The following is a 72089-nucleotide window of genomic DNA, read 5'->3' as shown; positions in this document are numbered from 1 at the left end:
TGTGCCGTCTGCTGCCAGACATCTCATAGCTTCAGACTTCAAATTGGCTTGAGATACAATTTACTACTTAATGACTTTAGACCAAATAGCAGAATAATCACATCCATGAGTTCCATTCCAGTCCAGAATTTTATGGATGGAACTTCACAAATTAAACCATGTGAATTGAACTTCAGAAATAAGAGCTCCTGAGCATGTTTGGATAGTCTTGCATAAAGCAACATTGCTTTACTGTTTCTTTCTTTCTTTTCTTTCTTATACCTAAAGTGGCTTTCCATTATTCTGATTGTGACTGTAAGAAAATGGTGATCACCAACATTTCCTGAGGAGATATAGTTAGACGCCATACTATAGTAGAATGTTTAGAGCAAAAAAGATATTGTAAAGAAATACTCCACTCAAAAATTATTGTTTTTTTTTTGTTTCTTACCCCATATATGTGTAGTGACAGCAGAGAAAAAAAATGAATCTCATGTTGTCATGCAGAACAAGAGAGAAAACTGTTTATGATATAATGGAACATAATGGAGACCTGTTCTGTTCAACAACAAATGATGTGTATTCCTTTAGTCAATTCCTAGTGAAGCCTTTATCTGACATAGTTGGAAAAACACCTTAAGATCTAAATTCATCCCTGGTTAACATGAAGTACTGGGAAAAAACTCTAAAGTATTACTTGGTTCAAAAAGGAAACCCCAAAGAAGTGTGCACATTTGGGGCTTATAATCTGACATGATGTAGGCCTTTCCTGATAACATATTGGCTTCAGTGTTTATGCATTAATGTACTATGGGAGTTTTGTAGGTATCATTTTTATCCTTAGAACATTCCTACTTTACTTTTGTTCCCGTCTATTTCTGATTGAATGTTTGGGAGAAACATGAGGTCGCTGATTATTTACTCAACCTTATGAAAAGCAAGCTTTATTTTTTTTTTCCAGGAAAATAAGAAGCAAAGTAAATACATGTTTGGCATTGCTCCAAATACAACATCACTGCAAAATGCCATTGCTGGGTAAGTGGATTTATATACAATATATATAAATAATGAGCACTCTGGAGTAATCCCTACACCCAAAAGACAGGGGATCAGATCTGCAATTCTTGCCTACGAACAAACACAGTCTCAAAATGTGTGTAAGGAACTTCCCACACAAATGTTGGCATTTACAAAAGAAAACTTGATGGGAGAATGTGCATATATTTATGGCAACTCTGACCCACCTCTACACAACATTTTGGAGAAACTGGGAAATGACAACACCTTTGAACAAGTAGGGAAATGCAGCCAAACCAGCTAAATAATGGCTCATGCTTATAACAGTTCATGTAACCAAGCTGTTATTATAATGTGCGTTGATGTGACAAACAAATAAAGCCTCAAAAATTATGAATCTGATGTACAGACTCTACTTTAGTTCCCATTTAAGTGAGTCGATGATGTGTATTTTCACTAAAGAACTTTTTTGATGTTTTTTCACCAGTTTATCACCTATCTGTTTGTTACTTCTAAGGATTAGAATACAAAGTGCAGTAAAAATGCGGTGCGGCATCCGCAGTGATGCGGGCTCTGCATCGGTCTGTCGTGGTGAAAAAGGAGCTGAGCCGTAAGGCAAAGCTCTCAATTTACCAGTCGATCTACCTTCCTACCCTCACCTATGGTCATGAGCTATGGGTAGTGACCGAAAGAATGAGATCGCGAATACAAGCGGCTGAAATGAGTTTCCTCCGCAAGGTGTCTGGGCTTTCCCTTAAAGATAGGGTGAGAAGCTCAGTCATCCGGGAGGGGCTCAGAGTAGAGCCGCTGCTCCTCCGCATCGAGAGGAGTCAGATGAGGTGGCTCGGGCATCTGATCAGGATGCCTCCTGGACGCCTCCCTGGTGAGGTGTTCCAGGCACGTCCAACCGGGAGGAGGCCCCGGGGAAGACCCAGGACACGCTGGAGGGACTATGTCTCCCGGCTGGCCTGGGAACGCCTTGGGATTCTCCCGGAAGAGCTGGAAGAAGTGGCCGGGGAGAGGGAAGTCTGGGCATCTCTGCTTAAGCTGCTGCCCCCGTGACCCGACCTCGGATAAGCGGAAGAGAATGGATGGATGGATGGAGTGCAGTAAAACCTGGTTATGATTCACTCACTGTGTACAGAAAGCTCTAAATCTCAAGCTCTATAGCCTATTTATATATTAATGGTTTGACACAACATGGCTTGTTTGGTATTGTTTGAAGAGAATGCAAAGGGTGATATACAAAGGGAATAAGTCTTTAGGGAACAGTTTTTTGCCCATGATGATCACAGGCTTATGAGCTGAGTTAGCCATTCCATTTCAACTATAGTATGTGTTAAGTTTGCCTCAGAATTAGAAAGACAGAGTGCCTGAAATTGGGCTACAACTGTTCATATGCAGATTTTAACAACAGTTGGTTTTCTGTCAACAGACACCTACCAGAGGGAACTGGTTGACAAGTTTGGAATATTTCAGCCAAGCTTAATCTCGAGCCCAATGTGCTGAAAGTCATAAATGCTTGATGATGCACTACATTCAGTACCTACAGTATATCATGTAAGCGTACATGCCAACATAAAAGGGCAATTTGCATCAGTTCTCCTAATGTAATCATTGCAATTGACAGCACTCATATTGCAATAAGGGCACTTAGCAAGAATGATGCTGCTTTTGATAATTATAAGAAGTTACATGCCATTAATACACAAGTAATCTGTGATGCCAAGATGAGGCTGACAAAATTTGTGACTCCGTTGACTTGGCCAACCCAAGATTTATTTATTTAGAGGCAAAGTAGCATTGATTAGAGGACTTGCTGAAGGTGTGATGGCTGACTTTTTGATAAGGTAACTTGCTAAACTGTCAGTGTTTCAGATTGGCCTATGCTATTCATTGTGACACAGCAATCATGCCATTACATGTGCCAGGTGAGAGTGGCTGCCCACTGAAATGCTCGCTTTTCTCTGACCCCCAGAACATATAGTACAGACTGACCCTCATTTTTGCGCCATCAGTTGTGGAGTGCAGCATAGGATGGCAATGTCTCAGTGTGTCAGCTGGGAGGCTACTCTACCAGTCAGTGAACGTCTGCAGCATTGTGATTGCATATGTATGAGTTTCATTAGCATAGTCCGTGCATGGTTGTTCCGTGGAGACAACCAAGCTGGGATTAAGGTACATTCATGTACACACATTTACAAGATGATTGACATTTATAAAGAGAAATTATATATATAAAGCATCAAATAGACTAGGTCAGTAAAATGAAAGGAGAAAAAGTCAAATTAAAGTATAAACAAAACAACAAGTGCCTTCCCTCTATGGGCTTATCTAAAAATCTTTGGCTTTACTATCCATTTTAATTAAGTTTGTTCCTTCCTACTTTCCAGTTCTCTCTTTATTTCTTTACTGCGCCGGCCATTTCCTCACTTCCTCTAGACAAAACCTATACCTTTGCTCCTGTCCCCACACCAAGCATTTCTGAGAGAGGAGAGGGAGCCTTTTATAGCATTCATTTTGAGAGTATTTGTGGTGCCAGGTTAGCCTACCAGAAAACAGTTCTGAATCAGCCCTACTCCTGCAGAGAGCACATTTCCTCTAGCCACATTAGCCTCTGTAGTAATCTGATTCATTGCCGTCGAACAATGCTGAAGTCAGCTAATGGCCTAAGAAAATATTTCAGTTTAGAACATTTCTCTGGCCAAAATGTGGAACCCGGCTAGGTAATTAAGTTTCCTTTAGGATGGTTACTTCCTTGCCATAGCATTCATTGATTTGTATCCTCTTAAAATATATATTAAAACAGTGAGAGTTCAGTGTTATGGTGCAAGCAGTGCCAGTGCTAGGTTATTCTGTGCCCTGAGCCTAGCTTATTAGTGCACCCACCGACAGTTCAGTAGCTAGCCTGTGTGGCAGGTATTCCACTGCCCAACCAACCTCTATATAATGTGCTCCCTAAGTCTTAATTGACTCATCTTAATGGTGGTGCTGGGCCCGGGTGCAACAAGGCAAACACAGGTAACAAAGTCACTTGTTTATTGTTCCAACACTTGCTACAGAACTACCTGGTAGGGTGTTCATATGACATTTCCCACTGGAAAGCTCATAGTTCTCATATCTTCCACAGCATGTGAAACTACTGTAGATTAAGCAAAGAAAAAAAAGTAATTCTCAATTTCTGCCTTTAGTACCCTGGAAGTGAGATGCATAATATAGGTAAAATAAATTGCATTTTATGTAGTGTAGCTCTTTCATAGGGATCACTACCACAATACACAAAACAAAGCAAATAAGAATATCATTGAATGGAAAACTCACCACTGAGGTATATGGAAGACAGACTCAAGCACCTTTAGCTATTCACCACTTTGAATTAATTTCTTGATGAAGTCATGGATTCACTGTCATTAACCTTTTATTTATCCCTTCATTTTCTGATTGGGTTGCATAATGCCATGTGCATCTAGTAATGAATTCTAGTTAATATGTTACTAATATGTTACTATAGGGGTGCCTGAACAGAACATGCATTTCTATTGAGGGAGCACCTACACTAGCTGAACACATTTGCTGATGAACAAAGACACAATTTCTTCCAATTGTCTGAGGTAACAATATATTGAGGGAGATGTCTTTTGATTCAGTACTATATTAAGAATTTGACCACATTTTATTTCTTTAAAAATTAATTGTATCAATTGCTTCTTTTTGTTTTTTTTTATTTTAGACATCACACTGACTCTGTGTTTTATGTTGTGCTACTTCCTTCTCGGTGATGTATGAAACAGGCTTTTTAAGTGAATGTATTCCTGTATTTTGCCTAAAAATAAAGGAAGACACATTTCAAAAAAAGCTGAAAAAAATAACTTTTTTTGATCAGGATTTACAGATTTCCAGCACAGTATTCAATACTCTGATTGTTGGTTTTCCACTTTATTAAAGTTTTACTCAATTAGCTCACCCTAGATGTTTCCAAAAATATAAATTCTGTAGATTCAAATCTCTGTGACACAAGAAAAAGAAAATAAGCAATTTTCTCTCTTACATGGAATGGTGCTCTAGCTGGTCACACACAGTGGCTGCAATATTGAGCTTCAAAGTTGTTGGTTCATCTCTCATTTCTTGCTTCCATTATGGTCCTCAGCACATCAATGCACCTGTCTCTGCTCCAATTAAAAGCAAAAAACATTAGTACCTTGAATCTGTATTTCTGGAAAAAACACCCTATACACAAATGTTCAAACACAAACGTATTGTCACTTGTACATACAGTAGTACACTTGTATTCTTGCATGCACGTACCTTTTGACAGAGAAGAAGAGAAACATAAGATTGTGCTGGATGGCTGAGGTATTTAATAATGCAGTTTGTCTTTCAAAAGCAGAGTGTATTGTACACTATATGTTCCTAAAAGAAAGGTGCTCTGTTTCAGTAATATTTTGTGCCAACTTCAATTTCTACTCCAATGCTTGCAGTCCTGAAATGAGCAGGATGTAGCGCAGTTAGTGAGAACGGACTTCATTGCAACTACAGAAATTAAATTTAGACATCCAAGCTTTTCTCATATATCTGAGAGAGTAAAGGTTTAGGTGAGCTTTCTTTATAATTGTCAAGAAGTGCTGTGCTCACTTCACGTCACCAGTAATGGCAGCTAAAAAAATTCAATCTACTCACAGTATCCCTTCCTGTGTAGACGGTAGTGTGATTTGTCCCCTGATTCCTGAAGTGTTTGATTTTTCGAACATTAAGGAAGAGATTTTTGTTTTGCCTCAATGTCAGCAGGTAAAACTTTTCTCTGTAAGTTGTCTCATTCTTATGGTGTAATTGACTAATTTAATGATGAATGATGAAGTCCAAGCTGTGTTTAGTTTCACCAAAGCCACTTATATAATATACAGTCGACCCTTGACATACGACTGGCCTAACATACGAACAACTTGATTTACAACCAAAATTTTTGTTTTGATTTACGACCAACATCTTGTGTTACGACCCGAATGCGGGCCGAGTGCGTTCGTAAATGTCAGTCGGAGTCCAGATACATGTGTTTGTGGACGTAATTTCAGTCAGTGCAGTGATTTATCTATATATACTGTATAATGCACTAAGACCATGGCAAGCAAGACGCATAATTGCTAAGGAAGGAAGAGAAGGTAACAAAGGTAAAGAAAGCGATTGTTAAGGGATGTTAGCTAGCGGGCTGGCACTGCACATGATGATGTCATCAGCCTGAGTCAGCACGACTTGCTTTGGAGTGTTATTACAGCAGTTAACAACACGACCAGCTTTGAACTGAGTGCTCGACTACTGTCATTATTAACTTGAGAAACAGTGATCACAATCGAAATGAAGAAGGAAATTGTGCTGAAATATGAAGGTGGCGTTCGTGACCGATCTCGCTAATATGTACAGCATGTCGAAATCCACCATCTCGACAATTTTACAAAGAAAAGATTTGCATAAGGAGGCTCCTTCTAAACAATAACCACCTTCCGTTTCATTCTCCTCCTCCTCCCTTCCTGCAGCCCAAAGATGTCAAATTAAATGGTGAGTACAGTATGAAATTGTTGTTTCTGGAAAGCTAGGCACTTTTTATAACGTTTTGGTTAGTATATTAGAAAAATTATTGGTGTTTTGGTAAATTATGTACATTATACAACCCTTTTTTATTATGAAAAGGTTAAGTAAGTGTTGCTGTGGGAGGTTCAGAACACATTATGGATATTTCCATTATTTCTTATGGAAAAAATAGTCTTGACTTACAAAGTACAACCAACTTGAGTTACAACCAGCCCTCGTGAACAAATTGAGTTCGTAGGTCAAGGGTCCACTGTATATATCTGGAAACAACAAGGTGCTGTGTGTGCTCTCTGTTGTTCAGTCATGCAACAATAGTGAAGGTGTCAATGAAAAACTTAAAAATATGCATTTGAAGTAAGCCATGTGACACACTCAATCAAAAGGGCTGTCATTAAGGGAGCTGATAATGAAGAGCCTTAAGAGATGCAGATTTCAGAACTCAAAACACTTGAATCAACAAAACAACAACAGTAGATGCACAGATGAGGCTGCACAACACTCACCTTCTGACTGCATGTCTAAACAAATAACTAAGGAAATTTAACATTGGTGTGTAATTTGAAATGCAAATATGTCATGACAAAATAGCCGCTGTGTTTTAATACATTGTATATCCATCGACCATAATGCTTATCTAAACTCTTTTAGCTATTGTTATGGTATATAGTTATGAGACCTGACATAGTAGTAGGAACTTGATATCGTAGTAGACAGAGGCACTTCTCATACATGTGGAGCCCAGTAGCTGTGGTGGTCTACGTGTCTGTGTGTCTATCTGTCTCCACTGTGGCAGCACTCATTACAACGTGCAAATTAATTATTAAACTTCAGTTACCTTTTGCTACTAAGCTGCTGAATGGATAACAGCCATTTTTGCTTTTTTTATTAGCTTTTATTTTATCTCTGTGTCAAGTCTTTTATTCAGTATCTTTTTCTCTCTCCCTGAAACCCTGGTGGTTGCTTAAAATGCACGGACTGGAGAAATTGGGAGCTGGTGTTTTAGGAAGAAGTCCTCTGGGTATAGCCTTTTCTGTGCAGGATTTTGCTGCTCTTCACTACACATGTTGTCCTCAGATGTGTATTTTCATTTGAGAATCACAGCTGGCCCCACCAGGCTATGCTGTATTTGGCCACCTTGTTATCTGGTGATCAAGAACTACAACAGATTGCTCAGAACAAAGATCAAAGTTTCAGTCCCTCTCTTGTGTGGTTACTTCATTGAAATTTAATTTTTGTAAACTTCTGCCCTTCTTGGTGTTATATGGTTGTGGATAACAGCAATTTTTGCTTTTTTATTAGCTTTTATTTTGTCTCTGTGTCAAGTCTTTTATTTAGTATGTTTGTCTCTCTCCCTGAAACCATGGTGGTGGATTAAAATGCACGGACTGGAGAAATTGGGAGCTGGTGTTTAAGGAAGAAGTCCTATGGGTATAGCCTTTTCAGTGCAGGATTTTGCCGCTATTCACTACACATGTTGCCCCCAGATGTGTATTTTCATTTGAGAATCACAGCTGGCCCCACCAGGCTAAGCTGTGTTTGGCCACCTAGTTTTTTGGTGATCAAGAAGTACAATAGATTGCTCAGAACAAAGATCAAAGTTTCAGTCTCTCTCTTGTGTGGTTACTTCATTGAAATTTCTTTTTTGTAAACCTCTGCCATTCTTGGTGTTATCTGGTTGTGAAGAATTACCATAACTTCCTATTACAACTTTTATTCACTCCCATGTCTTTTATAATTTTTTTTTTCTTTGTTTACTGTTTCATCTTTCATTTGCCCCTACAGATTTCCCTTCAGCTGGACGACAGATGTTGTCCTCTATTATCTCAATTTTCATTTGCTACCATTATTGCCCACTTTTTTTGCTTCTGCATATATGCTTATTACTGTCTTTAATATGCATATATTCTCCTTTACGAGCATACATCCGGTTTTGACAACTGCTTTAATCTTTAAAATTATTACTTTTGAGTTTGTATTAATTTTGTCACTGCTAAATCTTTCTCTTTGTTTCCACAAAATAACTTTTTTCCATTTTGACATTCTTTTTTATAGGAATTTTATAGGAATTCTTGCAAGAAGCTCAACTTCTCTAATACTCCTTGGATATTTTCAATGTCACTAACCTTTGGAAGATTAGACCTGCATAAGCCAAACTATAGGTGGCTTGTACCCCATACTCTGTGCAGCTCATTGCTTTAAAATATGCACATTACTCCCCTGGGATAAGTTAAGTGGTCACAATTTATTGAGAGGTTTTGCAAGCATTTATTCTGATGGGCTAAGCATTCCACTTCCATTCAATGCTCATAAAAAGGGAAAGAAATCTTGCACTTAGAAGTGAAACATCTGTGTTGCATGAAATAATCACGACTACTTTTATGATTCTGAAACCTCTAGTTAAGTGTTTTATGTCACATTCCTGTGTGAAAGTCTTTATTTCTTTCAGGAATTTTACTTTATGATGTAATGCTAGCATTTGCTGAAATTTTTCCTGATTGGCTCAGGACACCAGTATTTTAGCAACATTAGGTTGAGCAGTTCACCAAAGGAGAAGCATGTGGACTGCCAGGTTGGAGCTCTTCTTGGGTGCTACTATTTCTCTGCAAAGCTTCACTATGATATCTCTTTCTAAATACCCTTCTACAAGCTGTTTGAAACTCAGTGTCTAGCATAGGATGCTGGAGCATCCCAGAGGAAAAATGGGTACGACCTTTAACAGCAGAATTTAGGGAATAACTCTTCAGTACTAAACAAAAAGGAAAGGTGCATCAAAGGCTAAGACAGTTATGGGTTTTTAATTGCTATTGAGATTGGATACATATATAAGTGCAAGGACTGTAGTGTCATAACACATTCACTCCCCTCACCAATTTCGAAATAAATAAATTTCTGAGCAATAGTGGAATGGTGTAACTAAGCAAAGTACACATTAGTGCATCCCATAAATTATCCAAGCCTGGACTCTTCTCTTTTACACCAGCTATAGTTTAACACAGTGTATGGGCCAGTGGCAAAAGAAACAGTGTTAGATGAACAGCACTATGTTTTGGTGGAAAAAATGCCTACAATATACAGTAACACATTATGGGCTCTTAAGAGTGAAACCATTTTTGGTTGTAGTGATATATGGATTATAAATCTATGAATATCATGGAAATAGTGTTCCTACAGCTATAGCCAAGTAGAGTGTAATAGCATTCAGAGAATGTGTCATCCTCTAAGTTATGGAATGTGTTATGAATGGTAGAGTCTAAACAGACTTCATGAAAGGCTCCAATGTGGCCATTGGAATTCATTAAACTATCTAGTTATGGTTGATAACAAATGATTCTAGAAATATAAGTCACCTGATGACATCTGTACACTCTTTTCAGTTATTCCTGGGACATTGGGACATATTTCCTCATCCCTAAATAGCATCTTTTGTCTGTTTCGTGAGCACAAGGCTTGAAGGAAATGGCTTACATCAGGTCGAAATGCAGAGTATATGACAACCATTCCCCCCTACATCTTTGCAATATTTTTGCATTCCTTCAACCAGGGTCTATTTACCTTATGCTTGCCTTTTTAGGAAGCCATTTTCTTTGCCTGAGTAAAACATTCTTTTCTTTCTGCCAAACTCGCATTTCAATTTTGAATACTATTGTAAAAAAAAAAAGAGTAGCTGAGCACATTTTTTCAATTATATATTTGAGTGCCTATGAGTCACAGAAATCTCTTTCCAAATCCCCTCTCCTTACATGGTGAAGCTTATGGGGGGGCTTTATGTGCTTCTCTGCCAAAAGATGATGGGTATGAAGCAGAAGTTCAGAGAAGTGTGCTCTAGACCAGCTTCAGGGGCACTCATGCCCATATAATTTATGTACATTACTCCTAGTGCACTTTCCCTGTGGTCTGAAGATACTATATTGAGGTGCAATTTACAAAAACATAAATTCTATAAACAAAATGCATAACTTTTTATACATTTGTATGAAGTTTCTTTAGCATCATGCATGTTTCCTTTAGAAAAAAAAAATTTAGGTTGAACTGCCTGTGGAAAATATAGGAATGCTTTCCATCCTGCTACAAATCACCCTCAGCAGGAAGTATCAGGGGTTGCCATGGACACACACAGAAACATCGAGCAAATGCCTTTTCCAAAGTTTTTCCTGAAGATCGTTCCAAGCTGATTTTCAAAAGCTCCAAGCCAAAAATCTCAAATAAGCAGGCTGTAAAGAAGAGCTTTCCAGCAAAAGGCTGGACTTTGTCCTAGGAATGAACGACTACACCACGGAACTTGAATCCACAGGTTTGGAACAAAACAGGAGGGGGTAGCTATCCACACTTCTTGCACAATCAATACATGATTGATGTTGCCAATTGATCCAGTATGTCACAGAACTGCATTTTGAATATTTATTGTATATTAAATACATATCTAGAGCCAGGAAGGATTGTGTAAAGTATAGTTATTCCTCCTAAACCACGTTTGCAATGCTTAATGCCTCCAAGATAGTAAGTAAAAAACTTTTTAATTAAGAAGACTAATTACAGAAAAACATTTTAACGTAATTTAAAAAAGCAACACGTCTCTATGTTTATAGAGTGAAAAAACAAGCTAGTTCAAACATAACATACACGCTTTAACCAGTCTAGTTCTTTCTCAACCTATTTTGTAAAAAAAACATCCACTTGCCTTCTTGCCCTCACTAAAGCACATTGTAATCATTGAACATGATACAAAAAAGTGTCTGCAATATATTTGTACAAATAAATGCATAAACGATACAAGGTTTACTGGAGCTTCACTTTTAAACTGTCTCCACGGTTATTAATGCACCTAATCCAACAGTCTTTTTGCCAGAATCAAATCACAAGCACATTCAATACGATTAAAAGGTGCTGGAAATGATTTGGCAACTTTATCATCATTCATTTGTGACCTTCATATTGCCAGATTTTCAATCCATTTTTTCCATGTTGTTTCTATTCAGTACTGATAGTCAACAGTGAATCTGTGCTCCTCTTACACTTCAGCCCACAAAAATTAGTTAATGGCATGATTCACATTGCTTTGTACTGTGCACACAAAAAAGACACCGGTCATGTTAACAAAGGAAAAGAATGGCAACAGAAAAGTGCAGACACGTGCTAGAGCAACTTTGACTGAAAACGTCTGTGTTATGAATAAGTTAAAAAATGATGATGGATGTTTTATAACTTACCTTTGTAGTATAAAGTTCTATCTATCTATCTATCTATCTATCTATCTATCTATCTATCTATCTATCTATCTATCTAGTAATGGGATATTTCTTACATCTCAAAACTTGTCATTATGGTGAATGTTAAATATGCAGTTTGCAAAAATGCAGCTACATAAACAGTAAAGCATTTAAAGACTTGCATACATACAGTATGTGCACCTCCATTGCTCAGTTTGAAACCAAGTTTTAACAAAGATTTCATTAAGCTAGTGTTAGGTGTATACGCAGCTACCAAAACCAAAAAATGGATGGAAGAATCTGCAGCATTTATACCATGTCATTGTAACTGTACCATTCATATTGAAACTAATACAAAGCCTATGATTGTGCTATCAAGAAGAAAAAAATGCACACTAAGAGGTTTGTATCCTAACCAGGATTAGAGAGTCAACATATTGAGTTAACATGTGTAAAGGCTAGGAGGCGCCAATGAGCCTTGAACCCCAAACACGAACACACAAATTAAGGGTGTTTATTACACAAAGTACCTTGTTAAAGCCAAAAAAGCTGCTTTTCTCCTCTTTCTCCTCCTCTGCTCACACTACCACACTGCTCTACTCCACTCAAGTGTTTCCTTCCTTCCTCCCAGCTCCGACTCACCTGGACAAGGTAGTATGGACCCTTTTATTGAGGGCCTGAAAGTACATCCAGTACCAGGGCTTTTGCCTGTTGTAATCACTTCCGGCTCATACAGAAGTCCCGAATAACAGGTAATACATCACCCTACAGTGCCCTCTTGCAGCAAGCAGTGACTCCAGCAGGGCTTCTCTTCTGGACTAGAATTTCCAATACTCCCTACTGGTTCCAGACCAGGCACCAATATGCAAGGCCCCTGCCATCTAACATCCTTAGGAAACAAACATCTCCCAGAGATAGTCCTTCCCTGTCCAACTCTTTCATCCAGTCAGTATGCCTGTCTATCTTCCTAGGGCTTCCCGATGGGGTAAAGAGTTTTCTTCTTTCCTGGTTGGGATGTTCATCCATCCATCTGAGAAGTCTCATTGGAGTGTGGTATCTTTCACTTCTTTGGCCAGGATGCCTGTCTGTCCTCTTGGAGCCTCCCATCCAAGTAAGGAACCATCCCCTATCCTTGTCGAGATGCCTGTCCATCCTGTGTGGCATTTACATAGTCTATTTGCAGTGTAAAAAACAAAACAGGTTTCAGCAAACTTAATAAACATCCAGTGTTTGGTGACATCACATCCAGGTTAGTCAACCTCATACTGAGCCCTCATCCTCATACGACTGCAACTAACCTCATTCATCATAGCCTTTCTGTGCCTGCCTAGCTATCATCATGACCTCGGGATAAGATCAGTACCGGAAAAGAACTGAAAAGAGAAATGAATGCCTTGACAGTGTTACATTAAACATAATTTTTTGCCTTTGAATGGACCAAAGAAGAGCACAAAAGATACCTTTTTATTTTATATCCAAGTTGTCATGAGCAAAAAAGTTTATTGAATATTTAGGGTTCTTTCAGCACCTCAGTGGGCAGTTGCTTGCATTTTAAATGACATTAGCTCTTTGTTGTTGAATACTATGATGTCATATTTAAGGGACTGATTTTACAATTGATCATTAGCTGTTTCTCCTCCTGATATTTCCTATTCAAAATTATATGCGAACCTTAGAACTTTTAAAAAGTATGCATTCTGCACAATAACACAAACAACAAGAAATTGCATGAAAAAGGCCACAATTTTCTTCAAGTCTGCACAATCTAATTGTGGAAAACATTTAGGTTTAATAAGTATAAACATTAAAATTGTAACATAAGGGTTCAGTGGTTACTGTTAGCAGGACTGATATCTCAGCCTGGGTAATATACTGTATATAAAGAGTGCACACATGATTGCTGTGTCTTCTTGGGTTTTCTTCTGCTGTTCTGCTTTTCCTGCTATGTTCCAAAGATATTCAAGTTAGATTGATGGGCAATTCGTAATTGGCTTTTTATAAGTATGACAGAATTTTTTGAGTGGACACTGCAATGGACAAAAGCCCTGTCTGGAGGTGGTTTAGCGCTGCTGTCTTTCAGTAAGGAGATCCAGTGTGGAGAACGCTTTGATTAGTGAGAAAAGTGCTATACAAATGTAAAGTATTGTTATTATGCCTTGTGTATAATACTGCTTGTACTGAATAGGCCTTAGTCCATCTTTGCCATTACCTATAACTGGGTTATGAGTTGTATTATGAGTTTAATGTTTTGTGAAATCTTACTTTATTTGTTTTCTGTTAACATGTATTAACTGTAGGCATAATCCTATATAAACCTGCAAGTAAAATGTAACAAAAAAAATTTCTTCTGTATGATTTAGTAATGGAGATAGTCAAAATAAGGTAAGTATTAAATGTTTTTGCACCTCATACTCTCATTTGTGCCTCTCAGTTTTCACATGAAGGTATTAAAACTCTGAGATCCCTTTAGTTGTTTAAATTATTTTGTTTGCTACTGGTTGCCTATTGGGAAGGCTGAATTACTCGTTATGGAGTTTGCACATTCTTATTGTATCCATGTGGGTTTCGTCCAGATACTCTTCCCAATGTGCACATAAGATTAATTAGAGGCTGCATTTTGGGATTCCAGATAAGTACATCCTGTAACTGACTAGGATTCTATCTATGGCTGTGTTCAGTGCAGCTGGAAATGCCTATGGCTACCCCTATAAAGGACATTCAGGAAAAAATGCATGGTTGCTTTTAAAAAAAAATTTTGAATGAGGACAAAACCTGAAAGTTTGTAACAATAAAGGATTCAAGTATTTTGTGGTTGTAGACCAGGCATTGTCAGAAAGCTAAGTTCTTTAATGTTTAGTTTGACAGACGGCTGGGACGTCTGCACAGCCGAGATGCCTGGAAGGTGGAAGGACCGGGAGAGGACCAATACCTCCCCTGGGACACAAGAGAGCAACTGCCTTGGTTTGCATGTGGGCCACACTTTCGGAGCTGGGAAACTCCATGTGATTGGGACACATGGCCACCACCAGGATGTGCCCAGACATTGCAGGAGACGTGGACTGCAGCACTTCCGCCACAACAGGGAGTTCTGCTAGGCCAGGAGGCAAATACACCCTGTTTGCTTCCGGGTGCTCAGGCAGCACTTCTGCCACACCCGGAAGTGCTGCAGGAAGATCATCAAGAAGCATCTGGAGCACATCCAGGTACTGTATAAAGGGGCTGCCTCACTCCAGTCGAGGAGCCGGAGTTGGGAGGGAGTGTGACAAAGCTTACAAGAGAGTAGTGGAGGTGGCAAGAAAAAAACAAGGAGAGTGAAGGACTGTGAGTTTGGTGCACTGTACTGGATAAATTAAATAAAAACGTGTGTGTTTTGGACATAAGCTTTCTTGGCGTGGGTCTGTGTCAAGGCTGGTTCCCACATTACATATTTATTCTCTCTATGTGTTATGACTCAACTTCCAAAGCACAAAGTCTCAAAATAACTTTCAAAAATGCCCACCAGAGGGGGAAATTCCATCCAAACTCCTGGCTAGCTGTGAAAAGGGCTTTGTATGGTAGAATCTTTATAAAATCAAGGATATATTTCCACAGTCTTCCCAAGGTACAAAAGAAAGTTCTGTAGAGCACAAAAGGCAATATGGAATTGCCTGTAACACAAACAAATTTCAAAACAAACATGTCACAATACAGAAATTTAGAGTTAAAGTAAAAAAAAAGTTTAAATCCCAGAACTTACACAAAAACCACAGAAATGCACAAGAACTCACCAACTTCAGAGCGCATTCACAATGAACCGCCAAGAACCGTGAAAGACCCTCCAGTATTTATTAAACTAAGGGTCATTTCTGGCAGTGATTGGCAGATGCCCCCACCTCTTAGGAGACTACCCACAAAACACAAGGAACATAACACAGATGCATAAAACTTCAGGAATACTGTAAGTCATATAAATAGAAAAATTTACAACAAACACACAAAACAAGCATTTGAACGTCAGCCTGGGGAGGAACCCTGGCTGAAATATAACATAGAAATTATTGCTTTTGGTTTTTGCTTATTTATTATTTTTATTGTTTATTAAGGTAATGTTATCACACCAACATTATGACCAAGCATTTTCTTATTGGTGGCACTTTGCACATTTTGACACCTCTTATTGCCAGTCTGGTGATTAGTTTTTCTGTGTGCAATGTAATTTCTTTCTTTGATGGCATTTCAACAGTCCTAGCATCCTAGTTTTTGGACTCTCTTGAAAACAACCTGCATTCCTAATGATTTTTACAATTGGACTATTTGTCTGGCTACTGAACATTTGGGAGTGTTTTTAATTTAGTTTTTGTTTAATGATTTTAGAGGTTTTAATAATTGTTCTTCCCAGTGTTCTTCTGATATTCTGCCTACCCCATACTTATGTCTTATCTCATCTCCAGTCAAATACTCTTCTAGTCATGATGTTTATCCGCATTTGCTTTGGTTAATAATATTTTTTACCAAATCCTTACAGGCATGGCACATATACTGCCAAAACAGAACATTCAAGAAGGCACAACAAGTGTTGCAACCAGCAAATTATAAAAGAAGATAAAAAGATACCACACCAGTGTACTGTCTTCACGAGTCGGTCTCAGCCCTGGGGACAAAAGGAGTAGAGTCTGGAGAGAGTTAAAGGTGGAACGAGAGGAATTCTTACAGATTGTTGTCATCCTAAATGTACTTACAAATGACAAACACATGACCTGAGTACAACCTATATCCTTACCTGGTATATCTTTCAAAATTGATCCCATACATCAGTCATTAACTCTCTACATATCCCTAATATTGTAACATCCATTCAATTGCCAAATTAGGTTACCTGTGGATTTACAGCCCTGCTCTTCAAATGTACGTAGTTAGTGCTGCCCTTCCTTTGTTAACCAGGGACTATTTCACAGGCTAGATTTTATTATTGTTCTGAAGTGCAAACAAATCATTGCTTCTTGAGTAACAGGGTCAAGCCTGGCAGTCCATACTATTTATTATAGAGCATTTCTTATTTTTATATGAGTGTACTGTTGATGTTGAGATGAGTTCTGGACTGAATTAAATACATAAGTATGGAAAATGAAGGAATCCACCTCATATTTCTTTTCTGTTGATAAATTGGCTGGTTGCTTGTGAACTGCATGCTCTTCCCAAAATTACATTGAAATTTTAATTGACCTTTCAATGGCAATAATTTGGTTTTGCCCTTGAGGGTTCACACCAGCCAATTTGTAAGCTGAACCTACTTGAGAGTTACAGGCAGAAGACCATGTCCCTTGAAGCAAACAGAATTTCCTCAACTTGCATTTTCATTTTACCAGCATTTAACTTACACTGTGCCTTACTCGTGTAGCATTTTATAAAGTAATTAATTGTATTATGGCACTTGAAATGACCAAAGCAACACATATGATGCACATAGTTATTCCTTTGGTTTAAGGTACACAATGCTTCAAGTGCCAGGACTGACAATTCCTTAAGCACCCCTGTCATGAAGATCACTCGTACGGTAGGCTTACTTGAAATCTGAAGTTATATGACCACCCATCACAATCAATGCGGTGTCCAGGGAACAACTGGAATACATTGCCCAGGTTAATAATGACTTGCTGGTTGCAAATAACTCAACAAAAATAATCCAGAGAAGTCCATGCATTCCTGACATGATGCCTATCACATTTTATCTTGTTAACATGCTGGTCTTTAAAAAGAAAAATTTCTTTCATTGTGGAGATTAGAATACCTAAACAAATTTGTGAACCCTCTGTTTTTTGTTTTTATTTTTTATTTTTTTGCAAATGACTATGTTCAACATACACAGGCATCTATCGGTTTTAACAGCATGCCTGTAGCATTTCAAAATGCACAAAACTGGCATCCACACCTTCAGTACACAGATTAAGCATGCAACCTTTTGATAATGGCTATGGTATCTGCCATGCTACCACCCCCAACTTCGCAGAAAGGCTTCTATGTAGAATGCGAGGCATGTGGTCAGCACCATCCCCGTGACACCTCAACTACGCACACTGCCTGACCCTAGAGCTTATTAGCAATCCGATAGTCATTGAAGGTCACAAAGTATGAGCATGCCAGGCATTCCAACTACAAGGTAAAGTAAACAGACAGAGCAAAAAGCACCTCAGGAGAAATCAATGGTGACTTCCATGTCGAAATGCTGGAAAGCATTTACTGACTAAAAGGTTTCATGTACAGGTTTGCAAGAAATTAATTATTCACACCAAACTCCAAGGATATTACAAAGTGCTACTTGTAGCCATCAGGAGATGTGAACCAAGATTGTGAACTACAACTCACCATAGCCTAAAGGACTGCCCTATGTGTCTTATGATTGATTAAATGACATTTTAGGTAATACAGGTGATTCGCAAAATCACATGGCAGCCTCACATGGAAGTAGAAACGGACATTGAAGAGTGGCAAGTAGAGATTTAGCCAGGCTTTATAGTTTACTGAAGACACATGAGAGTGTAAGGTTTCAAAACTCATCAGGGAGGTGTCATCTCTAGTCTTCATTGGAATGTGGAATTACTGTAATGCCATTTAGCCATTCATTTCACTATTTTTTTCATTTATTTTTGATTAAAATATTGCTAACTGACCTGTGTCTGCTGCACTGTGTCATTTTATAATGTGCTGCGTTTTTGATTCTTCTGGAGCAGCAGGAACAGCACCACACACTTTTCATTACATTGTAAGGTGTAATGATAATGAATTGAATTAGAACAGAAGTGAACTCAATTGAAGTGAGCTGAAAAAAAACATTGCTAGATGGAATGCAAAAGGAGGCTTTTACCATTGAGTTGCTAAATGTCAGGTACAGATTGGTGATTTGGATCTGGAAAGTCAACTTGGATGCCACATGCGTATAAGGGTCATATCAAGATTCTTCAGCATGATGCCCTTCAAATGAAAAGGGTGGTTATGGGGACTGAGTCATTTTACGGACAGCATCAAAAACTAGGACTTTGGTCATTTTTAATTCTAAAATGAAATATCTGAAATCTGTGGAGGTGTACAAGTAAATGAAGTAAGGCACATTAGTTGGTAAATCAAAGACAGAAATATCTGAAGAAAAATACGAGTGTGTCGCTGGGGAATAAGGAGAAAAGCTTGGGTTTACTAAGGCCATATGTGAGCTTCACAGTATCAAGACATGTGTGTTTTATCTTTGGGAAATATTTCCTCATCATGTAGTAGTAGTGGTGGCAGTATTGTCACATGTATGGAGCGCAGAGAAATGCTTACTTGCATGTTTAACCAACATGCAACACACTGCCAATCTCCCATGCCAAAATGAACAAGAATATGTTAAAATGTATAACTTCATGTTTAAAAATATAGAGGAATAGTATGAAATATATGAGCATTTAATAGAAGGCTATGATCATCCTTCCATTTTTCTTATTGTGTTTTTACAGTTCTGGGTCACACAAGGTGAAACAAACACCTTGGAGGAGGTTCTAGTCGGTCACAGAGAACATTCACGCATGAGCCCAGACTTCCTTATACTGAGCAAGCAGCTATTTACCCAACACACACCTCTTTTGGTAGGAAAATCAGAATACCAGAGAAAAACATCAGGACACAAGGACAACTTGGTGACTCTACATTCTGAATTCAAATGCATAACTCTGGTTCTGCAACTTTAACTATTGTGCTGTTCAACAGAGCTGAAAAAATCATGCTAGCATAAAATCATAACATTCATAGGAAAGTACTAAGAATTGAAACGCATCAGTCAAGCGCATGTGCTTCTTATTGACATAATGTACGGTAAGTGTCAGCTCTGTAGTCTCTAAGTGATTGTGCAATGTCAAGTTACAAACCACTCCTGAAGACATAGAGCCAACTTCAGCAAACAAAGCTAATGTAAATAATTCGGAATTACTATCCTAGCTCACATTACCTAAATTCAGCCTCTCCATTTATTTGCTCATTTTGTTGTCCCTTTGTGTCTCCTTCTTTCTTTGTGCTGTAGACAGTCAGATATCAATGCTGCAGTCTTCTTTTTTCCTTTCATGATTTCAGTAATACGAAAGCAATACTGCCAATCCTCATTGTGCACTCCTCTCACTATTCGTAGGTTTATCTGTTTCAAATTAAGGGGTGTCTCTACATGATTCTGTCTTCATTAAGTTAAGTGAAAGAAGTAATGACAGCTTAGACTACCATGGCCATAATGTGGTGACTCCAGTGCATTACTGTACATTTTGCATTGGTTATACACATCAGAAACGTGGTTTCACTTTTTTAGATCTGGAAGGTACATTTTTGACCACCATGTAAAGTAGCACATACACAGAGTTGATGGATTGTACTGCTTTTTTTCTAGAATTAACTTTTCTATTACAACCATAATGATGCTGACTCTGTAATGTTATCTGGAAGATGTGAGGGCACTCCCATCTAATAAAAGTTTACCAGGAGTGCAGGGCAACATGTCAAGACATTTGAAAATCCCACATTAAACATCTGGGACAAAGAGAGCCACTTTGAGAGGAAGAGAAAGAAGCACAGCGAGCAGCATGTCATGTGTGTGTGCTTTGTGACACATAATACCAAAAAGCTAGAGCATCTGTTTGGAGAAAAGAGATGAGGTAGCTTGAATGCAAGCGTGTAACATTCTCCAGGGATGCAAAAGGGTAGATGTCTCTGTAAAGTGAGTGAAACCATTTAGACAAAACCTCCTAGTTGTGACTTGGTAATAGTGAGTGCCTCCTTGATCAAGTGATCAGCTGCCATTCAAGTACAGACGCAGATTTATTTGTTTGTAGCCCTCGATGAATAAAGAAGAACCTACAATTGTCTTTGAAATAATTTGAAACTGACAAACGTGACTGGCATCCATCATTGCTTATTCTGTATTTAACAAAAATTAGACTTTGCTTTAGAGTTTTGATTCAAAAGAATATTTCAAATTATAACGCAAATGAAAATGGCATGGACAAAAATGATGGAACCCTTAACTTACACAACCTTTAGAGGCAATCATTGCAAACAAGCGATTCCTGGAGTTCTCAGTGAGATTTCTGCACCTGTCAGCAGGCAGTTTGGCTCACTCTTCCTGAGCCAATGTTGACTTTTCCAGAGTGCATGTTTCAGTTCTTTCCATAGATGTTTGATAAGATTCAAACAGGGCTCATAGGAAGCTGCTTCTGAAAAGACCAATGTTTTGTTCTTAGCCATTCTTGGATGTTTTTATCTGTGTGTTTCGAGTTATTGTCCTGTTGGATGATCCATGACTTGCAACTGAGATAAAGCTTTCTGACACTGGGCAGTACGTTTTGCTTCAGAATGTCTTGATAGTCTTGAGATTTCATTGTTCCCTGCATAAACTCAAGGCATCCCATGGCAGACACAGCAAAGCAGCCCCAAAACACATCTGAGCCTCCTCCATGTTTCACAGTAGGTATGGTGTTCTTTTCCTTCAAAGCTTCAATTTTTTGTCAGTGGACATTGAGCTGATGTAACTTTCCAAAACGCTCAGCCAGAAGCATTGTGGCTTCTCAATGTGCATTTTAGAAAATTCCATTCTGGCTTTTTTAAGTTTTTTTTTCAATTTTGCATTCCTCCTGGGACTCCCACCACTGAGCCCACTGTCGCTCAATAAGCAAGGGATGGTGCGATCAGACACTGATGGACCTTGACCTTGGAGTTCAACTTGTATCTCTTTGGAAGTTGTGCTTGGTTTATTGTCTATTATTCTCACAATCCTTCTGTCTATTCTGGGTTTGATTTTCATCATGAGTCTTCATCAATGGTGGTTGGCTGCAGTCCCATTGTACCTAATCTTCTTAATAATACTTGCAACTGTTTTCACAGGAACATCAAGCTGCTTCTAGATGGTGTTATAGTCTTTGCTTTTAACATGCTTGTCTATCATTTTCTTTCTGATCTCCAAGGGCAACTCTCTCCTATGCTTTCAGTGGTACAGTGTGGAACACAATGAGATATTAAACAGTAGAGTGACTACTTTTCTTCATTGAAATAGGCCGAACGAGTGATTGCAAAGTTGGATACATGTGTAACACTAATTAAAGAAACAGTTTTAAAAATATTTATGGTCTTTTCTAGGGATACCAACAAATGAGTCCAGGTCGTTTTAGAATATGTTTGTAGAATAAGAAATACTTGATCTTTTTTTACACTTGCTTTACTCAATGACATATTAAAGGCATGCAGGTATACTAGAGACAATTGCTTTTTATTTAATCGCTTTGCAGGAGGCATACAGCACTTTTTTGTTGAGCTGTAAGGGTATTAGCAAAGTTGTCTACATCTGTACAACTGAAAGTTGAAGGTCCATGTGAGACTGCTTGTTGGGTTTCTAGCTATATTTTCCATGGAAGTGCACAACAAGGCCAATACTTGAAGTGACACTAAGGCTTTCTGTCAGTGGACCCTTATCTGTGTAAAATTTGTTTCATTGTCTATTGTTACTGATTTCCCAGTATCTGAGTATTTCATTATTGTATATCTTTTGCTTCAGTTCAATTTTATTTTGTTTTATCTTAAGTGAATTCCTACTTGTTCTGTAAATCATCTTGAGATGATTGTTTCTGTGAAATTTTCAATATAGGATAAAGATTAATTGATTGCTGTTATCTGCATATATATTTCATTTGACCAAATTGGCTTTTAATGTCATCATAATCATAATCGCCTGATACTCCTCCTAGGGCAGGGGTGGCGAATTCCAGGCCTCGAGTGCCACAGTGACTGCATGTTTTCGTTCTTACCATCTTCTTAATTAGTGACCAGTTTTTGCTGCTGATTACTTCTTTTAATTAAGTTGACTCTGCCCCCATAGTTGTTTCTTTTTCTTTAATTAGCAGCCGAACAATAATGAGACACAAAGCAAGCCACCACATGACCAGCTCCCCTGTGCCCATTACACAATATCTGAAATTAAAGAGAGGTGATGGTCTTGGTAAGGTTGATCTCTCAGGTCACCGAAACATTTTGACGGTGCTCTTAGAAAGAACAGAAAAACAACAGTTTTTCGAAATGTGTGCTGTGGCAGAATGAGAGCAGCAACAAGCCATGGAAATAAATGACGGGCTTAATTAACAGCAATAACTGGCTTCTCATTAAGAAAGCGACTGGAGTGAAATTGGTTGGAGTTTCAAGCCCCAGTTTAGCTGGTCATCTGTTAGCTCGTTTCACATCTCATTTCTGCTTGGCTGTCATTTAATGAAGAAAAGAATCAATTCAAAGGGCTGAACTCTTCTAACAGGGCTATTAAAGTAATGGGGAAAAAGTTAATTAGCAGTGAAAACTGGTCACTTATTAGGAGAAGGGTTAGAATGAAAACCTGTAGCCACTGCAGCACTCCAGGCCTGGAGTTCGCCACCCGTATCATAGGGCATAGGCTACTAACAAAGTTCCTCCTCTGTCTTCTTCTCTGGCTGGCTCTATTTGTACTCTGTTCTCTTCATATCCACTTTCAGCTCCTTATGCCAGGTGTTCTTTGGCATTTTTTACTTGCCCTAAGTGTACATGCACAATATTGCCATTCACCCTTATGTCTGCATACAAAGGGCAAATGCACTATACAGGGTGGTCCAGATGTAATTATGCAGATCCAGATCATCTGGATGACTTTGATTTATATGAGGACGATTCCAGTTTGGCGCAAAGACGATTCTTCATGTCGTCAGTTCACACACTTCTCAATGGTCTGGGATTTTTTGGGTGATTTTCTGTGTTATAAACTTAATAAGTTATAGCGTAATGAAAATTGCATAATCAGATCTGGACCACCCTATATAAAGTGTTATAGACAAAGCAGGAGTTACCACTGCTGCCTCATTGCTCCAGAAGACTAGGTTAGAACCATGAATGGAGTTTACATGTTTTCCCATGTCTTCATGTAATGGACTGGTGAACCCACCCCCTTATTCCCATTTTCAAAAAGACCTGCTGCGACTCTAAGCAGGTTAAGACCACAAATGGATGTGTGTTGCAGATTTCTTCCTGTTCCTGAATGTTTCTGCAGTGTAAATGGCAACACAACAAACTGAAAAATTGGACTCAGAAATGTATGCACATATATTAATTTATTTAATTAATGAAATGTGATTGACATTTCAGTACAAACTCCACCCTGCCTGGCAGCTGACAGCAGCAGCTAAGTACAAGCAGAGCATTTGAAATGGCCAGCACTCCTGCATGAGCAGTGTGCCAACGCCTCGTCACAGAGTTATGCTGTTTTAAATATTTCCTGTTATAAATTAATAATAATGCATATTGTCTTTGGCATGATGTCCATGGCACTAAATATGAATACAATACAAATATATAAAATATATTAAGTTTTCTTGCTTCACAATATTATTGTAAACAAAGCACAAAATGAGGAGTAAAAAGGCAAACTAATTCTTTCAATACAAAGCACTGACCAGCAAATACTGTGTATTTGAAAATGAGAAGAAAATAACAAAAAAAAAAACATATATAAAGACAAACACAAGGAGATTGAAGACAGAAGGAGATCACATATTAGGGAGAGATTTGTGGCTGCCTTCCAGTTCCCAATGGTGTCAGAAGTGGGCTTAAAACTCAAACACAGCTTCAGGGAAGCAGGACCAGCTGCTATAAAGTTTGCATGAGGTGAGCTTCCACCTCCATGGGAAAGGACAGTAAGGGACAAAATGTGCCAGGTTTATCCCAAAATGAACAGAAAGAAAAAAATAAATAAATAAAGTGTGCAAATGGCAACAAATAATGCACAAGGCAAACTGCTGCAGCACAACATCTGGAGAGACACCAACATGGACTGATGAGAAATGATTCCAGAAGAAGCACAAATGGCAGCAAAACACCGCTCAGAATGTTTACAGCTTCATTAGGTCTTCCCAGTTCTCCAGACATTTATGAGAAAAGTTTGAGGAATTTGCACTGACTTACTTTCTAGCCTTGGGGGATCAATGTAATTGTTTTAAGAGCTTAAAAGCAGGTCTATAGCTGTAAAAGAAAGGTTTGTTTGTAAAATAAGATATATGCACTGTCCATGGTTGGTTCCTGCTTTGTATCCAATGTTGCTAATATAATATCTGGCCCCTAAAACTCTGAACTGAATTTGTGTGTGTGTGCATATATATAAATGTGGAGAATGGAGAACAATTGGCTCATTGTTAAAGATTAATGGGTATAAATATGTGGGCTAAACATGAGGTGAGTGTGCCTAACTGAACTCGGATGGGTTATGTATTCAGTTCAACAGAGAAATGTGGATTCCAATAATTGTAAATAACACTCAAGATGGACAGAATGGCCTAACTAGAAATGACCAAAAAGCATGAAACACAGAAAGGGGAAGATGAAAAGACATGCAGTTCAAACACGGGCAGGAGCAATCGCACATGCATACACTCACACACAACTCACACACACACTTGTTTGAGAAGTATAAATAGTTCATAACATACTAGCAAATAATAATAATAATAATAATAATAAAAAAAGTCTGATTTGTAGTCACACAACCCCGGAACGCACGCAGCAGCGGCCACATGAAATACTGTCCAATGTTGTACAAACATTTTCACAGCATCACTTGCACCAGGCAGAATAAAACATCACAAAAAGGAGAACAATTTATAGAAATGTGAGGCCTGTGCAGTATGAGTCCCATTCCCCTTCAACTGCAGCCGGACCGCCACATGGGGCTAGCGCAGCTCTCCTCCTAGACGAATCCGGTTCAGGTTCACAAAATAAAATCAGCACTCAGTCTTTATCCTGCAGCAGCAGCAGATGCAGCACAAGTCGCTTTCTTAGAGGGTTTTTTATAGTCCAGCTACAAGCTCTTGATTCCTTTTCCCTCCAACTGTCAATACAGCAACAATAAAAAAAAGTAAAGGAAGGCCACAGTTAGCAACAGCGTCTGGTCAGATAAGAATTTCAACCATGTCTCCTTCCAGCGTGTCCACACTCTTGTAGGAGCTGAAGGGCGCCAGTTGTTCTGCGTTCTCTGCAAAGAGACAGAGACAGAGAGAGAATAAGTGTTAGTGAGGGAGTTGAGTTTCACACATGCCTTACTAAAACAGAAATCCACATTTCAAGCAATGCTTTATTTGGGACACCAGAAGCCAATCTGGGCAAGTGACTCATTAGGGGCTAACGTGCCAAACCTTTTTAAGGTCTGTGTGACCGTCTCGTAGCTTTTCAAGCCGAAACAGAAATTTGTCTCAGCTTTGGCCTTTGAACATACTAAAATATAACTTCCAAGTTTGTAGAGCCAGCTGGGATGACAAAAATAAGAAGCTGGACAAAGTACTCAGGCATAGCTGAGCCATGTCGCACTGCTCAGCACAACACTGCTTACACAAATTTGCCTATTTTTTGGAAAAACAATCATGTGAGAAGGCAATTACCAGTCACTCAGACTTCAGACCACAGCTGGGCTGGGTCTAAACCTCTTTAGAACTGTGGGTTTGAGGATCATTGAGCTATGGGAACTAAAGAAGGCTGTGGGTTAAGGGAACTGGAACCATTCTTCTCATGTCTTATAGCACACAAACTAAGAAAGGCTTAGAGTTTGTTGTATATCAGGTGAAAAAAGAGTGAGCAGCCATGAGCTTATGATGTTTATGATGTATGCTTACAGGTGATTTTGAAACTGACTGGCGTCAAGGCAGGTTAAAGAGTAACTATTCAGGGCCCCTACAAAGAAGCAGTCGCCAAAAGAGCTCACAGGATTTCACATTTCACAGGAGAAGGGTTAACATCACAATGTTGTAATGATGGCCAGTTTGGTGTGGGTATTGATGCTTCTAATGCTTCTCTACTTTCTACAGATATTGGACTTGGTCCTAACACACATTCACTCATCAGCCTTTAAAAAACGTGAATGTGAGCCTGCTTCCCTGTTTCATTTTGGTGGAAGATGAAAGAATAGTTGAGGTGAGAGGGACTGGGTGACAGTAACATCACAAAAGTCTGAAGTTGGGGGGTTGAAGTCTATGAAGAAGAATTTCTGGGCATAACTGAATGCACTCTTACAAGAACAGACTTTTAATGACTCTTACAAAAATAATATTGAACCTTAAATAACATTTCGGGTGACCCATCATTATGAAATAATATAAAACCCTAAAGAGAGGAGGAAGTCCTTGAAAAGTACTACTCTAAGCTCCCAAAAAGTAGCAAAGTGCATCTTCCTGTGCAGGTATTGTGACCAACGGCTAAGAGCCAGAGCTGTAAACCTCTGCAATATTTGGCTCCAAATAGCAGCTCAAATTTGTCATTAGAGTTGGCAAGACTAGAAATATTTCTAAACTGCACTTTGATATATTTATGCATTATGAAGAAATGATAAACAAACCAAACATGATTCCTGAGCTGAGGCAAAATATAGCTTTATATGTGTAATATGGCATATGTAAACAGATAAAGGGAATTAAGGAAAAACTGGGTGGCATCTAGGGATCCCAATGTGGTGCCATTTTGCCCAATTACATTTCACTGACGATTTGATGCCTACACCATTTAGTTTTTCCATAAGCGCTTTTAGAACACTTTGACCTTCCTCTGCTCTATCAGTCATTGTCATCAGTGACTGTAGCTGGCATGAAGGTGGTGGCTCATGCAAACATTCACACCTTACTCCATTTTCAGAAAAATCACACAAAAAAAGTAACAGCTAAATATTTAGGAGGCTGTTTTTCTCCCAGCTTCACTGAAATCAATTGCCCGCCCATTTCCATTATCTCTTAGTCTAAAAAATTAAACAAACATTTTACTCTAATGTCTCAAGGTGCATATCCTGCTACAGTTTTGTAATGTACATTCTATAGTGCTGCAGTGGGTTGGCGCCCTGCCCGGGGTTTGTTTCCTGCCTTGCGCCCTGTGTTGGCTGAGATTGGCTCCAGCAGACCCTCATGACCCTGTAGTTAGGATATAGCGGGTTGGATACTGGATGGATGGATGGATGGATGGATGGATTCTATAGTCACTGCAGTTTGGAAACTTTATTTTCAAATTATTTCAATGTGGGCACTAACCTGATTGGACAGTGGCTGCTCCTGACCCTCCTGCTGCTGGAGGCTCACTGCTGACCTCCGTTTGAGTGCTTCTGTCCTGGCTGTTGTGTTTAGAGTGGGTGGGCACAGGAGGTAAAGGTGAGGCCGGCCTCTGGTCATTGGGCACAGCCTTAGCTGAGGAAGATAAAATTGTATGGTCAAAATCACCATAAAAAAAAACGAAAGAAAATAGTTCTTTTACAAGTTTTCTTCTAGTCCTGTGTAATAATCTAAAGTCATGACATGGTACCTGGTGCTTCTCGCACGGCTGTGTCTCCCAGTTGCTCACTTCTTGACCAGCTCTGCCCCGTTGCAGCAGTAGCAATGGATGGCACTGATTTGGCAGGTCGGAGGACTGGCTGATCTCCTTTCCCCTGCTCTCTTCTCGATCGCTGCTGAAGAACTTTAATGGCAGCATCCTTTTCCAAGATCTGGGCATGGAGAGCTCGGATCCTGAGGAGAAAAGTGCAGGCTTTAGTTTGGTGTTGGGCACCTGATAATGCCAGCTTCTGTTTTAAGCACTTCTTAGAGCTGAACCAGTGCAATAGCTATGTGCTTTCTAGCAGAAGATCACAAATGAATGACAGGTAGCATTCAGGGGTGAAGGGGTGAAAGTTCTATTCATCACTGGGCACACACTTACAAGAGAAAAGACAGAATATTTTTGGACTGTACAAGAAATCTGAAAAGTCCAGGGATAAAAAATTTTCTAATCTTTAAATTCCTAAAATCAAGATTTATTTTGTTTTGTACTACTATCTGCCACAAAGTTGATATTAAAAAACCCAGAAACTCAATCTAAATTCCAAAGAATCAGTGGCCAAATCAGTCCTTCTAAACACCAGAGAATTCAAGTCGTAATCATACCTGTTTTCCATTTCTTGGTGCCGATGGTTAGCGATGAGTAGATCTTCATTGAAGCTGCTGTTGGGAGAATTTCGAGGAGAGTGATTGATGATGGTCGTGTCTCTGCAAGGCAAAACAATATACAGAATTAAATCATCTGAAATACTAAAATACATTATGCTTTTAGAAGCACACAAACTCAGAAGACATGCAATGTCTGCCATTTTTATTGCATATAGCACCTCTCTTTCTAGCACGATTAAACTACTTCTAAGATATTTTAGTCAGCATTGAGACAGCATATGCATTTCACTGCTCAGTAACCTCCATATACAGTATCTCCAGCACTGTTGTAATCATGGCTCACCTTTGAGCAGCAGCAGTGGCGGCAGCATCCATAGCAAACTGACGCATAGTGCTTTCTTCCAGGTACTTCTGCTCCCATTTTGTCATGTCAGCTTCCAAGGCCAAAATCCTCTCCTCCTTCTCTCGGAGACGCTCAAGGAGAGCAGGTGCACTGTGCTCTGACAGAGGGGCTGCTCCTTGGTTGTTGGCTTGCCGCTGCACAAGTACAAGAGTCAAAATGTAAGCAACTTGTTCTTATTATCGCTGCCACAGTAATAACTGGGTTCATGAGGTCTTCAGCTTACCTGCTGTGCACGAAGAGCCTTCAACTCCTGCTCCAACCGGGTCCGGAGCCTCTGCTCCAGCTGTTCCCGCTTCTCACAGGCTGCCTGCAGCTGTGAAAGTGCATGCTGCAGCTTCTCCACCTTCTCCACATAGGCCCGCTTTCTGCGAAGCTCGTCTTCTAACCGGGCTGACTTGGCTTGCGTGCTGTTCAGAGCCTGCTCCATCAACTCCAGCCGCCTCCTCTGCTCTTCATTGGAGCTCCGTAGGGTGGCAATCTCACGTTCCAGGGCTTCCTTTTCCCACTGCTGTTCTCGATCTAACAAAAAATAAATAAAAAGGGGAATGTTTAGTTACATAAGCAATAAACCAAAATAATACCTATATAGGGTGGAACAAATCATTTAGCATCTAATTAATGTTGTCAAGTAGATATGACATAAAATTCAACACACACGCAGAAAGAAATAAAGGTTATTACAGGCAAGATTCTAATTTAGGTTAAAAAACACAAATATTATGCATATATTCTGGAGTAAAAGATTGATTCCTAATTTTCCTTTTATTCCTAACTTTCTGTCCATTTTCTGAAACCTCTGTTTCCAATCTGGAGTCTATCCTTTTGTAGCACAGGGCATTAGGAAGAAATACACCTTGAACAGGACATCACACCAGTCTTTCACAAGACACCATCATACAGAGATGATGTTCCCAAATAGGCACTAACTGTGCTGGGATTTGATCCCCAGATCTCTCAGCCATTAGAAATAGCCACGGTACCACCCCGCTGACATTTAAAGATGAAAAAACACCAAATTCCACTCTGCCCTCCCCCCAATACCAACAGGGCTCAGAGAGAAACAAAGCTTTCATTGTCTGAAAACACGTCTTTACCAAGAGGCTGCCTCTTTAATGATGGAAACCATTTCTAAATTTAACCTGACATGAACACAGAAACAATTTAGTGAAGGGGGTGACCCCTTGGGCTTTGGGACATTTGCTGAGTAGGGTGCAGAGTTGATTAGGAAGAACTTGAGGATATTCAAAATTTTGTTGAATGCTAGCTGAGGTCATACTAAGAAAAATCCATTATGAGAACTGATTATCACAAGGAGGCATTAGATATAGAAAACTTAAGGCTTCTGCCAGAATTTTTCTGAGATCAATGATCCGTCTATTTATTGATACAGCTTATTATATTACAAGATTGTAGATGATGCATCTATAGCCATCATGGGGAGAACAATCAAACTACACATAAACAGTCCCTGTAAATGTCAGGCCGCATTGCAAAAATACTTCACCATAATGTCTTATAATATATTCTTGGGACTAGGGAATCTCAAGATTCTGGGGGGCCCACAAGTGAGCTTACTACAAACTTAGAAGCAAAAGACACAATGTTCCTACAAGCTGAAAGTTGTAAGGTACACACAATTACACAAAGACATGAAAGATAAAGCAGGAAATTTTAAAAATTAAATTAATTGGCAAACAAATATAGAGGTAGTGCAGTGGTACAATGTTAGCTTCAGACTCAAGAATTCAAACCTCTGAGCACCATCTATATGGAGTTCACAGCTTCTCTTAGTTACTCTGGTGTTCATCCCACATCCCACAAAACATGTAGGTTAGAGTGTCTGGTGATGCTGGCTTCATATGAATGAGTGTGGGTGTATGACTGTGCTTTGTGATGGGCAGAAACCTCATCCATCCTGCCTGGGTAGGCCCTTGCTCCCATGACCCTGAACTGGATTTTATCAGTTGAGTAGTGGATGGATGGAGAAGCATAACCATAAACAAAGACCAATTCAGTAAAATAAGAAAAGCAAAAACTAATGATTGGAAAACAAATGCATGAAAAAATGAAACAGAAGAATGAATAGTAGTATATGTGAAAGATATTGGTCTTTCTGATGTAGCTGATGTCATTCAGCCAGTTTATGTGTACAGCCTTGACATCGGTATAGGGGTCTCTTTTTGAACTGCCTTTCCTAAGGTTTCTTCCATTTTTTCCCTACATGGGTTTTTTTTGGGGGGTTCCTTGTCTTCTTAGAGCGTCAAGGCTGGACGGCTGTCAAGAGGCAGGGCCTGTTAAAGCCCATTGCGGCACTTCTTGTGTGATTTTGCGCTATACAAAAATAAATTGTATTGTATTGTATTGTATTGGTAGTAAGACTTTAAACAAATTGTTAAGTGCCATACCCAAATTTATCAGAGACAGGCTGAGTCAGACAGTAGGCTGCAGAATTCATTAGGTAGAACTTGTCCTAGAAGCAGAGCATTCATAGTTGTGTTTTCTTGCTAGATGAGGTTATACCAAAGAAATCCTTATTGAGAACTCTGCTGAAAATAAGCAATGCTGGCAAAGCAGATCTTAAATCTGATTGAAGTCACAAAGTAAAGTAGTGTAATGATCTAGCAAATCTCTAAAAAAAATGCACATATTTGTAAAAATATGGTAGATGACAGGGGTAACTACCTGGCTGAAGAGATTATATAGTTACAGTGTGGTGTTTGCCTGAAGGAGCTGCTCCCTCACTCCAAAATAAGCTTGTACTGTAAATGGTGGCATATTGCAATAATACAGTGCTTCATCATGTGAGTCTAATTGACTGGTGAGAAATAGAAATATAGTCCTTCTAGATGTGGGCTTGGGGGAATTTATGTTCCAGCAGATCTCACAGATTGTGAAAAGGGAAGTTGAGACTGAAAGACAGTGAAACAGGAGTACAAACAAGCTCTGCCAGGCTGTTCCCTTAACTTTATCATCCTGGCATTTCTATGGGTTTAAAAATGGACAAAAATAAAAATAAACACTGCAAAAAAGGAATCAATGTGTGGATATGTAGCTCGAACACTGTGATAAACATCAGTATCATCAATCTGGCCTTCTGTAATGTAGTCTAAAATGAAAAACAAGCATCATAATCATCATCAGCAGAGGGGGTGCTGGCAGGCTTTGCGGAACAGCCAGAATTACCTGAGGAATGCCAGGAATGTAAAGCACATTCAGTGCCATGGCTGGGTGGGGGTGGGGCCTGTCTGAAAGGAAATGAGGGGGGGCATTCATCATAAGGGCACCTCTAGGAGGAATGAGTGGAGGGAGGGGGCAGGGTTAGGGAAGAGCTTACATTAATTTGTACTATCCCTCACACCTGCCTAAGGGGACACAAGGGGGCAGTTCTAAAGGCAGTGGGGTCACAGACACCAATCAGGTCACACAATCGTTAGGTTTCCAGACTCTTTCCCTCCACACATCTTCCATAAGGGTGCTAACTATACTAGAACAATTCTAAATAGCGTGGCAAATAGAAGGATGAGAAATCCCTTTTGGGCTAATGATGAGTTAGGATGTCTTTACTAGGACGGGAATGAGGAGAAAAGGAATGGGCAAAGTGCCAATCTGTCTCATAATGTTCCCATGCATACCCACTATCCACCTTAACTGCAGAAGTATTTTATGTGAAGCTGCTAATTTTTAAGAGCTTGTGCTACTAGTCACTGTTTGGTCGGTTTGCCAGAAGGTGGAAGCCCAGCTGCCTCCTATTTCTACTGCAGGTTAGGGCATGATGGCCCTGAAGACCTCAAGACTAGAACATGATTAAGCAAACAGGATATTAAATAAAAAGCAACAAGCCAGAAGGACTATACTCACTTTGTGTGCGGAGCTGTGCCAGGCTGTTCTGATTCTCATCTGCAGCTTCAAGCTCCTTGGTGGCTAACTGCTTGTTCACTGAATCCAGACGTTCTGCGGTGGGGCAAAAAAAGCATACCATGTGAGTTATTGTTCAAAGTGACTACCAGCAGAAATTGTGCAAAGTGAGCAATATCAAAATCTATATGCATTTGATTTGCCTTGACTTTTTAATTAAACCAGATAATCTTACATAAGCTTATGCACCAAAAGAAGACTCCCCCTAGTAAAACAATCAAACACCACTAAAGCAAACCCATGGGCCCTGAACATGATATATGCAGATGTGCTGTCCTACCTCTCAGGTCTCGATTAAAGTCATGTAGCCGTCGTATTTCCCCTTCCATCTTGTTTCTCATGGCTTTCTCAAGTGCTTCACGTTTTGATGAGCCCTTCATAAGTGTCTCGTAGGCTTCAGATATCCTCTGGATTTCAAGTTCCAGCTGTGAACAAGAAGACAATATCAGAAGCAAATCCCACAAATTGTATGTATCTGAACACCTCTCCTTGTGTTAAAGTGCTTTGAGGAAGTTGGTCCCAGAATGAAACCCAACATTTGGTGAGCTCCCCATACCTGCAGCTCCATTCTGAGACTAGCCATGGCTAATATACCCAAAAAAGTGATAAATAACAAAAACAACAACAAACAAGCTACGAGAGGCTGCTGTACATGCTGTACATGGCTGCTAACCGTTGGCAGTTGGTCTATAACATTGGCTCGGCTACATTCCATTTCTTCTCATATGGGTGGGCACTTAAGCAATCGGGGGCTTTCACACTTGTGTCTGGAGATTACATTGAGAAAGCGGGGCTTTAGGCTCACAAAAGGCTCTCTGTTCAAAGTTGAAAAACAAAAGAAGAATGCAGCACGTGCGCAGCTGGCCTCAGGGAAAGTGAAAGAGAGTTTTCAAAATGGAGCAGCAACTGTTGGCTGCCTCTCAGCTGTGCCTCGCTCCCGAGACATCTGGCAGCACCTCAGAGCTACAAGAAGCCTGCACACACCTGTCTGGGTGTCAGAGCTTCCTATCCTCATCAGTGGAGTGTGTCTGTGGGCAGCTGCTGGGTAGGCAGTGTGCAATGAGCAGCACCCTGCCCCCTTCTGCCATTTCTCTGTTTGGGTACACCTATAGAATTGAATTACTATAACAGGACCAAAGCATCACTCACATTTGACATGCTTGAGAAAAAGGAAAAGGTCCTAGAATAAAAAGTCTGTACTGCTCAAATCGCCAGAAATCCAATATCAAAGATATGCATGTCAAGGCATATAAAGAGCTCATGTATGAACTAAGCAGATCCCAGCTGTATTGTGTTTTTACTCTAAGCATAAGCATAGTAAAACAAAGTTAAACTTTATATATGTTGACTTTTATGGTAAATATCTTTGCATAGTATTTAAAATGCAAAGTGAAGCATTTTTTGTTAGGCAATTCAGGCAGTGTGGTGAGTGGCACTGGAATGCAAACCACAAGGCTGCTGATTCAATTCCTGCCTCCAACTCACTGTGACCTTGCGCGAGTCACTTAACCCACTTGTGCTCTGATTGTAAAAAAAAAATGTATGCAAACAATTGTAAGGGATCCTTCTGAAGTAAGTCAGTTTAGGTTAAAGTTCTGGCCAAATGTGTAATAATAGCAATAATAATAATCGTAACATTGTCAAACCCACATAATCTAATTCAGATATGGTGGGGTGGTATACAGATTTTCTTGGCAGTATTTGGGAGTAAGGCAGGACTCAGCATTGGACAGGGCCCACTTAGGTATACATCTGCAGTCTGACCAATTCAGAACTTAATAGTAATAACAATAACAATAGAGAAAGATCAGAGATATTGACACATACAGTTTGTACACCTATGCCATTTAACAGGGAGCCAACTGCCCAAAGCACCATGTCAATCAAAATGTAACTACCAAAGAAGGTTAGCAGCCCTGGGTCCTATGTATGCATCAGCTGTATTCATAGTTTTATTAGAAACATAGCTGTACAAGTATATACATTTACTGTATTTCAAAAAGGTGTGCAGAAATGATAACCATACCTTCTGAATCCTGGTGGCTTTCTCATTTGTGTTCTCCAGCTCCCTCTTCAACCTCTCATTTTCCTTCATCAGCATTTCCATATGCATCACTTGACCATTTCCTGAGGGAACTCTGAAAGCTTCCATTGCCACAGGGCTCACCGTGGACAAGGCGATAGTTCGTGGACCAGGAGCTTGGGAGTGGTGGACCTGCATGTACCTGATGGAGAAATGAAGTTGGGACTTCTTACTTAAAGAGTGTGGCACTATTTAAACAAGCAAAATAACAACTCTCCCTCTAGGATCAGCTGCTGGGTCCTTCCTTGTTTCTTTCCAAGCTCCGCCCTAGGAATTTGCTCAAAATGGGAATTGCTTGAAAGGTTCTTTGGAACTAGAGACAAATGGCTAACTTTGACAAACGGAAAAGGAGCAGAAAGACGTTTCAGACTGCAAGAAATTCTTCACAAGACAACTGGCAGAGAGTGCCTGGTAAACTTGGCTTAACCTCAGCATGGTGGATGAAGATGGATTTATATCCCACATTTATCCCTACTGGCTGCATTTACTTATTTCTACAGATGTCGTGCACACCAGTAGAACATTCTAAGATTCGTCATGGCAGCGATGAAACAACAGATGTGGACCGACTATACAGTAGACATGAGGGTGGCAAACTAAAAATCACTTGTGAAGCTGGATGCCTACTAACTAGGTCCCTATTTTGCTGTGAATGTGTCATACATATTTATAATTTCTGTTCACCCTTAAGCAATGAGGGTTCATTTAGGACACTTTGAAAAAGACAGATTTTTTAAATTCAATCCGTACCTGGCCATTCCTAGAAGCTACTTCTTATTTTCTAAAAATACAAAATAAGCCTCCTGAACATCTGAAAATAACTTTAGTACACATTACCTGTTGGTATGGGAGTGAAGCGAGGTTGCCTGCTCACTGTACAGTTGTCCTTGCTCCTGGGAGTAGCTCAACATGGTTCCTGGGGATCTGACCAAAAAGGGGTATTCAGGTGGTGGTCCACGTTGCTCAACCACTTGCTGGTAACCTGGAACATTCCGATACACATTGTACTTGGACAGCTGTGGAAAACTATGTGAGGAACTCATTGCAGAGTGCATTTTGGCCCCATTTCTCTCCAGTGAAAGCATCATTAATCGTTCACTGAGAGAACGCACATGACCATGCTTGAGGTCTTTGAGGCCCTCATCTTGATGAACGCTAACACTTGTTTCCATTTGCTTGATGTCAGGCACCATGGGATAGGCCAATTGACCTCGTTGGGAAGCCAGAAGTTGAGAGTGGGCCTTTGCCTCCTCATAGGTTGGTAGCTCTTCTTCATGGAGCTGATAAAGACGCCGCAAGTTGCTTTCAGAGTGAGGATGGTCACCCTGGTGCTCCTGGCCTTGAGGCTCTTGGCGTGCAGACATTTGCATTAGCTGGTTGTCATCTTGTGACAAACTTTCTTCGGAAGACTGGGGGCTCCCTGAACCACCACCATTGCTGCCACCTCCACCTCCTCCTCCTCCTCGTAGGGCTTGTTGCTGGATGGCAAGGAGGGTACGATTGTCACTCAGGTTGCCATAGCGTAGCTGCTCTTGAATTAGCCGGTGCAGAACCGTGCCAGACGATTCCTCCGCTGTTCTCATTATTATTGCAGGGCTGTGTTCACACCAAACGAAGACAAGTAATGAAGTATTTGGATGCTGGGCTTCACTAACTGAGGGACAGAGAAATAAAAGAAATAGTTAATGATGTTGTTGTCGAAAGTAGCTGAGTACCTTATCTATTTAATGCCTATCACCTCTTACCCTTTTCTTAGAAAAAAATAAAAAATAAAATTTTTATTCATTTTGCTTTCTGTCTAAATGTGTATCAGAATCTCCTGAGGTCCCTGCTAATGTACCACATTTAATAGTCAAAATGGTCACTTTGCATTCTGTTCAATTTCATTCTATTTTTAACTGAAATTGAAAAAAAAGCTGAGGAGACATGAAGCACAAAAGTCAGTCAAGCTATGCAGTGGGAATGCCCAAGTACGGCTGCGCCGCCACTGTGGAATCTCTTTTCTTTTCAGACCGCATGGACCTCTCGTTTCAAAAAAAAGACAGCCACATTCCAGTCTTGTGTTTCTTCCTGGTGCAACATGGATGGCTTCAGGTCTCCATAGCAACAGCACGTTTTCATCAATGGAAAAATAAAAAGAGCCATCAAATGCTGAGAACTTGCTTTTTATTTGCCTGGTGAGGAGCCCAGTTTGAAGAATGCACAGGAGATTGGTTGCACAGAAAACAAAATGATTTTGTGGGAGACCAGCAAGGCTCATGTGTAAAAAGAGGCAAAGCGCAACAGAGCTATGTAGAGATGTAGTTACTGTATCTGCCTACCAGCATTGTCTGTGTGTTGACAGCTAGGACTGGGCTCCCAACTGCACATAGCCATTTTAGTCTTATTAATGTGGCTTTGTGTTCCAAAATTCCACTAATCAGGGATAAAATAGATCCCAAAATATTGTTTCCTTCATCCTTTTGGTTATCACATTTTCTCTATTCGAATTGTATTCCTAATTTTATAGTACCTTTCACAGTTAAATACTTTTAAAAGCAGACAAGAACACAACTAACACTAGCAAATATAGCACTGATAGTAAATTACACATCCCTTGTACAGCCATTTTTTATAGTTTTTTTTTTGCACTTTGCAAATGAAAGGTATCATCTAAATTTCAGATGCATGCAGTGGGTGGAAAAAGACAACCCTGCAGCTTCAAATGTCATAAAAGTCTTATTGGAAGATCCTCAGCAGGTTGTTTTACCTTTGTAGTAGGGATGAATAACAGCTACAACTTTTTAGGTACTCTGTTGTGTCAGTTTAAATTTTAATGTGCAGAAAAACAACATGACCTGGAGCCCAACATTGATGTGAGGCTGAGCAAAGAATAACATGTCTGCTGGTGTTCATATATGGAGAAAGTGTTGGTGTCATCCCACTAGCAGAAGCAGACAAATACATGAGGCCAAGACACTTTAGTTAATTAAGACTCTAATCAGAAACTCTACATGACATTTTAGAAGTATTCTGAGGGCATTGTAATATGATGTTATTTGTCACATTTTTCTTGGATAATATCAATATTGATTCTTATCCTTATGTCTATTGTAAAAGAAGCAATAAAACAGTGATAAACTAATTCATTAATCAATGACTGTTTCAATAAGTAACATACTGTAGGTATCTCCTTGGCTACATCATGACATGCTTTACATAGAGGTAATCCAACTGGCAATCCAATCCAAAAGAAACTAAGCAATATAAAGTTTGGCAAACTGATTGGGTTCATTGCTTATGCTCATACTGTGTTTCAATGAGAGAGCTGTGGGAAATGTTCCCCGGGCTGCATCCTGTAACAGAGTGTAAAGTTATTCGTCCTTAACTGTTCACTTTTTTTAATATAAAAGATTTTTTTGGCTTGGTTGTTTTTTTACACACAGCAGGAGCAATCCAGAAAGCAACTGAAAAACAGAACAATTGACATTTTGGTAGTTCAATTCTAATAAAAAGTGCCAACTTGGTGTCAACAAAACAAGCCTTAAAGGTTAAACTGGTAATGTTGTATATAGCGCCTTCACCAATAAACACTATTCCTGTAAGAATTTTTACAAAGCACGGGGCCTTAACATTCTGTGGAGACGTTCAGCTTAAACTTCATTGTGATCAACACTCCCCTGAAGATCGGACTTGTACTTACGGAATATACTTGAATTTGTCGATTGGCTCGCACTTACACCAGGCAACCCCACTGTGTTCCGCGCTCAAGACTCGTTCAAGTCTCCCTTTCACATGTATTCCAGGTTAGCAATTAATTGGCATGGCAGCATATTTTACTCTTCAAACAGGCCAGTTGACAAAAGCAGCCATAGACTTGTAAAACAAATAGCATTCCAGAGAGTCTTTCGTACAATTACTCATTTACCTTCAGCGCTAAGCTTCTCTGGCAATCGCATTCCACAGCGCGCCACATGACTTCTTGTCCACACGCATAACCTTACAAACTTCTCGTCTACTTAGTCCTTCTGCAGAAAACGAGAGGCCTTTACCAAATATGAATATTAATCAAGTATTTTTTTATTTTTTTGTTTTATTCGTTTTTTTTTTTTTGTTTTTTTTTTTTTGTCAGCGCCTGCTCAATTGATTGTTTTTATCTCTCTGATAGCGCAAGAATTTATGATGCGGTGGGAACGGTTCCAAACCCTCGAGGAGGTAGCTTGCTATGCATTTTATTTGAAATACCTACGGTTATTATACTCATACTAAAGCACTTAGCCATAACCCAACCTATGTGAGCAAATGCTTTTGAAATTGCATCATTGAAAACGGGCCAAGAAAAGGTAACAAGCAGGGAAGGATCGCGCGATTCAAACAGAACAACTGACGGTGAAGTCCATTTCCAGTGGCTAAAAGCTAGAAAGGAGCATAAAGAGGTGTCTCTCAAGTGGGCGATCGGTGCGTAAAACAAGATGAAAAGCTTATGGTAAAACCGGAACAAGTACCCTCACAGACTCACTGCAAACTTTAACATACGAAAAGTGTTCCAGCTTTCTTATCAGAAAGCTAGTGAAAGAAAAAAGTAGTGTAAATGAACTCGAATAAGTCTTTGTAGATAATTTAAAAAGTGCAAAGATAACCTCTCGGTATACGCCTTGGAAGCTTTTATATTGTTTAAAAAATCGTCCATATTCAACTCACCAGATTACAGCTTCATATCTGCCAGAAAGCCGGGAATGTGTGTGTAAACAAATCTTGCTTTTCAATCGCCGAAAATTAAAAATAATCCACAATGTGCTCATTGAATACTGGGGCAGTAGAGAAGCGCGTCCCAGACCGACTGTGAGATGAGCTGCTCTCTGTTCAGCGAGCCTGCCTTCTGTAGACTGAATGCAGCGCCGCGGCTCTGTGCGCTAATAAATAACTGAAGGCTGATTGTTCACAGAGCCTGGAATCTGAGGAATGCGAGAGCTCCAGGTTCCTCTGGGATCAAAAGCAAAACCGCAAACACACACACACACAAAGAGAGAGAGAGAGAGAGAGAGAGAGCGCGAGAGAGAGGAGTATTGGGATATATATATATATATATATATATATATATATATATATATATATATATATATATATATATATATATATATATATATATAATTTTAGATGACGATCCACATGAACTTCCACAAATTGATTTCATGTACGTAGCGGCATTTTGTGCAGATAAATACGGGTTGCAATAATATGTCATTATACCCCTTTGTCATAACTCCCAACACATAACCTTGCCCCACACTGACACACATTAAAACTTCCAATGAATCGGCACCATATTGTCCTTGCATCTATGCATTTACTTTCTGGACTCACTTTATTCTAAAAGATTAAGTAGATCGTGAGTCTTTCTCGACCAAATTAAGTACTAGGAACTGAAACCGACATCGAACCTGGGCGCCAGCTCATCGTGCTTTACCGCTGTAGTGCAAACAAATATACAGTTGGAACAATGCCCTTGTGGACGTTTATGTCTTTTGTTTCTCTTCTTTTTCTTTTTAACTGAGCTCGTCTTTTTCAAATAAGAAAAAAAAAATACCAATGATAAACTGACCAGGCATAAGAGAAGGGATGAGCATGTCCTATTATGAAATGACGCCTCTTAAAGGATGGGTTAATGCATTGTAATTGATGCTTCGCAAATTGAAAAAAGCAGTGTGTGAGAGTGAAAACCTTTGGATGATCCAGAGCTGGTTTCTACTTTTTTATAAAAAATACGGCATGGATTAACGATGATTGAGTGCAATATGTTCATTTATGTATTGCTTTTTGGAAAAAGAATCAGTGTTTCTAGTACATTAGTAGTACATGCAGTATCAGGACCTGGATGAAATGTTTTGTAATCTTTCCTCTTCCTAATCATATCGAAAATATTATGTGTACTTCTGCAAAAACTTGTTCAGCACATACAAAAATTAAGCCATTACTCATAGGTACTGTCGCGCATTTTCAAGTCTTTTGTTTTTTAATATCTTGTTTTCCTCCATAACGGACTCTTCTGATATTAAGCACAATAACGAAAGGATGCAGTAATTGGGGGTGCATTTATGTGAATCAATCTATTATCTCACCGTTTCAATAAGGTTGCTGGTGTTGGGGCTAAATTTTATCCCAACAGCAAGGTAGAAATTAAAGGTACACTCTTAAATATAAATGTGTCAAAAGTGGTTCTTTAGAGCGATGTCATGCGGGAAACATGTTTTGATCCCAAAAGAACCTTCCACCCGGAGATTCCAGAAAGAACCCTTATTTATTTAGATTTGTAACAGGTTCCATAAATAACCATGATAGAAGATGTATAGGAAATAACAATGGGTTCCTTATTTTAAAAGAACTCTTGCCACATACAATTACACAGGAACAGTTTAGATTTTCACCATGTTATCATACATTAAAGATTTCTGTCTTATAGATTCATGACAAGCTCCATAAAATAAATAACCATGAATTGGTGGTAATATATTTGTGAACTACCAATGGGTTCCGATTTTAAAAGGACTCTTGGTACATACAGCAGCACAGGCTAAGTCCCAGTTTGTGCAGTGTAGACTACGATACATTAAATAATTCATTTTTTCACATATTACGAAGTTTTTCAAAGAACGAAGAACTAACTTCACATGCAAAGAACTTCACAGAAAGAAATGGTGATTTGTTAAGCAATCGTTCTACGATGAACAATACAACCCAGTAAAGAACTATAAAGTGCCATTAAAGCACCATCGTTTTTAAGAGTATAAGAAACGGCAAGTTATTCAGAAATTTCATGTTCAAACTAACTTAATCCAGTTGATCGGAAGGTATCTCAGCAGCATTGGACGAAAGAGAGGAAACACTCGTGAATTGGGTGCCAGTTCTTGGAAGGGCCCACGTAGATGGGGCCATTTTGGAATCAGCAATTAACCAAATATTCGTGTTTTGGAGTATATGAGAGGACAAGTACATACGGGTAGAACGTGCAAATTCCAGACAGATACAATTTTGGACGCCGCATTTAAATGCAGCCCCGAGGTAGCTGCTCTGGTCAATGCCACCCATCCGCGCACGAGTGAAATGTTTAATAACTTGTATATACAGAAGAACCTCGTTAAAGTAAATTGAGACACAACTGTCGTACGTTTGAACGCAAGCAGCTATTTACCATTCAAGACGAAGCACAGCGATGATAAAGCATTTAATTGTTATCGATGAGAGAATGACAGCCATCTGTTTGCTAGTGCTGAAATGAGGTTTATAGACACCTGTTTTATTTTCTGCAGAAAACACACTACTCACGCCGTAAATAGTAGTATTTCACAGCCATGAGTCACGGGGTCGGAGTCTGTCGAGAGAAGTGAATCAGCGCTTACAAGAGCCCTGGTATACAATTAGAGAAGTAGGAGAAACTGCCGTAAAGCACAGACAGGTCTGCGATGGCTTTCTATTTAGTGACACTGGGTTTAGGTTACAGAGTACAATTCTCAGATACTTGAGTATGCAGTGTTTAAAAAATAATTAAGTTAATTTAAGTTGTCCCAATGTACCTGTGTACCTGAACATGTCCGCGATATCCGTCCAGGGTTGGCTAGCGCCTTTAGCCCAGCGCTGCAGTCACGCGGTTTAGAACATGGATGGATATACCAGCGGACTTGTTTGACCCTTAATAACCATTGAATGCCAATTTTCACATGTTAAAAATAGATTAATAAAATTATCGTGTGACCGTGATTTTTTACATGGAAGGATTATGACCTTTTTCACATCTAATGCAGAACAGTAAATTTATGGTAACTCATAAATCTACAGAAAGTCTTTAAGTTTTTCTTACCCTCACTATCTCGCACCTTCACAGCCTTTCTGCATGTCAAAGGTTATCGCAGCATACTCTGGCTCCTTTGAAATATTTGACGACAGTTTATTTCTCAACACTCAGTTATTTGAAATCATGTTACACTTAAATAACAATAGGCGCTCAAAGTAGAAGTCCATCAAAGACACTAGATGAGGGAAGGACATTGCGCTCCTTCGTATAGCGCTTAAACTTCACGGTAGGTACCTCGACTGTTCATCTAACTCCAGATTCAGCAGCCAATCCCAATTTAACGCCGTCTTTACAGGACTTTCAGCATATAATGGGTGTTGAAGAAAATAGGAAAAGGAACATTAAAAGACAATGCAAGTCTTTGAGTGTGTTAACGAAATCCCTGGGGCCATGCTGGGAAGGAAAACGCCGACTCTTCCGCTAAAGTCGCATTCCAAAAAACGGGCGCATCCTCTGTTTTCGCTTTCCATCTTTTGACCTGGGCGATCGCGGAAGCTGTGACACTAAGAAACATTAATTTTCATACGTACGTGAGATCTAAAATATCAACTATAGAGTACACCTCCAGGTGAACTAGGCGCGATTTTAGCATTAATACTGCCTGCCTTCTGGGGCCACATTCAGATCCACATCACATACGCACAAGAAAACGGAGGTGCGGGCAAAGCCTACAAATTTGTTCCAAGTGGCGCAGGTTATGTGCTGTCCAAACACATACAGTACACGACCTTAAAAATCGAAGAAAGCAATAACTGCCTAACTTTTTTAGGTAACGATTTCAACATTAGGAATATTGTCAAGACATTTAAGATTTTCGCATTCCTTCTTCTTAGAGCAAAATTGAACTCTTCTATCATAAATGGAGAAGAATGACACGGCAGAAAAATTAGGTTTACCACAGGGTAGTTCAATCTACAAAAAATTAAACGGATGGTCTGGAATTGGGCTAGATTAAGATAAAGATTATAGATTAAAATAGCGTCAATCTCTATGTAAATGTCCTTCAGCGCCCTTGGGGGCATTCTCGCTCAGTAGATTGTTTTCACTTACCTTATCGCTTATTACGCTTTCCACTATTTGGATTTCAATTTGTCTAAAATTAACGCAGTCAGATTAGTACGTAATATTAACGAACATCTGCTTGGTAAAAAAAGAAAATAGCTTTCCATTTATATCGCGTGTAACGCGGTAAGAAAAGCCTTCTGAGGCACCAGGTAACGGTAACAAAGCGTCACAGTCCCACGTGTCTAGTTTTCAAGTCTGTCAATCAACGAATACAATTCTAATAAGTCATGCTTCCGTCAATTACAGTCTTAAAATAGATCCCACCCACAGCAAAGAATTATTATCTTTCTTGTTTTGCATGAACAACATTAATCGGTGCGGCACTCTGACCTACTTTTTATATTATAACGTGATGGTTCCTAGTATCCACCTTCACCGTTTCTGTGAGGTTTGCATGTACTCTCGGTATCTGCGTGGGGATTTCTTCGGGTTACCTCGAGGTTTTCCTTCCACACCCTAAAGTCATGAGTATTAACCTGGCTCGGTGGTACTAAGGGTGCAGTGTGATGGACTGTCAGCTCCATACATATACAACGGTTCTTTAATGGTACTACCTAGGTTGTGTGGTTCCTTTTAGAGCATTTTTCGACAGAGGACCATTTTATTCTTGAAAGTGCTTTATGCATATGAATCTGGTTCTTTGTGCCTTGAAAATGTTCCGATACACTTAAAAATAAAGGTATCAGTGTGTGTTTTTTTTTTTTTAGAACGATGGCATAGTGGAACCATTTTGGTTCCAAAAAGACAGACTGATCCATGTAAATGTTTCAGAAAGAACTTAAAGCCGTTATTGGTTCCTGTATTTTTCAAAGGCATTTCTTGTCCCGGTTGTATACTCCACAGTCATAATACGCTTTCCTCAGGTCTGGGAAAATCAATAACTTTCATTTATGCTTCTCGTTTATGCTCCAGATAGTTGTCTGTTCCAGTTGTGTAAAATGCATCATTTCTGAGATATTTCATATTTAAAGAAACAATTTCTAGTTAATATAAATGACAAGCTGGCGAAAGATGTGGACTAACTGGTCACACATGGACTTCCAGATGAATTATGAGTGATTTATAGCTATTACATTGAAAAAAGAGGAATGGTGCAGAACTCTAAAGATGGGTGTTCTATTAGGACATATTTTATAATCCTAATGCACACTCTTAGAAATACTGGTTCTTTAATGACATTTTGTGTGGTTCTTGTAACCACCGCGAGAACCGTTTCATTCTGGGATAGGTTTCCTGGTTCTTTGGTCTTTCAAAAGGAAATATGTGGACAAACAGGTGTATTTTTTGTTATTTTTTAACGTATAGGCCACCCAGCTGTATCCTCAGGTATTAAGAAAACATAGACTTGGTCGCATACACCAAGAGTTATTCGTTAAATGTGTCACAAATCTGCTGTCATATATTCATGGTATCTATGGAACCTGTTACGGATCTAAATAAATAAAGGATTATTTTGAAACTTTAGGTTCTAGGAAACCAAACACTGTTAACCTTAGGCATTGCTCTGAGGAACTACTCTGGCATCTTGACGTTTAAGAGTGTAGACAAGTTTATTAAATTGTCTTGTAAAATGTATAGATTGTACTGTAGAAACGGAGAACATAAATGTATTACAAAAAGAAAAAAAAAGATATACAGACTTGTAACAGCCAACATAAGGACTTTGGACCAAGGACTTAAACAGTGCACTACCATAATACAAGATATTCATTATAAAGTTTACGTAAAGTTATAAGTGGATATGCATCCCGGAAAGCCCGGCCCTTCACGACTCTACACACTTGAATTAAACGAGTTCAGGAAATAAATAGAGCAAGGATTTATCTCTTGAATTGACATCCCCGGTTAAATGAACATATACTTTCAGTTGTGTTTATGTATTTATATTAGTTATCAGATATCCGGAAAATCAATCATTTTTAATAACCACTTAAAGCATCTTTTTGATCTTTCGAGCGTGAGGACGCTTTACACAGAATGGCCACGTAAGCAGCAAAGTATAGTACTAAGAGTTGAGAACCACGGCCAAATGGGACTCCGAGTTAAAATTTCGAGAACGGCTATGTTTAAGGAGTGTGTAAAAGTAGACCGGAGTATTTCGTCGGTGGATGTTCCGGGTTCGTAATCTTTCTCCAGCACGCCGCGCCCGACCTGCCCAGGACTTTAAGGTGTGGGTGTACCTTCTGCCCTGAGATGGCTGGCACTTGATGTGATGACCTGTCGCTCTGCTGAGAACCCGAGTGGGCCCAAAGCCTTTTGTTTGACGTTTTCTACGAGTAATCGGATAAGTGGTTTTCCTTCACAAGGTATGGTACCCGAACATTTGCCTTACAACTCAACATCAAGTGCTTATGAACGGCGATAACAATGCATTCTGTATGCGCAGGTGTCATTCAAATAAGCGCTTCAAGGGTTTCAGCTTCATTGTTTTTCGTTCTCTTCGGAGATGTTCAGGCGCTTGCAGCTCTATGCTTATACCACAACAATACAAGATGCATACATTCAAAAATTATAATATTTTAATTCCTTCTTTTTCCTGCTAATTTAGTGCAAAGCTTCATTTTGTCTTGAAAATATTGTAAAGAGCCAAAGGCGCAGTTAGTTATGCATGTGGAGCAAGCCTGGCGCAAGGAATAGCTCAACTATAAATTTCAAGATACTTTGAAATGTATCAAGTCTAAAATTATAATAAAAAAATAAGTTACTTCTAGGGGGACCCATTTTCCGTCTTGTAGTCGTTACCTTAATAAATCGTTTAATTTCCGGTATTCCTAATAAAACTTAAGATCGATGCCTTCTAAATAGCAACAGCTATTTTACGCAAAAATTGCCCCGTTTTCGTTTTAGAATTTATTTAATGGATAAGCACGAAAATGAATAGATAAATTAATCGAACTCGAATTAATGTAATTCGAAGTAACTAATGACGCTTCGTCGGTGACATCTGCAAAGTGAATGATGCTGCAGACAATGTACACACTGTGCCTTCGTAGCACATGCACATTTAAAATATAAATACAGAAGTGATTTTTTTGAAGTGATTCTAGGATGGATCTAATTAATTCTGTATATATTCATATACTGCCCATATCAACCCCTCCAAGACCAAACCCCACCGCCCCCCTAAACCCCCACCCCACATCTCGGGCTCAGCCTCCACTCCGCAACTGCCGTCAGGCACGGGTTTTGCTTATTGCCTCTGTTTAACTCGCCACGTTTCGCAGCGAGCCTGTTTGAGGGAGGGGTCGAGGGGTTCTGCCTAGCAGCTGTCCCTGGAATGAAATCTCGGCGTTAATCGGAGCTCTGAGAGCCCCATTGTCCCGAATCTTCCTCAGCCGTAACAAAACAAGCTCCGCCATCTGCTGCGACCCCCACTCCATCAGGCACACCGAGGCAGAACTACGACAAAGACATTCTTCATTTCCCTAAAGAAAGGAGCGAGACGGCTGTTGTGGTGATCCTGGCTCTCAATGGACGCAAAATTAAATGGGCACACCCACAGGCTGCCCCGGTTGGCACATGCCCGCACAAGGACTTGGCGCTGGAGTAAGGCTTTCCCAGTTGATACAGCAAAATATAATAAGACAATTAAAGCCATCAAAGGATGCTTTAGACCTTAATTAATACTGAAGCAGTATTTATTTTGGCTGCTGATGCATGAAACCATGTCAAGCATTTGCCAGCCTCTTTTAGACAAGAATCAAGACCCCCTAAATACTGTCTGCAACTGATGGGCACATGTAATGACATTCACTGTCTTCATAAAAGCCTTTTTTTTTTAGCTAGTAGCACCATTCTAGTTTTGTGGATGATATTGACCTTATGCAAAGAGAAGACTGTCTGACCATTGGTGGTCAGTCTAGAGAATGCTTAGTTCTGCTACTTCAGTTACATTGCAAAGAAATGTTAAAACATATATTTATATGAGGAACAAAACAGCTAAAATTAACATTGATCTTCTACTGAATCCACTTAATCTGGTTTAGGGGTGCAGAATCAAGAGACTATTGTGACAACAACAGGCACAGACATGAGTCTTAGATAGGATGCCAGGTCATCACAGGGCACTCTCACTCAAAGTAAGGTGTGTGCAGATAACAAGTGATGCCCATGCTAAGAGTCAAATTTAAGGGCAAGTACACCCAGCCCCAATTGCAATTAATGCTGATATCAAATTATCAGTCAATGTGTTTAGCTGTTTTATTTGTGTTGACATGGCTCCATGATACATTTTACTTCTTAGGAAGATTGTCATGGTGAAGTAATCCCATTTCAGTTTATTGTAAAAGCATGAAAAGATGTGGTCTTCAAGGGAAAGTTAAATACAGGAATATGAAAGGAGGGCAATACAGATACTTGAAGGCCACATGCCACTAAGAGTCTTGATATTTCTAGAAGCCATTGTGTATTTAATCCACCATTCAACAAAAAGATATGCCAACGAACGTCATGATGAGTTTGTTGAAATTTGTGGGGCAGTGGCCACAGGTAGGGTCATTGATCCAAGCTTATTTTGCAATTTTACTGCCTTCCTTATATATGCAACTATCCACCCTAGAATGACATCTTAGTAACACCACTGAAAAAAAGCAGTGTACAGACAATATATACAGCAAAAATAGATAAACACTTGCATTTGTGTCACTTACTGAAAATACATACAATCCAAGGCAATTGGGAAAATGGTGTCAGGAAACATAACTTAAGACCCCCTTAAGGACCTGTTGCGACACAGAAATTAACAGACCAATTAGGGGTCTTTCAAATATATCTTGTCATATCCCAACACTTCTAGATAATAGATTAAATGGTTACATACTGTACTGTATGTGTGCCTGGTAATCATGCTGTTTGAAGATGGCTGTTGGCATACTACTTGATGACAACAGCAAACCTGTGGCTTTGCAAGTTCTCAAAGAAATAAGCATTGTTCTCTGCTGGCTCAGTAAAAGCAATCATGCAGGCTTTGAGGCCTCAGCTGGCCCCGGCTGTTTTCAAAACTGCTCCAGTTATTCGGAGAATGCAACAGTGTCATTGTTCTCCAAAATATTGATGTCAGTGACATGTTTCTTCTGCGTATGGTAAACTCTTTGCATCACACACATGCTAAGATGCGAGGTTCCAACAGTCTCTTGGAGCAACAGAGTCTGTAAACAGTAAAATACTGACACGTAAATTACATTACCTTCTTACACACACAGGTGGCAAATATTATTAGTTTTGTTTGTTCTTTTACTTAAACAAACTTGGACAAAGTTTAACAAGCTAATGACAGATAGATAGATAGATAGATAGATAGATAGATAGATAGATAGATAGATAGATAGATAGATAGATAGATAGATAGATAGATAGATAGATAGATAGATAGATAGATAGATAGATAGTTTTTATTCTGTAAGTAGGTTTAAGAATGGTGTTCTTGTCAAGGAGCTATATAACATCTGATTAACTCAGTGCTTACCTTCAGATATTCCAGTTTCTGATTCTTGCATCAAGCTACAGCAACAGTGGTATATAAGTCATTCAGTACTTTAATGTTTTTTCTGTTTTATTCTACTGCACTGTCCATCATTGCCCATCCGTGGAGGCCTCAAAATAAATGTTTTTTATACATTGTGAACAATACGGGGAGGTCTTAGATAATCAATGTACCTAGAATGATGCCAAGAAGGTCAAGGTCATATAGAAAGATTCCTTTATTACACATATAGCAAACATAAGGGAGGGATAAATAAATATACGATATAAAGTACAAAATACAAGATGTTAAACAAATCCCACTGCTTCTCTGGCTGTCTGTACATCTATTTATCAGATGAAGAGGCTGGCACATTTTTACACCTCAAAGCTCCACAAAAGGTGCTCCTTTTTTACTTTCCATCACCCCACTCTATTGTCTCAAATCCATGGCTTATCTTAACTTCCGGCACTAGATATTAAGTCCCAAGTCTCCACTGACAAAGAGAGAACTTTAAACCCAACACAGGGGCTATTTTGGGGTCAGCAATATCTAAGGGCCTGCACCTTAGTGCTCTAGGGTCTCATGTATCCCTATACCATCCAGCTATCTTTTAAAGGGTTAGGCAGTCCTGGCCTGTTTTCTATATTTTGCAACAAGGGACCAGCAAAATTGATTTCCAAAGGAATCATCCATATGAAAATTCCAGAAAGAACCTTTATTTGTTCAGATCTGTAACTGACTCTATACAGAGCCATGGATAGATAATAATAGATTTGTGAAATACTGTACCATGACACATACAAATAACACAGGCTAAGTTCATCTTTGTTAATCTGTCAGTATTCATGGGTAGCCTACTATACATTAAAGATTTCTGTTTTGTCCACATATTAGTAAAAAGTCAAGCAAAATGACACCTTTTATTGGCTAACTAAAAAGATTATAATATGCAACCTTTTGAGGCAACTCAGGCCCCTTCTTCAGACAAGATGTAATCCACATATTAGAAAACATTTCATATCCCAAAGAACTGATTTTATATTCAAAAAACCCTACCAAGAATTAAATGGTTCTTTGTCAAGCGATGGTTCTACAAGGAACCACACAACCTAGTAAAGTGCCATTTTAGAACCATTAAGAGTGTAAGGAAACTTCTTTCAGCCTGTTGTCTTTTCCTATCTGAAAACTGTTTTCATCCTCATCATCAGAGTAAGTACTTCTTGGGCACTTTCTTTAAAACGCAGACATGCTGCCTCCAGTTAGTGGCCACATTAGCACAGGATGCAATATCCCTGCCAGTTGGGATTTCTTACCACTTTGTACAGCTGCGTTAGTCCTGTCCCTGTCTGTATAGTTTCCCCCTGACTTGCAGTTCATTCACCAAAAGAATTGTTTTGCCAACACTTTAGTCAGGGTATCCATTATAAGCAGCTATTAACAGTCTGTATGTTCAAAGTCTGGCCTCTCAAACTCCAGTCCTGGAGGGCCACTGTGGCTGCAGGTTTTCATTCTAACCCTTTTCTTAATTAGTGACCTGTTTTTGCTGCTAATTAATGTCTTTTGAATTGATTTTAATTGACTTCCTCTTGAAGACTCAAATCCAATAATTGTTTATTTTTCCTTAATTAGCAGCCAAACAATAATGAGATACAAAAAGAACCCAAACATGACCAGCACACTGTGTCCATTATACAATATCTATATATATAAAATTCTTTTCGCGTTTGAAACGGAAATTACGTATGACCACAGAACATACACAGAACATATTATAATACAGGAACTACTCACTTCGTTTGTGGATGCCATTTTTATATCGTCTTTACGAAGTGTTATTATTTGTGTGAGAGCTATTTTACTGATATTGAAAAGAAGTAAACACAAACACGCCGATCTATCCCATAGAAGTGCGCCCTGCATCGCCCTCTGCCTGCCCTCCTCTCTGGACTCCAGCGCTGAGCAATAATTGGCAGTACTTGATAGTAGAAGAGATAAAGAAAACAGCTTTGCGTCTTTCTACTTTTTAACTGGGCCAAGCTGTAAACAATGCGAAGACGAGACCGCCTTCAGCGGCGAGGGGTCATGACAACAAAGTCGACAGTGGGAGGCACAGAATGTCCGGCTGCTTCGCCGGGTCGACAGCTTCGCAGTTTCGGGCAGCGTCCTCTCTTCTCCCACTATTTCTGACACTTCAAGTGCCATATGTTGGGATCAGAGCTTAAAATAGCAGCCTGACATCCTGATTATACTGAATGTGGGATGTGGGTGGAGTTATCGGTGTTTGGGGGGTGGAGTTTTGGATTATAGAGGTTGTTGATGGCGTGGTGGGGCTCTCGTATTTGGTCTGTGTAAAGCTAAAACAGGCACCTCAAAAGAAGGGGATAATAAAGTCAATCATTGAGCAGTCAAGCCTTGTGTGTCACTCCCTGCTATAAATTAGAAGAAGGGAACTCAGGGACAGGGTTTTACCCCAGAGCACATTGCTCTGGCCCTGAAGCTTCACACCACTGGACACGAAGAAGGAGAAGCTCCCCTGCATCACCCCGACCACGGTCCGGAGACAGACAGGAAAGGTAACACATGTTAGCTCCTTGGACAGTGGAAATCTTTACAAATGAGTGTAATCGGCGCCATCCAAGCGTGACTCTCTTGGTAAATTGCAGTGAACGGCTACTTACTGTCCATTAAGGTGAGTTCAGGTCACTAAAACCCCGCAACATTCAAGGTTGCTTTTGTGATGAAGTCTTTTAAGAAGATAGAGAATTTACATCTAAGAAGATGTACCGACCTCTTCATGTGAAGTATTGGACTTGGGGATTGTTTGGACCTTCTAAGCATGGAACGGCAGCATCCACATTTCTCAGAATAATTTTTCTCTTAAATCACAGGCATGTAGTGCAAGGTTGTCAAGCAGATAGTTTACCCAAAACCACTGCAGTAGTACTCAGTGTATCTTTACTTCTTAAATGTTAATGTTTTACTGTTTAATAATTTATACACTTCTTATATATCATTTAAATTCTCTTATGGAAATGTTTTACTGTTTAATAATTTATATGCTTCCTATATGTTCTTCAACTTCTTTTATCAAAATGTTTTACTACTTAATAACTTATTTTATAAATACTACATTTTATTTTTTTCCCTTGCACTCAGTGAGCGAAGCCACTGGGTAATCAGCTAGTCTGAAAATAAAACGGGTGGAGGTCTCAGGGATGTTGATCTGCTCAGGTCCCCAAAACATTTTACCAGTGCTCTTAGAAAAGAGAAAAAACAACAATTACAGCTATTTAGCTTATTGCACAATGAGAGCAGCAACAAGCCATGGAATTAAAGAACAGCTTTAATTACCAACAAGAATCAGAGCCTAATTAAGTAACTGGTTGGAGTGAAATTGGTTGGAGTTTGAAGACCTAACTTAGTTGGCCTTCTGTTGGCTCACTCACTTCACATTTCATTTCTGTTTAAGGAAAGTAATGAAGCAATTCAGAGGAACGATGAAGACATTTCAGGGAACAAATCTTTAAAAACGAGTCCATTAAAAATAATTCAAAAGAAGTTAATTAGCAGCACAAACAGGCCACTGATTAAGAAAAGGGTTAGAATGAAAACCTGCAGCCAATGCGGCCCTCCAGGACTGGAGTTTGAGATCCCTGTTCTAAGACATATCATAAACCTTTTTAACTTAAATAGATCAAGAAATAAGCATTGTTCCCTGCTGGCTCAGTAAAAGCATTCATGCAGGCTTTGAGGCCTCAGCTGGCACTGGCTGTTTTCAAAACTGTATGTTCTATGTCTATCTACAGAACATTTCTAGATGTCTTGCCAGATGGATATTGATAGATACCTAGATATGCTAGAATATGCTAGTAGTGTGTCTTGAAACAGTAACACGTATTTGTGTCCAAGACTGGATTACCAAAAGACACAAGAAAAGAGATGAAGAAAGAGCTTCCATATAGAGTTCTTTGAATGATTCTATGCTCAACTCTGTGATTCCGCTGTCTATGGACTTGAGCACATCAGTTACCAAAGGTGTCATAGTGCAGGCATAGGTAAAAATTGATATGTTTCATAGTAAACAGAACATTTCATGTTTTATTTTATGATGCAATGAAGTTAAAAGAAAAAAAGCTTAAAGAGTAACAGAAACAAAAAGGCACTGATTAATTTACAGCTTGGATGAAGAGCACAACTACATTATTTCCATATACCCAAACAATTATTGTGTGATGCAAATTAAACATGATTACTGAAAAATCAAGAAGCAGGATACTGTGACTGGTAAAGTCTGTGAAAGTGGCCACTTGCTTTCTCTATTTATAATCTCGCAAATTCTATACTTTATAAAAGTTTTATATTATTATTAACGTTGCAGAGTAATTAATGACATCTATCTTCATTCAGAATCAAATTTTTTCTCAAACAGACTCATTGTTTATTGGAAAATCCTTCTAACAGTTTGGAAACAAACTTTGGATGTTAGTGGATCATAGGGCAACTCACAAACACCAGGATAATTTGGAGCCATTAATTTACCGCTCAGCATGTCCATTAATGATGAAGAAAGACCACTTTAGCAATGTGCATGCTCCACAAAAAGGCAATCCACTACAGTTCAGATGTTGTAAGACAGCAACACTGCAACTGTGCAACCATGTGGTCTTTATGGTAATCAAAATTAATAAATAATTAAATATTAAATAATAATTTCACAATTATGTACATGTCTGTCTGGGGTTGTATTAGTATGGGTTTAAGGTGGACTGTGCTAAATTAGGGAATGCTGGAAGTGAGGTCTCTCTCCATATCTAAAGTGAAACCCCTCACACTATGCTACTTAACTTGGGGTGTTGAAGAATATGCCTGGGGAAGCATTCCTTGTAAGCACACACACACAAACACACACAGCAGGCTGTTCCGAGAGAGTGCATGTGATCAGAGAGAACAAGCAAAGCTTCCTTTCGCAAGAGGAAATTGCCGCATTCCTGGCATTAACATGTTAATAGAAGTCAATTGCAGCCACTAAGGCAAGGCTCAGAGACCCTGAACACCTCTTCCCCACTGCTGTGAGGCTAACTGGGGACTAGCCTTGCTCTACAGCTTCATTTCTCTAACTAACTTGCTTCTGCTCTTATGTACAGTGCAGTTAAATAGAAGCACATAAAAATGACTGTTACACTTCCTATCATTTGCAAAAATATAATAACATCAATAAAAAATTGTAATCAACTCAGCCCTGTGAGAGTGTGAACTTAGGTATGTGGGCAATGTATGCCCTGTCCAGGGCAAGCTTCTTCTTTGCTCCTAATTTTTCAGGTAGTCTCCAGCCCACTGTGAACATCAAAAAAAGTATGTTATTTTATAGTAGTAATTCTAAGTGATGACATTAATAATTGAAAGTTTATTCAAAATCTCTCCTAAGGTAATATGTTCTACAGTAGTCAAGACTTGGTGAATGCATGTTTAAAGAAAGGTAAATGGGAACGGCTCAGACTTTAAGCATATAAACCATCTTAATTGTAAAAATTAGCAATAACATTACTGGTTTTCAGCACAACTCTATCACTGAACTATATTACAAACAAGTTAGAAAGAAGGCCAACTCAGCTCTTTCAGACAGTGGACATCTTCTTTTTCATAGATTTCATGTGTTGACATCAGGCTGTTGATTTAGGATCCCGAGAATGAAGAGTAACAGATTTGAGAGTTCTTGTATTCCCAGAGCCTGTAAGCAATTGAATTTTGTTACTTGTAGGGATGCTGTAGAATTCTGAATTATTATTTTGTGTACTGCTTAAGATTATTACTCTTCTCTGTACTAATCTTGAGTGCATATATGATAACACTGGTGGTCTGCTGCTGTGTCTTGGCTTATTTTTCATGTATCTGTGTAACAGTGCCTTATGTTTGTGCTTTCCTACATTGCAAATAAACTTCCCTAAGGGATAATAAAATCTACCTAAACTAACCTAATATTAAATATTCCTTGGCAATCAAATCCACTCTGCTCGGTAGTTTGGTAAATGGAGTAGTGTGTGCGTGAGAGGCAAGGCAGGTTCTTCTGTCTTGGGTAGGGTGGGTTTGCATTACCTCTCCCTTCAAGTCAGTTTATTTAGATGCTGTTATGACATAGTTTATTCATTTTTTTGTGCTTCATACTAGCAATGAAATACCTTCAGACATCTCTCTGGGAATTTTCAGACCCAATGAATTCAATTCTACAACTTATTTTTTGTTGAGAGACTTCTCCTAAGAGTTGATCATTTTTAACACAAATTTCACCAGCCATTTGTTTTGGCCAAAGGCACCACGATTTTGGGGTCATTTGCCTGGTTCTTGTCATAGTACTGAATTCTATGATGCACCTGGAATTCACAAGAGATAATGTCGTCACCATGACCGTTTAATGGTCATTGCATTATTTAAGATTGGATAAACTTAGCAATTATTTCATGGCTTATTTTTTGTGTTGCTTACTATGTATTTGTGCAATGAGCTCTGAATTTTGACTTTGATTTTTGGTGAACATTTTCATTGTGACAGCACTTTTTCTGAATTACATCGACCCTAGCTTAGCTTTTTGACCACATCTTATTCTCCTGGTCATTGATCATAAAATTTATAACTGACTGACTTTTTAGTCAATATGGATGCCATGCAGTGTAGGGTGACATAAAACCAACCCGAGCAAGTGCCAACCTAACCTAACTTACCTATTGACAACTTTCAATGTATAGCCATTTGGTTTTGTATGCTTTCCCTTTGAATTTTATTTTCACTCAGTCTTCTGTCTTCCCTGTTTAGTTATCATATTCTACTGATGTTATTATTATTATTAGCATCATTTTTAATTCTTTTCGAAAAACTGCTTCATCTAATGAAAATAGATGGGATGCGAGTGCTTGTCCCAGCACCAGGAATTGCAAGTGTACAATAAGGCACATAAAAATAATAACAACAATAATAATAATAATAATAATATTAATTTTTGCTTTCTCGTTTTACTTTTCTAATTTGAAATGGTTGTAGTTTTACCACGGTCTCTTTCAGACTTGTTTGTAATTAGCAGGGCCGCTGCTGGCTAAATGGGTGCCCTAAGCAGAAATTTACTTTTGTGCCCCCTCCCCCAAATATTACGGAAGTAAAAATAAAATAATAAAAAAAACACCTACTATAGGGGCCAAAATAGAACTTTATTCAAATAAAAGTAACTACATGAGGGCGCGCGCGTCATCACATGTGCTTGGCCTACTCTAAGTTCACCGTAAAATTCAATATATACATTTATATTTTTGTTTATTTGTATATGTATATTATTAATATTAATTTATTATTATAATATATAAAAACAATTTTTTTGAGCAGCTGGGATGGTGCCCCCCTGGGAGTTGGTGCCCTACGCAGGCTGTGTACTCTGCGTATAGGGAGCGGGTACTGGTAATTAGGATCTTCACCTGTAACTTAAACTACCATACATATTCCTTCTGCTTGCCTCAATTTTCTGCTGAGGCATTATGTTGTTTGGTTCCTCTTTGTTTTCAGAATTTGCAAGGCCTTTTCACCTTTTTGTTTTGGACAAAGTAGTTTTTGGAATTTTTGCTTGGTTTTTGGTTTTTATTTTTGATTTTCAGTTTTTCTTGGATTCTTTGTTGAATTTTGGTTACTAAACTTGCTAATAAAGTTTACTGGCTTTAAATTCCTAGGAATAGTGCTTTACTTTCCTTGGGTTTTGGAATTTATGGGTCCAAACCCATACCTTGACTTACAGGGCTAAGCCAACCTTGAGCTTTGAGGCCTATTAAAGGTTTTTTAGGCCTAGATTACAGTTGTGGTCAAAAGTTTTGAGAATGACACAAGTATTGGTTTTCAGTGTTTTTAGATCATATTGGCCAGATGTTTCTATCGTTAACTGAAGTATAATTACAAACATTTCACAAGTTTCAAAGGATTTTATTGACAATTACATTAAGTTTATGCAAAGAGTCAATATTTGAAGTGTTGGCTCTTCTTTTTCAAGACCTCTGCAATTTGTGGATTTTTGTTTGTCAACCCTGCCTCTTGAGGATTGACCCCAAGTTCTCAATGGAATTAAGGTCTGGGAAGTTTCCTGGCCATGGACTCAAAATCTTGATGTTTTAAACCTCGAACCACTTCGTTATCACTTTTTCCTTATGGCACAGTGCTCCATCATGCTGTAAATGGCATTGTTTGTCACCAAACTGTTCTTGGATGGTTGGGAGAAGTTGCTTTCAGAGGATGTTTTTGTACCATTCTTTATTCATGGCTGTGTTCTTAGGCAAAACTGTGAGTGAGTCCACTCCCTTGGCTGAGAAGCAACCCCACACATGAATGGTCTCAAGATGCTTTACTGCTGGCACGACACAGGACTCATGATAGCGCTCACCTTTACTTCTCAGGATAATCTTTTTTCCGGATGCTCCAAATAATCGGAAAGGGGATTCATCAGAGAAAATGACTTTATCCCAGTCCTCAGCAGTCCAATCCATGTACCTTTTGCAGAATATCAGTCTGTCCCTGATGTTTTTCTTTGAGAGAAGTGACTTCTTTGCTGCCCTTCTTGTCACCAGGACATCCTCCAAAAGTCTTCGCCTCACTGTGCATGGTGATGCACTCACACTTGCCCGCTGCCATTCCTGAGCAAACTCTTCACTGGTGGTGCCCCAGTCCTACAGCTGAATTAACTTTAGAAGACGGTCCTGGCGCTTGCTGGACTTTCTTGGATGCCCTGAAGCCTTCTTCACAACAATTGAACTTCTTTCCTTGAAGTTTTTGATGATCCGATAAATGGTCGATTTAGGTGCAATCTTACTAGCAGCAATATCCTTGCCTGTGAAGCCCTTTTTATGCAAAGCAATGATGGTCCTTTTTTGGCAGGGCTGAAATGCAGTGGAAATGTTGGGTTTTTTTTGGGATTAAGTTCTTTTTCATGGCAAAGAGGGACTTTGCAATTTATTGCAATTCATCTGATCACTCTTCATAACATTCTGGAGTATATGAAATTTGCCATCATAAAAACTGAGGCAGCAAATTTTGTGAAAATTAATATTTGTGTAATTCTCAAAACTTTTGGCCATGACGTTAGAGACTTTTGAGCTAGACGGTGTGAATTCATTACAATTCATAACATAACAAATTCTAAGGAGAATTAAAGTTTTCCTTTAAGTGTCAATGACTGCTGATTTCTTCACCACAACTGCCTTTTTCTCTACTCATGTGATCCTTGACTGAATAATGCTGAATAATACATAGCCTGAACAAGACTAAGATAAAAACTTCTCTGGAATAGATTCAGAACACATAAACAAATAAATTGGCAACTTTCATTTTTTATAATTTAATCAACAGTTAAGATCTCATCCTATAGCTACTGCAAGGGGTACAACCTCTGGCTGGATATGACATTTGGGGCTCACCTGGAGGAAAGACATTCATCCTCCTTGGTAAATGTTGGATCTTATTGTGTCTCTTTCAGCTCCTAAGAGCCGCCTTCAGCAAACAAAGCTGGGCAAACTGCTGAAATATTAAAGAAGGGGCGTGGGCAAGAAAGCCGATCTGCTTGCTGTCCGTTAGGCAAATGATTAGATTTGCTAGTCAAATTTGCTTCAGGGGAAATTCAATTTGTTCTGCAAGCCAAGAGATTTTGACCTGATTGCAAGCATACTGGCAGCAAACTGAATTATCAGCCACAGACATTTTAAACGAACTTGAGAAATTTGCTCCAGGGCAGTGAGGGGTGACAGATGGCAGCTCTAGCTTCTCCGGGGCCTCAGATCTGGTGGGCAACACATGCTGCTGGTTGTCTTTGAGTTCATTGGGTTATTCTGTGACTTGCAATATACTTGTTTAAAACATATCCTTATATCCATTATCTGTATTAATGGGCTGATTGATTCATGTCATGGCTTTATATCCAATAATGTATACAGACCAATATGTTAAAATGCAAAGGCTCATATATACAGAACAAATATATCATTAATCTATTTCCTTACACACCAGAATGTACTGAATATAGGGGTAGACTTCACATTTATATTTATTTACAGTATGTATTATTTAATTATCTGTCAAGATGATATACTGTATGTTGTATTTGTTTTATGGTAACATATGAGTATTTAGTTGAGGAAACTGTACACTATGATGCACATTAGTAGGAAATAAAACAGAACTCTGCAGTGGGTTAATAAATAGTTGGAAAAACTGCAAAGGGGAAAAAACAGCTGTATAAGGCATTTAAGACTAATAAGTTCAATGTGAATTCTTGAACATAAGGGCAATGACTAAGAAGGATATTTTAGGGAGGCTAAATGAATGTTAAAGAGGAATATAGCAGATAAGGAGAAAGATGACCCAAAGAGATTCTTTTATTATTTTAGCAGTTAAAGAACAGTCAAGAAGCAGGTGAAGTGCATCATGAATAGGGGAAATAAAAAATACAGAGAGGGAAATAGCAAATGAAGTCTGAGATCTTCACATCTGAGGAAGTGGATAACCTCCCAGTGGTTAAAAAAACTACTAAAGAGGAACTGAGGGATTTGGAAATTGTAGAGGGAGAAGTACTGCTCAGTTTAAATAGGCTGAAATCAAACAAATAACCAGAACCAGAAAATACTTACCCTCAATTTCTTAAGGTGGTTAGTGAGTACATGCATAAACCTTTGATGGATATTTTTTAGGAAAATGGCAAATATTATCCCATTATATTAAAAGGGTAACCAGGCAGATCTAAGAAACTATAGGTCAGTAAGCATCACAGGTAAAATAATGGAAGGGATTATTAAGGATAAAATTGAGCAACAAATGGCATGAACAGGATATTTACTTAACAGTCAGCATGGGTTCAGAAGAGGGAGGATATGTTGTACCAACATTCTGGAATTCTTTAAGGAAGTAAGAAAAGGATATGATCAAAGTGGAGCACATAATATTATTTATCTGGACTTTCAGAAAGCATTTGATAAGGTGTCACATGAGGGGTTGAGCATCAAACTGAAAGAAGTGGGAGTTCAGTGTTTTGTTAGTAGATAGGTGGAGAATTGGCTCAGACACAGAAGCAAAGGGTTATGGTGTGATGGCTGATGTTAAGAGTGGTGTTGCATAGGGGTCAGTGATAGAGCCGCTGCTGTCTTTAACATATACGAATGATTTGGATAGGAATATAAGTAACAAGCTATAGTTAAGGTGGATGGGCTGGTAATCTAGAATCCATTGAATCATTACAGACAGACTTGGACAGCATGCAGGCTTATGGTAGATGAAATGTAAGTAAATGTAAAGTAATACACTTAGGACATACAAATGTTAGGTTTGAACACACAATAAGTGGTCTGAAAATCAAAAGTACATCCTGTGAGATTGATTTAGAAGTCGTAATGGACTCTACTCTATCAACTGCAAGACAGTGTTCAGAAGCCATTAAGAAGGCTAAAATGATGTTAGGTTATATATCATAATGTGTAGTGTACAAGTAGAAGGAGCTTATGCTCACACTTTATAATACACTGATAAGGCCTCGTCTGGAGTACTGTATGCAGTTTTGGTCTCCAGGCTACAAAAAGGACATAGCAGCGCTAGAAAAGGTCCACAGAAGAGCAACTAGGCTCATTCCAGGGCTATAGGGGATGAGTTATGAGGAAAGATTAAAAGAGCTTAGCCTTTTCAGTTTAAGAAAAAGAAGATTAAGAGGAGACATGATTGAAGTGTTTAAAATTCTGAAGAAAATTAGTACAGTAGATTGAGACTGTTATTTTAAAATGAGTTTATCAAGAACACAAGCTCACACTTGGAAAGTTGTTAAAGGTAAATTTTGCACAAACATTCAGAAGTTTTTCTTTACACAGAAACCATGGACATTTGGAATAAGCTACCAAGTAGTGTGATAAACAGTAGGACTTTGGGGACTTTCAAAACTAGTTTTTATGTTATTTTGGAAGAATTAAGTGGATAGGACTGGTGAGTTTTGTTGGGCTGAGTGGTCTGCTCTGATCTAGAATGTTCTAAGGCATTTTTTCTAGTCATTCTGTATGGCAAATTTACACCTGAAGACATTATTTATCTATTTTGCTTCATATTAATATATGTGGTGTGTATTAGTAAGTGATATGCTATACTGGCATTAAAACAAGGTTGCCATGTGACCTTGAGTTAGTCACTTAACCTGCCTGTGCTCCAGTTGCAATAATGTAAAAAATTAATTGTAGTCTGCTTTTTTAAGTCACCTTGAAAAAGGAATAATCCAAAAGTAGAAAAGTAATGTACAGATGAACATTAAACTGTACTGCAACTATACCAAAACAAATCAAATAATATCTTCATCATATATCAATGAATTCTTCTTGTAGAGATTGTGCTAGGAGTATAGGAACCTAATCAAGGACTTTGTTAAATGGTGCGACTCAAACCACCTACAACTGAACACCAGCAAAACCAAGGAGACGGTGGTGGATTTTAGGAGGCCCAGGCCCCTCATGGACCCCGTGGTCATCAGAAGTGACTGTGTGCAGAGGGAGCAGACCTATAAATACCTCGCAGGGCAGTTGGATAATAAATTGGACTGGACTGCCAATTCTGATGCTCTGTGTAAGAAAGGTCAGAGCCGACTATACTTTCTTATAAGTCTAGCGTCCTTCAACATCTACAATAAGATGCTGCAGATGTTCTCTCAAACGGTTGTGGCGAGTGCCCTCTTCTACGTAGTGGTGTGCTGGGGAGGCAGCATAAAGAAGAAGGATACCTCATGCCTGGACAAACTGTTGAGGAAGACAGGCTCAATTGTAGGCACGGAGCTGGACAGTTTGACATCTGTGGCGGAGCAATGGGCGCTGAGCAGGCTCCTGTCAATCATGGAGAATACACTGCATCCACTGAACAGTATCCATCTCGCGACAGACTGCTGTCACTGTCCTGCTTCACTGACAGACTGAGGAGATCGTTCCTCCCCCACACTATGCGACTCTTCAATTCCACCATAAACGTTAACACTGTACAAGATTATAGACTGTTATACCTGCCTCACACTCTCCACTTTGCATTTTTTTAACTTGCACTGCGCTTTTATTGCTCTTTAATTAATATTGTTTTTATCAGTATGCTGCTGCTGGAGTATGTGAATTTCCCCTTGGGGATTAATAAAGTATCTATCTATCTATCTATCTATCTATCTATCTATCTATCTATCTATCTATCTATCTATCTATCTATCTATCTACTGTATCTACATATGTGTATGTGCTTTTTGGCTGACTTGCAGAGTTCAGTCCCATGTTTCCTTGATTAGTAGTCAGAACAGCCTTTGATGTGTTGGTTGAAATTATTGCTTATTGCCTGTCCTTTCACACTCCTCTAAATGACTTCAGTTCCTGCTCCAGTACATGCTATGTTTTAATGAGATTAGACTTCATAGTGACAATTTCCATCATTGGATTTTCCATTGCAAAGGGTATATGGGTGGAACAGCATAGTAATTAGCTGACCTGGGTCAGAGTGTACATTATAATCTCCCAATCTACTGCCACTCACTTCCTGTTTCTAAGAGTTGATCTAGGGAACCTAGCACATTATTTCTTGTGCTTTGTCTCCAAGATCGGCACAATCCCATTTTTCTTAGATGATTTTACTATTACACATGAGTTTAAAAAGTTATTGATATACCACTGTAGTATTTACATTAGCTCTACACACTGCTGCTCATCTGGGTTTTCAGGTTGGAACACTTTAAACATAACATTAAATTCCTAAGAAGATTGCTTCAAATAAAACATAATTGAAACAGCATGCTTTCATTTCACACATGAAGAATGTGGGGATTGATAAGAAGCCTTTTCTGTGATAACAGACATGTTCATGTTATTAAGACCACTTTCCTGCCTCCACATCACAAATTTCCCACCTAGTTGGCAAGTAAAGGTTCAGACATGCTTTCCAGCTATGGTATTAGGTGCACCAGGGAAACTGTTAATTTAACACTGTCCTTCATGGCCTATACATTAGTCAAAAATGGCAGCGCCAATATAACCCAACTGGACATGTCCATTAGAACACAATTCTCAAGCTGTCCTGTGTGCATCTATACTGGGGCTTGCCTGAAGGAATGCTTCCACCTAGTTTATGGGGGGACGCTTTACCCACTGCAGTTAGTCACCCGCTGTGCTGTGATTTCCAGTTCCCAAGTTCATTCCGGGTGCCGGACAGTGGCTGTTAGGATGCCAGCCCTGATGTAGCCACTGTAATATCCTTTAACCGGGTCCATACTGACTGGGATGCCTGTTTATCCCTCACAATATATATATATATATATATATATATATATATATATATATATATATATATATATAAGGATGAGAGGAACAAGGGTTAAAAAGTTGGGGCACCTCTTTGGTGATCCCATTTAATAAAGAGCAAAAGAAGAAGAAAAAACATAAATAAACTCTGTCATTTGTTTAGTGGTTCTCTCTGGCTACAGCACTGAAGCTCTGTCTCTGACTGGTTCAGCCTCAAGAGTGAATGACACTTCCTGTGTGTGGCTGGGATTTGTAGGAATTCCCCTATTAGGGCTGAGTCTCCAAAACAAGTTGGACATGATGTCACACATTTCGCTGACTTTGCTCTACAGAACCACAGTTAGAAAAGAAAAAGCAGTTAGCAAAAGGGAGGAATCACTTACCTTGCAAAAGCTATACAGGTGACCCATAACATAAGTTGTGAGTTCAAAGATGCTTTTATTGAGCACAAAGTACCTTCCCACACAGGCTTTCTTCTCTACTATAAACAATTCCATTCTTTTCTTTTTTGTCTTTTCTTTCTTCCTCAGCATGAGCTTTAGGTGAGCTTTGTCCTGTTCTACTCCCTACTCATACTCACCTGACTAAGGCAAGGGGGCTCTTGTTAAGGTCAGGCTGAACACAATAGTAATAGGAACAGGTCTCTCATGCAGCTGTCTACAGGGACTCCAAAGGACCCCAAAAGGGATGCCTATCAAAACTACATCTCCCATGTGGCCATGTGGCTGTTCAAACGGTCGTCAGAAAGATGTTGCCATTCATTATATTGGGAGGAGCCTTATGTCACTAGCAGACAGTATTCCACATCATCCATCCATTATGAGCAATTCTTCCAGTTGGAATGCCCATTGACATTGGCTTTCCATCCATAATAACGCCCTCCCCAGCAAACCATTTCCGAAAACATATTTTGACTTTGCATTATGGGTTTCTGAGTGAAGATTGAAGGGCAAAAACAGTACATTTAATGATTTAAAGTTAAATGCACAATACAATAAAGTGAGCAAAAAGTGAACAGGTTTGAATACTTTCTGTATATATATATTGTGGTAGTTCAGCCCGGACACAAACAGGCAGATGCAGAATGTCCCAAAAACACACACGGTTTTATTTACAGTTCCAGCACACAACACAGTGACAGTGCACCAAACACCCTTAATCAGTCTGTTTCTCCCATTTTGACTCTCTTGCCGTCTTTACTCCTCTCCTCTCAACCTTTATCTTCTTCCTCCCTACTCTGGCTCTTCTACTCGAGGGAGGCGGCCTCTTTCATAGACACCCGGATGTGCTCCAGGTGCTCTGTGACAGTCTTCCAGCAACACTTCCTGGGTAGCGGAAGTGCTGACATCCAGGGCTTACCATTCCTCCTGGCACGCCCTTGTGGTGACCACAATCCCCAATATAATTGAGCTTCCATGTTCGGTTCCCGTGGCCCTCATACAGACCAGGGTGGCTGCCCTCTTCTGGACCAGGGTAGGTGTGGACCCTCTCCTGGTCCTTCCAGGCGTCCCAGATGGGCACAACCCCCAGCCGTCTGCCACTATATATATATATAAGACTTCAGGTGTGTGTTGACAAAGATGGTGAACAACTCTTATCATGCTACAATTACCTATTCCTTTGCAATTAAAATCACTACCTCTATAAATGTAAATATTTTTATGAAACAAGCTGCACATACTCTGTATATATATATAAAATAAACATGCAATTTTTGTTTTCACCCCCTTTTTACATTTCCATACTGGGCTATCCCTATACTGAAGTTGTTAATGAAAGCATCATTTTAATCAGCTTTCAGCAGGGATTTGTCAGTACTGAATTCAACATCAATGAAGCCAAATATAGGCAAAATGTTGAAGAAAAACTGTTAAACTATAAAAATTAAACTGAGCTGTCAAAATTACTTCTTAGAAGGACAAAACTTCATAGGGTAGGCACTGGAGTGGCATATTAATGAGAAGGTGAATGTTCCTGACTGACCAGCTTCACCCTATTAAGAGTCATGGGCACATCTTGGACATAATGGTACATAATATCCAAGAAGCTTGAGAGAGAGAGAAAGATAGAGAAAAAATGTGCTCAGAAGCACCAAAGAGTGTGCATGAAGATCTTTATTCAATAAATAAAAATACACTATGACAAAAATATGCACTTCTACTACATTTACTTATTTAGCTGAGATTTTTGTCAAAGGAGAGTAGCAAAAGGCAAGCCTGGCATACAGTAATTTGCAAATTTCTACCAATGTAGAAGTTAAGAGATCTGCTCTATTGTTCAATTTTGAATCATTACAGTTTATAGTCTAGTTCCATGGCCAATAAGTCACAGTTCCAAATATAAATGTGAATGGTCTCAATAGTTATGGAAGCAGTATGTTTAATTTTGCTATTTCAATTTAAAATATATATAGTGAAATGATTAAATTTCACTCTATAAGAATAGGTTAAAGTAGAAAATGAATACACTTTTTAATAGATTAGGGAAGCTCTTGTAATAGACTCTTGTCTTGTCTTGAGTTACTCCCAATACTACTGGGACATGTTCTACTTGCTTTAAGTATGTTTAAAAAAGGTTATGCTGTGTTTTGTTATGTTGAAATTCCTGGCATAGCACTGCTATTCTAAGCCATATTATATCAAATATACTAGAATCAAGGTGGAGATTACAAGTTTATTACAGAGGATACTTTGCATTGTTTTCTATGACGTCCTGAAGTGGGTCAATTGTTGGGGAAACTTCCAAAAATTAAAAGCTGATTCCATGTGTCTGCTGAGTACACTATTCTTCTGGCAGTCGTTAGCTGCTTTAGGCCTACTGAAGGTGTTCCTCTAAATAGCAGGTTCCTGTGACTGATCACTTTGGCTGAGATGCTTCCTGTGAATGTTGCTGATAAGTTCTTAAGATCTGATGCACCTCAGTGCCTCTTCTAATTGCTATAAGATACAGTTGCTCTTCCAGGTGACTGCTTTTCATTTCCCCCTTAATTGGTTGATTTGGTAAAGAACGAATAATGAAGAATGAAACCTTCTTGTACTTCTTTCTGATTAAATCAATGCATCATAGATGTGTATCAAATTGTTGTAAGTTCTGTTCAAATTTTAAAATTTCCATTTCAGATCAATTATTTTTTATAACATTCTTCTTATAAAACACTATCAGAAAACAATATACAGTAGTGTAAGATAATACATGTATCCACTCATTCCTGTCCAAATCCACTCATTGCTATGGTTATCCTGACACTACTGGGTTTTAAACAGGCACCAAACCTGAATGGGGTATCAATCCATTACAAGACACACTCACTCACACATAGAGTGTAAGGCTAATTTAGACCTTCCAATAAACCAAATCAGCACGTCTTTGGGATATGAGAATAAACTGGAGTACCTGCAGTAAAACTTGAAGGCACCAGGAGAATTTGCAAATTCCATATAGACCATGTTTGAGCTGAACCAAAATTGAGGGCATTTTATATTGTGCCATAATCTTTGTTTTATATTGTGTCCTTTGCAGAGCACATTCTCACAGCACTCATTTCAAAGCAAACACAAACATGATAAAAAAAGATCAAATACAGGCTCAATAAATAATATATATATATATATATATATATGCATATTGTAAGAAGGATGCTGTATAGTGCCTTACCTGACACAGATTGGACACAGAAGGCACGTGTAAAATAAAATAAACTTTTATTTTTCTTCGTTTGTGGGCTACGCCTTCCTCACGCCCACAGACACAACACAGTCCCAAGCACAGTAACAACACCACCACTCCTCCTCAGCAAGCTTTATCCTCCTTCCACCCAACTCTGGCCGCCGAGTGGTGATCGCTGGCTCCCTTTTATTGGGTACCCGGAAGTGCCCAAAAGAGGCCAGTCACTCCTGTTGCAGCACCCCCTGGCGGTGCCTGCAGAACCCCACAGACCTGCACAGAACTCCAACCCCCATGAAGCCCTGGGGAAGTCCGAGTTACTGCTGCAACCCAGGGAGGCTTCCATCTAGCGTCCGGGGGAGATACTGGGCTTTCCACCCTTGTTCCCCTGGCAGATGTGGTGAAGGGGCATCTCGGCCAGGCATGGACCCTGGCCATCCATCACAATATACATTTTGAATAACCTACCCAAATAAACAAGAACCAGTTCATATATGACACTAAATCAGAGTGAACTGATTATTAAATCCAGTCTTATACAGTTATACAGTTTGTGTAGAGTTACATGATGAGGTCTAGATCAATGTTTCTTAAACTATGGGTCGTGATCCAAAATGGGTCACACACATATCTGAGATGGGTCGTCACATAACTGTGTGGTAAAATTAACTAAGTTTGCCCAAGTGCAAATTCTGCATCGAGTGATAAAGCACCTGTTATTTATTTGCGGCAGTGCAGCATGTGAAACAGTATAACTGACACATCACGGAGAGATTGTATTTCTGTGGTTGTAAAATATAATAAGTATTCCCACCTCTTATTTCACAACCAGTGAAACAATCAAACGGAGAAGACTAAGAGCACAGACACATGTAATTAAGGGGCAGAAAGGAGGAAATAACAGACCAGATTGTGAGGTGAAGTGAACGTGATGCTTTTTTGAAATGTCGAAATGAAAAAACAGGTGCAGCTCAAGAATGTGAAGACATTTGGGATTTTGTGAGGGGTGAGTCAATAGAGTGAGGGTGTACATGTAGTGTTTTTTACAAAATGAAGATTCAGGAGCCATGGAGAACTGGTTGATTCCTCATCACGTGCTCTCCTTTACAACCTACATTAAATCTAAATCTGCAATTGAGGTGCAAAGAAGACTTTACATTAGGTTTAACATGCTGGGATTGGCTCCAGCAGACCCCCGTGACCCTGTAGTTAGAATATAGCGGGTTGGATAATGGATGGATGGATGCCTTGGCAAAGAAGAATTCCTTCTTGTCACAGTATTTTTAAATAGTTTGATAAATATTAGTCTACAAGTAGTGTGAAAGACATGTTTCTTTGACCACTGAGAACTTTAAGAACACCTGAAAATATCAAAAGCATGAGACAAGCAGTAGACATTCATTGCAAAGTTAGTCGACAGAGTGAAATATTTCAAACTTGACAGTTTGCTAAATTATTCAGCAGGATTTATCCTATCACACATATAGGTAGTAAGTATTTTTTTAAGGATAAATTAGCTTTTTTTCCAGTTAATTGAACTGTTAAATGGAAACCAGGTCATGTTAATTTGTGAATTCAGTTGGAACTGTTACTCATGTACTGTTAATGGGGGAGTTCATGTGAAAAATGTTCTTTTTTTAATGTTGTTTAATGCAAGGTAAATAAGCTGCAGAGCAGCACGGTGGCGTAGTGGGTAGCACTGCTGTCTGGCTCCCCGTGTCTGCATCGGTTTCCACCCACAGTCCAAAGACATGCAGGTTAGGTGCATTGGTGATTCTAAATTGTCCCAAGTGTGTGCTTGGTGTGTGTATGTGCGCACCCAGTGGTGGGCTGGCACCCTGCCCAGGGTTTGTTTCCTGCCATGTGCCTGGTGTTGGCTGGGATTGGCTCTGGCAGACCCCCGTGACCCTGTAGTTGGATAATGGATGGATAAATAAGCTGCACTGGTAAAAAATTTTTAACAACTTAATTCCTTAACTAGTGCCACGAGTCAAATGACACCATTAAGTGATCTTTCATACTACACATTCAAGAATCATCATATCCTTGCACCACACCACAAGAAATTCTTTCTCTCAGCTTTACTAGAACCTACACTAAACATTTCCACTGGCAGTGATACACCCCAGAAATCTAGTCCTGTTTTGAATGATAATACTTGTTTTAGGTTTAAGCCCCAGGCGCTCCCTGAATGTAATTTTCATGTTCTCTCTGTGTTTGCATGGGTTTTCTCCAAGTACTCCAGTTTCCTCCCACAGTCCAAAGGCATGCAGGTGAAGTGGATTGTCAGTGCTGAATTGGCCCGTTTATAAGTGTGTATGTGTGTGTGTGTGTGTGTGTGTGTTTGTTGGGTCTGTGTTTGTGTGTGTGTTAACCCAATGATGGAATGGCATTCTGCCTAGGGATTGTTTCTGCCTTGTACTCTTTGGTTGCTGGGATTGGCTCCAGCTGCCCCATGACCATGCTCTGCATAAACAGATTTGGAGCACAGATAAACAGAGACTTGCTTTAACGATACATTAGCCTCCCACTTTTCTCTTTTATTAATATTCATGTGAGACTATAAGCTTGAAAGGAAATAAATTATCGGGGCATTGTTTTTTGTCTCTTGATGACTTTGTTGGCACTATGATAATAATTCCCTTCTTGCTCCCAGTATGATTTTCTAATTCAGTTCCTCAGATCAAAAACTGTAAAAACCCCTGGCATAGACAATTAAATGCAAGAGGTGATGCAAGTAATTCACAGCAGGAGATCTGCTAGCATAACAAGAGCCAACAAGAGGACTGAGGGAATTGAGAAATTGATTACACAAACTCAGTAAACACAATTATACATGGGAGCGAAGACAAGAGACAGAATTGTAACAAAATTATATTCCTGATCTGGACACCAGTCGTCTTCCGACAAGCGAAACAGGAAAATTGTAATGGTCACTTTGTGACCTCCGTAATTCTCTTTGTTTATCAGGTACAAGAGAATGTCCATCATTGAAGAGACAATTTTTGGCTAACCTGTTAAAGCCACTCTCCCAAATTAAAAATAAAATCTGAACAGCTAGGTTGTTTTCTCCTGGGTAATTAATAATTTTGAACAATAACCTTCATTCATGTAGTGGTATTTAAAGTCATATTAATAATAATGGAATTTAAATAGCAATGTGTCAGTGCATTTTGCCCGAAATTAGGTTAAGTTGTCCATTTCTTTATGGTCAAGGATAGTAGTAAGTGGTGATATTACCATGGGTGATAAAAAAGGTACATTTTGAATATTACAGGACATCTTTTTATTCAGTAGAAGAGCATTGTGCATTGATTTCAACAAAGTGAAAGTCAGCCCTCCCAAATCACTGTCTTTAATTAAAGCATTGGTAAGAATGCAATGCTGTCAGAAATGAATGGGCGGCAACACCCATTGGGTGATTTGAACCTTTTCAGTTGACCTTGTCCTCCATTTAATTAAGTAGTGTTAGTCAAAAAGGGACATATAAGAGAGAGAGAGAGGTTAGGAGCACACACTGATACAGTGCATTGTCGCACCCACCACATGACAAACCAACTCAAGATCCCAGATTAGGACCCGAGTGTAGCCATGCAACGGGTGACACCTCAAGAGCATCTCAAATAGTGTGTCACATAGACCAGTGGTGACAGAGAAAACCTACCAGATGTCAGACACAGTGAAATGCATTGTGATGTGAAGCTGAGTCTGAAAGTTACCAGAAGCAACCTGATCATCACATTTCCATATAAACACAATTTCATCCATTCATTTTTTGAATGATTTTAGAGTTTTGGAATGGCAAACCTTACACTGGCAGAGATGGGCACAGGCCATCACAAAACAACCTCTTCACCCCAAAATTTTTACAAACTACAGAATATTGTCATGTTAATTCTTATAGATAGAAGGTAGAGAAGACTACCAGATGAAGTAGATGGCATATTCCAAAAATGTGTGTTTTGTTTGCCTTTCTCACACCCATTTTCTGCGGGCACTGTGATCTGTGGATAGAGGGCAAATTCAAATTGTTGTCTCAAATTGTTGGCTACTCTTTTAACACATTGAAAGAGTGTTATACTTTGTGCCAGTCTTCAGTGGTGTTTGTGTCAATGTTTCAACCAAAATAACTTTGAACACATTTCAAAGCTGACTTTAGAAATATGTGATACATGGGAGTTTGCCCAGTAGTGAATGTAAAGAAACATTATTCAATTTCTAGAACTTGCTGGCTATATTTGGGGCCACAGGGAGATGCAGTGCATTTCAGCACTCCTTAGCACTAGATAGGAATGAACATTGGACAGATGGCTACTCCATTACTCCTCAGCAAGCTAATTTTGACTGAACAGTCACCCTAATAATGCAGAAGGAAAACCAGTGTACACACAGGAAGACCTTTAAAGACAAAGGATGAACATTGTTATCCAGCATAATGTCCAGGCTGGACTATGTCCCAGTTTCTTGGACAGGAGTGCTAACCACTGATCATCACTGAGCATCATTGCAAACAGTATGAATTCAACTTCAAAACGTTATCACTATAGCTCAGCATAATTTTTAGCAAGAAATATACCCCCATATCAACAATTTGGGATGATCACTAGAAGATATCAACTGGTTACTGAGTGGTCTC

At 39.2% G+C, this 72089-nt stretch overlaps 1 protein-coding gene across 2 annotated transcripts; it reads right to left on the bottom strand.

Annotated features, from left to right (window-relative positions):
• Positions 1-23874: 23874 nt before the first annotated feature.
• On the bottom strand, positions 23875-44100 carry amotl2a (angiomotin like 2a). Of its 2 annotated transcripts, none has more exons than XM_039761882.1 (11): positions 44006-44100; positions 35965-36781; positions 35071-35269; positions 33325-33469; positions 32988-33080; positions 29353-29648; positions 29070-29263; positions 28724-28825; positions 28107-28309; positions 27839-27991; positions 23875-25806 (listed from the first exon to the last, which is right to left on the bottom strand). In XM_039761882.1, the coding sequence occupies exons 2-11, from the start codon at positions 36708-36710 to the stop codon at positions 25724-25726; spliced, it is 2214 nt and encodes a 737-aa protein (XP_039617816.1). In that variant the 5' UTR covers positions 36711-36781; positions 44006-44100; the 3' UTR covers positions 23875-25723. The 2 variants fall into 2 exon arrangements, with proteins under 2 accessions (XP_039617816.1, XP_039617808.1); XM_039761874.1 differs by lacking the exon at positions 44006-44100 and adding an exon at positions 39808-40052.
• Positions 44101-72089: the final 27989 nt, after the last annotated feature.

The sequence above is a fragment of the Polypterus senegalus genome, chromosome 1, assembly GCF_016835505.1.
Source record: "Polypterus senegalus isolate Bchr_013 chromosome 1, ASM1683550v1, whole genome shotgun sequence".
NCBI lineage: Eukaryota > Metazoa > Chordata > Cladistia > Polypteriformes > Polypteridae > Polypterus > Polypterus senegalus.
Note: the sequence above shows the minus strand (reverse complement) of the source record. Positions and strands in the feature narration are given on the sequence as shown.

Excerpts from the sequence above, each read along its gene's own strand:
- amotl2a (XM_039761882.1), bottom strand. The coding sequence starts at position 36,710 with ATGAGAACAGCGGAGGAATCGTCTGGCACGGTTCTGCACCGGCTAATT. Across the intron at positions 33,470-35,070 it reads AAGCCACCAGGATTCAGAAG|CTGGAACTTGAAATCCAGAG; the intron begins GTATGGTTATCA and ends TCTTGTTCACAG. Across the intron at positions 27,992-28,106 it reads AGCCGTGCGAGAAGCACCAG|CTAAGGCTGTGCCCAATGAC; the intron begins GTACCATGTCAT and ends TATCTTCCTCAG.